Below are 72,089 nucleotides of genomic sequence, written 5' to 3'. Positions count from 1 at the left end.
GGGTCTGCCAAAATACTTGCCGCCCAAGTATTATGAAGATGGTAAAAAAAGCTTACAAATCACGTCTCCATAAAGCTATGAATATGAGTTGTCTATGCAGAATAGTTGTTGACAACTCATAGCTGAAATTTAATCCAGTTTCAATTGTTTCCTTCTTTAATAAGCTTATTAGCCTAGTTGTACTTCTTGATGAAGCTGTAATTGTTGACTAATTCAAGATGTATGAGTGAGAAAGTGATGTCACACTTTTGCTCGTGCATGTTTCCAAAAGATGGGCTGAAGTATTCAATATAAATACCATATACTTGATCACCACGAAAAACTGGTGCATGCAAGTTGTTAGATCAAAATTTGAGCCACAAATTACTCAACATGTAACTCGCTACCGGTCGAGCTACGGAGATCAAAAAGGAAATTGTAATTTATTTCAATTTGGTTTCTTTCCTTTTTGGCTAGATATTTACAAAAACAATTATGCACAGAATTGACTTATTTTTCAAGTACAATTAAGTTTTCAAAAATTTATAAATACATGTTTTCTCACTTAGGTTTTTCACAGCTTTTTGCATACAAAATTCTTAACTATTTTGAGAGCCAACTTTGAGAGATATTTTTGTTCCAGAAAATCAAACTTGATTTTATTTTTGAGAGCACACATATAAACACAAGAGTGATTTAGGATGTTGTTCTCTATTTGATCGGAGTTCAAGCATATTGAAGATTCCGTTCAGAAAAGCAAGGTTTTGTTCTCTCAACTTCAGAAAATCTGATTTCAAGAGAAGGGGCGGAGCAATCACACTTTGAAGGGCTCGGTTTCGTTTGAGATTGTGAGAGTACCAAAAAAAAAAAAAAAAAAAAAAAATCAAATCGCGCGGCTTAATGAAAAAAAGTAACCGCGAAGCTGAGTTTTTCACTTTAAAATAAAAGTACCACCATTCTACAATGGGCTAAGCCTGTTGTAAAAAGCCCATTTTACAAGGGGTCATAAGGGCCTGTTGTAGAAAGCCTGTTTTATAAGGGGTCATGCCTTGATGACCCTGTGGGCGGGTGCGAGATACTGACAGACTACCACACTGGCGAGTTACGGGTGCATAATCCCACATCGCCTAGGAAAGGAGAAGGCGAAGTGCTTATATGTAGGTGCGTCATTCTAATTGGTATGAGACTTTTTAAGGTAAAGCTCAAGAGCAAAATCATGCGGGCTCAGTCCCAAAGCGGACAATATCATACCATGTGGTGGAATGGGTCGTTACAAATGGTATCAGAGCCTGACCCAGCTGGAAGTGTGCCGACGGGGACGTCGGGCCTCCAAGGGGGTGGATTGTGATGACCCTGTGGGCAGGTGTGCCGTGGGTAGGTGCGAGACACTGATAGGCTACCACACTGGTAAGTTACGGGTACACAATCCCACATCGCTTGGGAACACAATCCCACATCGCTTGGGAAAGGGAAAAGTGAAGTGCTTATATATATGTGCGTCACTCCAATTGGTATGAGGCCTTTTGGGGTAAAGTCCAAGTGTAAAACCGTGAGGGCTCAGACCTAAAACACATGCTGCCTGTTGTAGAAAACCTATTGCTAAAGATGTATTTTCTTGTAGTGGGTCAAATCATTCACGGAGTGCTATTTAATCTACCTGCCTATTGCTAAAGATGTATTGATGTATTTTCTTGGAGTGGGTCAAATCCATGAGGTTTTTCCCAAAACGATTGGTCTATTATACCAATCGGGATTTTCTCTCTAAAAATCCCGATGTCATCTCTGAAACTTTATTTACTTTACTTGCATTTTATTTTTACTTTGTGGATTTAATTTTAATTTTATTTCGATAAAATTAAAATAAATAAAAATTAGATAAAAGAGCAAGTAAAACCTATTCACTTCCTCTAAATTACTTTTAACATTCACATTCATTCCGCATAACGAAACACACACGTGCTAGCTCTTCTTCTTTCCCTGTATCCGGGCATTCAGTTTATCATTTTGGATTGGTTATGTTTTCGAACAAGATTAAGTGCCTCCCAAGAAAATGTAATAGCTATGTTTAATGTTTTTGGTACCGTGTGCCTAATTCTACAAAAGAGATCATTTTGATTGCATGGTCAAAAGACAATCATTGAACCAAACAGTGCTTGTATTAACACAACACTCATTCCTTGGACAAAACAATTGCAACGTTCAAAACATCATGACGACTTCAAAACACCACATGAAAATACCCTCACAGATTCAAAACAATATTTCTCCAACAATCAGTAATTAAAACAATACTTAACCCACAATCATTAAAATTAAATAATAAAAAAAATCAGTACTTTTTCCCACCATCAATAAAAAAAATTCAGTAATACAGCACAATAGCAAAATCCTTAATATATGATCTTAATAAAACACGTTCCAATTCATCTTCGCTCAAATTGAGTGTCGGTTCCACCTTGTGATTGCGTGTCTCTTTGCCTCGACCAAATTTCCTTCCAGCACCACTACTTGATGTTTTTACCTTTCGTTGCCGTTCCCCTTAACCCTGCGACTTTTTCCTTTTTCTTTTCAATCTGTGATCACATGCAATTTACCACTAGTGAGTTAATTAATTTACTCCAAGTTGCAATGTTCCAGGTTAGGGCATGTGAAATTACCGTTTGTTTGTAATGTAGCGATGATCTAAGTGGAGACCTACTTGGCGATGATCCAAGTGCAGACCTACTCGGTCGACTTTTAGTACCACTGATGCTTGCTTGGACCCTTTTTGAGGTTGTCCCAATACTTGGAAGTGGTTTTGACTAAATCACAAACAAATTGCAACCAAACTTAGGTTAGGGTATTTGGACTGCATAAATAAACATTACTCATTTAAAAATGAAAATTCATAATTAGAAGCTTGTACCCTGATGTTGTTGACCACTGTGTGGATGTTCCTACGCCTTGTTCTTAATGGGCATGCAATTTTTTAAAGTCTAATTCATTTTCCTCAACATGTCGTTCATCATCTTATTTGATAGCATAGAAGAAATTTCCTCACTTACTAATCCTCTTGTTCTAAAAGGCTTCTCTGAATTATGGTGAAACTATGCAATTGCAAAAGAATTGGACCTATATTTGCAGGCATCATGTAACATAAAGTAAACTAGTTGTCCATTGAAAGAGCTTCATCAATGACACTGCTACCTATCAAGTGATTGCCTTCTTCAACACATGCACCTTAAAACATAATCAAATTTAGTTTGGTATAATGGAAATGACAGAAGAAGAAAAGAAAGGTAATGGACAAAGATGAGAAATTGTCTTTGGTGCGAAATGTTGGAAGAGAAAGGAAAACAAAGGGTTTTGAGGGACACAGATAATAGTTTATTTCTGTTATCCACAAAAAATTTGAAAGAAATGAAAGGAAAGAGAAGCAAAGACAATATTTTTAATGAAACTTTATCAATACTTAATTTGTTCTTATTTTTAAAAAAGTCAAATGTATGAAAAAGAATTTGATTGTAAATTCATCAAATATTTTCCTTTCTTATATTTTCTCAAATATAATTACAATTCATCATTTATTTTCTTTATTACTCAACCAAATATGATTACACAATTTTTAAAGATAAAATGATCACAAGAAATCATGAAATTGAACTGAAATTCCAGTACCTTGTGAACTTATTTAGATCAATTTATCAAACACAAGCTTAAGAGAAGTTAAAAACAATGCAAATACAAACTCATAGTACCAAACACCTTACCTTAAGACTAGTTTTTTTGAGGAACATAGCCTGGATGCTTCACCATACTCGTCGGTTTGATCGCCTTCGCCACGGGCTGCCGCGGCTGATGAAAATCCCCCTCGAGGGCTTCGACGAATCCCACGGCCACCGCCCCACAGTTCCCACCGCCACCGCCCCTGCCACTGGCCCAGTTCCCACCGCCATCTCCGTCAAAAAACCTTCCTCCTTTCTTTTCTGAGGACCCGCCGGTACGTTCGGACCACCCGCGGCTTGTCTTTTTGGTACAACCGCCCCCGGCCTGTTATGAGAAACCGCCGGTGAAATGTTGGGACGCTTCTGATTGAACACTTTCTGGTGATCCATAGCGGGCCTTGTAACGTTGTATAGAATAGAAAGAATTCTTAGAATATATTACTATGCATGAATATGTGTGTATATATATAGAGGTATGCCATCTGTGAAGAGAGAAGGGAGTGAGGTCTAATGAATTAGAGAAAGAGTGGATTTATTATTAGTTGAATCGAAGAATGCCATTGTAGAAGTAGAACAATATTAGTTGAAGAGTATCAATTAATTCTAGAATAAAATTTCACTAATATTATATCCGATAGAATGTAGAAATTTTAAATATACCGACGAAATGACAGTAGTTGAACCTAATTATCAATTAATTTTAAAATAAATATAAATTTTTAATACTATTATTTTCCTTCGTTCTCGTCTTTTCCACTTTCCAAACCAACCACCCGGTTTGTGCCTTGTCATAATCGGAACTTAGCCTTTTGATTTGCAGATGGAATAAGGTTCACACTAGGCGAAAATGAAATAGAATGTCCACCGTATCAAACTAGGCCTTAGTGGTCAAAATTAGCTAGATAAACTAGATAATTTTATGACTATTTAAGTTTATATTGGATAGGTGACTTCATAATAATGAAAATTCAGGGAAACATGTATAGATGCGAGAGAGTTTGAAACTTGTATTATTTTTTATCTTTATTCTTTTAAAAATGAATTTTTATTTATGACTTGAGCTAAGTCACATAAAGCGAGAATGAGAGTGAGAGATAGACGTGAACGTGAGCGTTAGAACATTAAATCTATAAATAAAAAATTAAATTAAAAACAGGAACACCTTGAGAGTGTGTACTTTTTACTTATATGTACTTATTTTGCTAAATGCATTATCATATTAATTTATTAAATACTATTTTTATAAATGTTTTAAATATAATATATTTAAAAGTAATGAGATATTTACAAAATATTATCAGAGATTTGGTGCAGCGACACGGTCCGTGCGGCACCAAGGCATTATTTTTGTTCGCGCTAGCACTGTGGTCAACCACCACGACCTGCCATCTCGATGATATATGCTAATTGATTTCGGCTTGCCTTGGCCTCATAAGGGGAACGGCTCCAGCTTTCGACCAACTTGTTCAGGAATGACAAACTCCCTTCTTCATAGTCAAGTCCACGACTAGCGACAAACTCCTCGAATTGAACCGAATCGACATACCTGAACTCTGAAGAGGTATCATCTTATGGTTCTGCATGCCTCTTCCCTGGAACCATTCCGAGTCAAATTCTGCCATTCACTAACCAGTATGCGTGTTGTAATACCCCTCGATTCCAGAACACGGGTTAATCAGGTCTGCGCACAAAACCAAGGGAAATATCAAACAATTAATATTTTAAATCGAACATAGAATATAAAATAATAAATAAGAAATAAATAAAGCTGAATGGAAACTACATAATTTAAATAAATAATTCCTCCAAGAATAAAATCCTTTAATCCTCAATAATAAATCCAAAAAATACAATTCGGGAATCCTCCAACAGGGACCCTTAATAAAATCCCAAAACTGAAAAATAATAAATGTCTAAAACAGAAATAAATAATGAGAAGATAAAATCATACGTCAATAACATCAGAAGAGTGATGATGCTAAGTCTCTGATCAGCACGAACAACTGCTAATCTTGTTACTAACAAGGACCTGAAAAATATAACAATGGTGGATCAAAACCCACAACAAGTCCTTTCTACGACAACCCAAACAGAGACCTGAAGAAACTACACATCTATAGCTAACTCATGCAATAATTATATAGTCGATAAGTTTAAAAATATACACACTAAAGACTCCCACTGGATTAGGGTAGACTCAACCGTGCGGTGGGTATCCCATGCAAACCGCACACAAAGGTAATCACGAGTCCTCTTTCTACTAGGGCACACAGATTCCTAATTCTGTTACCATTTTCAATTGGCAATATACGCCTCCATCCTAACTACTAATCATGATATCTCAAGCTCATATCGTGGCATATATTCATAAATATATAAATCCATATCCTATCCATAACAATAAAATAAACTATTCGACATAGTCTTTTAATGGCATGTCATCTACATGGTTCGGTGAAGATGAGACTAAGTTTATTAACCAGCCCATCCACATCTCGCTAAAAACTCACTGTCACTCTAACTCTACTTTACTTTACTTGCATTTATTTTTGCTTTATGGATTGATTGATTTACATTTAATTTAAGTAAAATTTTGGTTAAAAGAGCAAGTTACACTTATTTACCCCCCCCCCCCCACCCTCTAATTGTTTTTAAACTATATTTTCACAACCGATTCTACATTGTGCAACTCACACGGGAGAGGGTGAATGAGTGAAGATGGAAAATCCCATGCACTACGAGAACGCCAAGCAACTACACCATCTTTTTGGGACGTCGCTTAAGTCTCTCTCACACTGACGATGTAATTCTTAAGAGGACTGAGCTTTGTGAATTGTATACGGCTCCCTTGAAGATATACGAGTTCCTTTCCATCTAAATATGAGAAATTGATGTTGACAGTGTTGTGCGGAAGCGTGGGCCCAACAAATAAATAATGGTGGTTGTGATCACACACACAAGAAGAATACACTCACAAAATAATAAATAGGAGAAAACACACACACAAAAGGAAGACAAAGATTTACGTGGTTCGGCAATGTGCCTACGTCCACGGGAGCTTAAGATTAATGTACTAATATCAAAACCCAAAGAGTTACAAAAGGCTCACAAATGAGAAAATAAATATTATTTTCTCCAAACTCTCTTTACTCACTTGAATGCTCTTGGATGATTTTCGAATAAATGAAACTATAAGATACAAGGTCTATTTATAGCCAACAAATATCCCTGATGATGTAAGCAATGATGTAAGTAAAGCCTGATGTGAGCGATGACATATGCAAAGCCTGAGGTAAGCGATGACATATGCAACTGCTGATGTAAGCAATGACATATGCAACTGATGATGTAAGCGATGACATATTTTAAGCCAATTTCACATTTGAAACTCCAAATTTGTCAACAATCTCCACCTTGGTAAAAAATTCTGTACACCTTTTCAAACATGATCTTGAACTGCCTCCAATTACGCCCAAAGGCGCTCATACTTGCAGGATGTTAATCAAGTCTAAGCAATGCTTAAACTTGACCTTCATTACAACCTTCGTCAGCATATCTGCAGGATTATCTGCAGTCCCAATCTTTTGAAGAAGAATATCGCCTTCATCCAAAATTTCACAAACAAAATGGAAACGGACATCGATGTGTTTTGTACGTGAATGATGAACCTGGTTCTTTGCCAAATAGATAGCACTTTGACTGTCGCAGTAGACATCAACATGATCCTGAAGAATCCCCATGTCTTCAATCAACCCATATAGCTATACGACTTCCTTAATGGCCTCTGTCACTGCCATGTACTCTGCCTCTGTTGTAGACAAAGCAACTATAGGTTGTAATATTGACCTCCAACTCACCGGTCATTTAGCAAGTGTGAACACATAACCTGTAGTTGACCGACGTTTATCCAAATCACCAGCATAGTCCGAATCCACATATCCAACCAAATGTTGACCAAGTCTATCATCCCGCTCAAATTTTAAACCAACATTTACAGTACCATGGATGTACCGTAAAATCCATTTCACTGCCTGCCAATGACCTTCACCTGGGTCATGCATATACCTGCTCACCATACTAACGACCTGTGAAAATTCGAGTCTCGTACACACTATTGCATACATTAAACTTCCAACTGCGCTCGCATACGGAACATGAGCCATTTGTGCACGCTCTTCATCTGTGCGTGGAGATAATGAAGCACAAATCTTAAAATGAGGGGCCAAAGGGGTACTTACAGGTTTAGTATTCGAGTCCATACCAAACTGATGTAGCACCTTCTTCAAATATTACTTCTGAGACAAACAAACAGTGCCCTTCATTCTATCTCTTCTAATCTCCATCCCAAGTATCTTCTTAGCTTCACCAAGATCCTTCATTTCGAATTCAGTACTTAACTGAATCTTTAACTTATCAATTTCAACTTTGTTCTTAGATGCAATCAACATATCATTAACATATAAGAGCAAATATACAAATGATCCATCATGAAGCTTACGAAAATACACACAGTGATCAAAATGGCTTCTTGTGTACTGTTGCCCTTTCATGAATTGATCAAATTGTTTGTACCACTGCCTTGGACTTTGTTTCAACCCATACAATGACTTCTTCAGTTTGCAAACCCAATTTTCCTTACCAGCAACCTTGAATCCGTCTAGCTGAGATATATAGATCTCCTCCTCCAAATCTCCGTGTAAAAAGGCAGTTTTGACATCGAGTTGAGCTAACTCGAGGTCAAACTGTGCAACCAAAGCTAGTAAAATTCGAATGGAAGAGTGTTTTACAACAGGTGAAAATACCTCATTATAATCAATCCCTTCCCTTTGCGCGTAACCTTTCGCCACCAATCTAGCCTTAAATCTCACACTGTCTTGCCCTAAAGAACCTTCCTTCTTGGTGTATACCCACTTGCACCCAATCGCCATCTTCTCCTTTGGAAGCTGGACCAACTTCTAAGTCTGATTCGTATGAAGAGATTGCATCTCCTCGTCCATTGCTTTCTTCCAATCTACACTTTCTGGACTTCTGACAGTTTCTGCATAGGTAGATGGGGTGTCATCATCAACTATGGGTAGTGCGTATGCCACCATATCAGTAAACCGTGCAGGTTTCTTTATTTCTCTTTTTGATCTACTAATTGTAATAGAATATGGTTACTGTGGAGACTCTTGGGTAGGAGCCTCCTCCTCATCTGTACCTGTTTCCTCATCATCTGAGTTACTGACAGGTCTAGCTGGAACAATTGGAGCCTCAAGCTCCACCTGTTGCGAAACTTATTTGGTCATGTTCTCTGTAGAAGAACTTTTCAGCATAGAAGACTCATCGAATGTAACATCCCTGCTATTAATGATATTCTTCAACTCGGGGCACCAAAGTCTATTCCCTTTTACGTGTTCACTATAGCCTAAGAATATAGCTTTCTTGGCTCTAGGATCCAACTTACTCTCTTTAACATGAAAATAGGCAGTACAACCAAAAATTCGCAGAAAATCATAATCGGTAGCAAGTTTCCCAGACCATACCTCCATGGGCGTTTTGCCCTCATTCACAACTACAGGCAACCTGTTGATAAGATGGCATGCGTATGTCCCAGCCTCAGCCCAAAATGCTTTACCAAATCCAGCATTGGACAATATACATCTAACCTTTTCTAACAAAGTTCGATTTATGCGTTCTACCACCCCATTCTGTTGTGGCGTGTCTCTGACTGTAAAGTGTCGAACAATAGCCTCGTCCTGGCATACTTGCAAGAATGGGTCCGATGTGTATTCACCGCCATTATCAGATCTGAGTCTTTTGATTTTTCTACCAGTCTGGGTCTCCATCATCTTCTTCCATTTCAAGAACACTTTTAAGACTTCATCTTTATGTTTCATGGTGTACACCCATACTCGTCTAGAGAAGTCATCAATAAATGAGACAAACCAATGCTTACCTCCCAAAGATGCAACTCTAGTAGGTCCCCAAACATCTGTGTGAATATAGTCAAGTATTCCCTTCGTACGGTGTACTGTTGTGCCAAACTTGACTCTTGTCAGCTTGCCCAGAACACAATGTTCACAAAATCCAAACTTGCAGGTCTTGGCACCTTTCAATAGACCCTGCTTCATTAGTCCCTACAAAGCCTTCTCACCTGCATGTCCCTAGCGTACATGCCACAATCTGGTAGCATCTGATGTATCTCCCTTTGAACTGTCTACAACAATTGTTGTGCCTGTAACTGTATTTCCAAGGAGAAAATACAAGTTACTCTTCTTTGTACCCTTCATCACAACTAGAGCTCCATAGGCACCTTTAGACCATCGCCTTTCAGCGTGATCTCATAACCTTTTGCTGCCAATGATCCAAGTGAGATGAGATTTTTCTTCAAATCCGGTACATACCGGACATCTTCGAGAACTCTGACTGTTCCATTGTGCAACTTCAAACGGATCTATCCTATCCCCCTTGTTTGACAGGCATGATCATTGCCCATGAAAACAGCTCCACCGTCCAGCTCCTGGAAACTGGAGAACCACTCCCCGTTAGGACACATGTGATAGGAACAACCCGTATCCAAGATCCATGCATCATGAGAATTAGATCTAACTGATACAGTCAAAGCAAACTCTGCAGCTTCATCATCACTGCTAATAATGTTGGCGACAATCTTCTTGTCATCCTTGTTTTTCAATTTAGGACAATCTTTCTTCCAATGCCCTTTATTATGACAAAAGGCACATTCATCTTTGGCAAGATTTTTCTTGCCCAAAGTTGATGCTCCTCTTGATCTGGATTGAGATCTTCCACGGCTACCCGACTTTTTCTGATCTGTTCTACCACGTACTGTTAGAGCTTCAGCTGTTGAGTCTCTATTAACCTCCTTATCCTTCTTGCGAAGCTCATTATTCATGAGGGTATTAGAGACATCAACATATTTAATTTATTCTTTTCCATACAGTAGTGTGGTAGTCAAATGTTCATACGAATCAGGCAGAGAGTTTAACAATAATAATGCTTTATCTTCATCATCAATTTTAACATCCAAATTTTGCAAATCAGCAAGAATTTTGTTAAAATTATCTAGATGCTTGGACATAGACATACCTTCTTTATAATCAAACCGGAAGAGCTTCTTCTTCAAATAGAGCCGATTTTCAATGCTCTTTGTCATATACTTCTCCTCCAGTTGTGTTCAAAGCTTGTTTGCTGAAACTTCATGCATGAAAGGATATTTCTGATCCTTTCCGAGATAAAGCCAAATTTGACCACAAGCCTTATGACTGATCTTTTTCCAATCTTGTTCCTTCATTTCTTCTAGTTTCTCCTTCCCCAGAGCAGTGTCTAAATCTTGTTGAGTCAGAACATCCATAACTTCGCATTGCCACATGCTAAAGTTGTTGCGCCCATCAAATTTTTCAATATCAAATTTTGTGGTTGCCATCTTCTTTTTCAACCATCACGATCACCGAAAAGAACCAAACCGTGGTGCTCTCTTACCAATTGTTGTGCGGAAGCGTGGGCCCAACAAATAAATAATGGTGGTTGTGATCACACACACAAGAAGAATACACTCACAAAATAATAAATAGGATAAAACACACACACAAAAGGAAGACAAAGATTTACGTGGTTCGGCAATGTGCCTACGTCCATGGGAGCTCAAGATTAATGTACTAATATCAAAACCCAAAGGGTTACAAAAGGCTCACAAATGAGAAAATAAATATTATTTTCTCCAAACTCTCTTTGCTCACTTGAATGCTCTTGGATGATTTTCGAATGAATGAAACTATGAGATACAAGGTCTATTTATAGCCAACAAATCTCCCTGATGATATAAGCGATGACATATGCAAAGCCTGAGGTAAGCGATGACATATGCAACTGCTGATGTAAGCGATGACATATGCAACTGATGATGTAAGCGATGACATATTTTGAGCCAATTCCAAATTTGAAACTCCAAATTTGTCAACAGACATTGCCGGTTTGTTAATCCCATTATTATGATGAGAAGCCCAATGGACGAAATGGTTCCATGATATATTTTTAGCTGTTTAGAAAGGCTTAGACACTTTTGAAAAAGTTGATAATTTTGTACAAAAGCTTCTCTTCAACCTAATAATAAATTTTTCTAAAAAGATAATTAAATTTGACTCTAAAAAGAACTTTCCTTTTTCGTTTGAGCAAATATAACTGGTTCTGTTTAGAATGCAACCGGATGTATTTTTACTCAAAGTTAGTTTTCCAACTATGAAAAACACAACCAATTGTGTTCAAAATGCAACCTGTTCAGTTTTTCCTGATAGTAACACTAAACCAGTTTTGACTTAAATACACCAACCTATCAATCTAAAAATGTAACCCTAATTGTTATCCTTTCACATACCTGTCTAAGTGTAGTCTTGTCAACATTTCTTCATTGAACAAAGTTTATTCTAGCTCCACTTTCAATTTCTATAAGGTCTTCATTCTCAGGTTTATACAACATTTTCATTTGAATTGTTTCCATTTTTTTTCCTGGCATTTTTCGGCTGAACATTTACTATGTCAGATGTGATTTGGGTGTCTTTGTTAACTTTTTTAGACTTGAGAGGTGTCATTGTTAAAAAAATATGTCAACTTGTATATCAATGTCAATAGGGCAAACCATATGGGCGTCAGTGTAATTTACCCTTGATTAAACAAAGAGGTAAAGTTTATTGGATATTGAACCTAATTTTGATTAAACTGAGTGGTTAAGTTTATTTGGAATTTATTGTGCAGACCCGGTTCAATTATGTGGATTTTAATAGATGATTAAGCGAGACAAGGTATTACACATGATCAAGAAAGACCTTAAGTGTGCTGTTCGTTGTTGCCCTGTAATTTGGCTAACAGAGAACATGTAAGTTGACCAATTGATGCAAGCATTTTTTTTTTTTTTTTTTTTTTGTAATTTAATGGCCCTATAAGGATAATAGAGTCTTTTTCACTTAATTGAAGGGCATTTTGGCCAGTTAAAACTATTTATTTTTTTATTTTTTTTTTTTTGTGACAAAAAGTACTGCTTTTTGTATGGAGGGGAGGTACGTATTTGCAAAATCAAAGCAAACCTTAGGGGGACACCATACAAATAAATACAAATTTCAAATTTATTTGCAACTAGAACAAATTTGAGAAGAGGTCGTTGTAATTTATCCTAAATGAATTTACCATTAAAACTATCCCCCAAATTTTCTATGAGCCATGGTGAATTTACCAAAGTTGATTATGGTCGGTTAATAACTTGTGCCCTAACTTTTTTATGATAGGCCTACAGCCTACTGTGTGCACTTTAGCCATATTTTTGCATATTAGATATCTGAAACTGACAATACAATGCATTTGTGTTGCAGATGTGCAATCTTGGTGGTGAGCCATGGTGATCCCCTGCAGGTTTTTCAAACAATACTCAATGCAGCTAAAGAAAACACAATAAGCAGTAGCAATGACTTGGCAACGAGAATACAGTCAGTTGAAGTCCCGTCTGTCCTCTCAAAGCACCGGAAGTTTGCCCTAGGCTGTTTACTCGAGAACTCTGGGCAGTTGCATAAATTGTAGCTTCTACTTAGCAGGCAAAGCTTATGCTCCCGTCCAAATATTACTGAAATTTATTCTTTTGCATGACCAGATTTTTGTAATAGCCATGTTGTTACCAAAATTATTGGGTCATGGCATTTTGATTTAAGGGCCTTGTACATTGCAACTATGATTAATAATATAGCCTTGTGTTGTCCTTTAGGACAGATAGAGACGGGCATGTTAGGAGCAAAACCGACCGATATTCCCATGGATTCAAATATCAAGTTTAGCCCAGATGAGGGAGAGCTTCTTAATGTTGGAAAAGAATGTATTTGACGGTAAAGAGACGTGGCATAACATTTGCTGTAGGAGTAGGAGAGGCAGAAATAAGATAAAGTGGGGCTGGAGGATTCTCAAGGCCGGTTTTGGTATGATTTTGAGCTCGATATTATGGAAATAGCATAAGAATATTTGAAAACTCTCTTTTGGTATACAAGTGTGTCTGACGATTAGGGTTGGGCAGGGATCTCATTCCCCATACCCATTCCTGCTGAATTTTTTAATCTCCATCACCGCTTAAAATTTCACCACCACCCCCATACCCGCCCCCGCCCCCTCCCCCTTATCCCCGGCCTCGCCCCATCCCTGGCCCCGGCCCCGGCCCCGGCCCCGATCCCGATTAACATATATATATATATATATATTTTAAAAAAAACATAATTTTTCTTATTTTCATATATATACTAAATCTAATTTAGTAATAAATTATTATATGTAAGGACATATTAGTAATTTCACATTTAATCGGGGAGGGTTTGCCCCGTCCCCGCCCCAGCCCCCGATGGATTTTCAAATTTTATCCCCATTCCCATCCCTGCTATAAACGAGGCTAGGCAGGGACTCGGCGGGGTGGAGAATTTGCCATCTCTGTTGAGATGTGGGAATAGTATTTTCCACATTTGTGTTCCTTGACAAAGCACTTAATTTGCACATGTATTGAAATGAAAAGTTTCAGGATATCTCTCATTGGTGGGATGGGAATGAGTGATGGGTTGCAATCGGGCAGGTTGGGTGATAAATTTGCTTAAAGATGATTATTATTTTTTCTTTATTTTTGTCTCCGATTTCACATTTAATTCAAAATTTTAATAATTTTATAAAATGGCATATTTTGTAGTATATTAAAAGAGAGTGAGAAGAAGCGAAGAAAGGAAAGGGCAAAGTCTAGAGTGGCAGATTTTGTATTTTATGGCAATGCACAAAAAGTAAAAAATAATTAAAAACAAATAACAATAATTTTTATTGAAACTTTTTAAAAAAATTCTAATATTTGGATTATAGAACAAAACTCCCTTTTAATCATAAGGATTTTTTATATTATCCCTATTTAAGGGGGATAATTTATAGTAATTTTTTATTTCATTGGAAGAAACTTGCATTCTTATTGATCTTTAAAGCTAGAGTTAGTAAAGAGTATAAAGACATATTTAACGTCACTTAACTAGAAATACAATATTAGTCTTATAATATAATTATAATGCAAACTTAAAATTAAAGAAATCGTAGTCCTTTTCGCACTCCCCCAGGTTGTATGTTCTTCCCAAAGGTTAGGGGGTAGGACTCTCTGGGAAAAAATCCAGAAACTCATAAATTCCAGAGGAGAGAGCGATTTATATAATATAGTATGGTTACTTATTTAAGGTCTCATAATACTGCTCTATGATATTCAAGGCTGCAAGTGTTGGCGCAAAGCAAGCAAATCATGAAATCATGTTGTTCATGTCTTTTATCATAATCATGACTTAATTGATAAAGCGACCAACTTCCTGTTCATTTCGAGTCGTCCCTCTCCCTAAGACTAAAAAAAAAAATACAATTTATTTTTGGTATTTGTATAACCAGGTGCAATGTTCAAACCATGTCACTACAAACTAACACATGACAATACCACAATCAGTAAAGCAACCATACTTTGTCTCATCATCACTACAAAACAATACTTGTCTCACCAACAATGTGCGGTTGTGAAATCAATAATAATATAGTACAATAGCAAAATACTTTTTAGTTCCAGAAATTATTTATTACAACTGTTGTAACTATAATACAGTGTAACCAACTATTACAAAATCTTTATCAAAGCAAAATAGACGGAACCAAAAAACTAATATACCTGTTTTGATAGAATCCTTCAGCTCCCCTGCCCCTGCCTCTAACAAGTGCCCTACCAGCAGCAGCACCCTCCCTTTGTTTTGTCGCTGCCCTTTACAATCTGTGATCACATTTACCTCTTGTGAGTTGATTGAACCGGTCATTACTCATCTATAAAGAAAGGACGGAAATTTTTTATTTAAAAAAAAAAATTTCTAATGCCAAATTTGTCTTAGTTCTATATTTTATTTTTTCAAACTGTGATTTACCTTTATTCTTATAAAAGACAAATCTTGTTATTCTTATAAAAGATAAATCTTAAAAAAAAAAAAAAAAAAATTAATGTATAATTATAAATTTATTATAAATAGTGAGAATTTGAACGAGAGCGTGAGAGCGGAAGCGCTCGAAATATAAGAGCGACACATGTTAAGAAAGATTATATGACCTAGAAAGAAACACAAATTTGAAAATAAAATAGCAATAGTTAGGTACTTGTCCACCATACATACCCACACACACCTTACCTTATTACGACTATCGATTTTAGGAGCATGGCCTCCATCCTTCTCCTCACCCTTCATCACGGGCTGCGGAGGAACCGCGGCGTTGATGACTCCCTCGGCCACTGTCGTCACCACCATCCCAACGCCCAACGCCACGGTCCCAACGCCGGCCGCCAGCTCGTTCAAAAAGCCCGGCTCCTGTTGATTTTTCGGAACACCCGCTGGCGGCATGTTCGAATGACCCGCCTCTGGTCTCTTCTGAGTACCCGCAGACAGCCCGTTCCGACGCTGCTGACTGAACCCATTCTTGTGATCCATCGCTGGCCAGATAACACAATGTAGAGAGAATTCTTAGAATATATATATAATCAATATGTATGGCATTATGTATGAATATGTGTGTGTATATATAGAGATATATGTGTGAAGAGAGAAGGGACTGAAGTCTAATGAATTATATAGAGCGAGTGATTTTATTAATAGTTGAATCATAGAAGAAGAAGAAGATTCGTGGAAGAGTATCAATTAATTCTAAAATAAATTTTTACTAATATTATATCTGATGGAATGTACGTAGAAATTGTAAATATAACGACAAAATGGCAGCAGTTGAACCTAATTATATATCAATTAAATATTTATATATATATATATTAATATATTAAATACTATTATTTTCTTTCCTTCTCTTTCCCTTTTTCCAAACCAACCACCGTTTGTCATATATAACTGGAGCTTAGGTTTTTGGCTTTTGCAAAAGACTTCGGACTTATAGTCGTTGAGATTTTTAGATGGTTGAAACCAATTTATTTTCTAATACTTTGAGATCAGTTTAATAAGAATTCGGTTAGAAAATATTTATTTTATTTCAAAGACCAAGACTTGGATAAAACAAAGATGAAATACGTTTTTTTTTATTTATTATTTATTATTTATTATTTATTATTTATTTTTTTCGGTAAATGATGCTGAAATATTATTGTAGAGAACATAGTGTTAAATATGGTCAAAATTAGCTAGATAAACTAGACCGTTTACGCTCTACTCGTACACATTTTTTAATCCAAACCGAGGCTTTGGCGGTTTTGACTTCATCAAAATTTATAAACAATGAAAATTGAGTGAATACCTTAAAGGTCGAGTGGTCCAGCTGTATCGACTCTTACTCCCAAATAAGGTCTAGATTTCAAACATCATGGACACTATTAGCACATATCACTATTGCTTGGACGTGCCCGACACCGAAGACACCGGCAATATATATATATATATATATATAACAATAAGATGATGATCGAAGTCATACAATCTTTCTCGACAGGTGTCGCTTTCACACTCCGAGCGTATTTTCACTCTCACGCTCTGCATGCGCTCTCACTCAAATTCTCACTACTGATGACTTAATTCTGCTGCTTTCAAGCTCTCGCTTTCACTCCTGCTTCACTTGACTTAGAGGATGGTACAGGAGTATATATTCATTCTCCATATATAAGTAAAAGTCCATGGTATAAACTTTACAGATACGGGGGTGCGGCTTTGGCCCAGTGGTTCGGGCTTTGCACTTAGTTTCATATGGTAACATCCAACTCCCTAACCTCTCCAGGTTAAAAAAAATAAAAATAAAAACTTACAGAATAGATCTATGGATTAGAATCTTCTTATTTGGAAATATGGGCCATATGGCCTTTTCCTGGATTGGACTTAGCTTGTTTCTTTGTCTGGGCTATTGTGTGGGCCTTGTATAGTTTCTAATGTTAATATACATATATCCTTTTACCTCTAAACAAATGAAATTCAAATAGGTATTGTACAGAGAAGAAATTTAGAAAAAGAAAAAGAAAAAAATAAAGCATATAATAAAATTATATAAAAAAAAAAATATTTCTCTGTTCGTGTTCTTACATGGTGCATCAATCAAATGGTTAAAGACTCACTAATGTGTGGAGCAATGAAAATTTGAAAGTGCATTTGACAAATGTTTTTGTGATGTGTTTCGTGTTGCAGGGTAATGTATCCTAGTGAAGTAAAACATTGCAACACTGAAAGTACAAAGAATTTTTCTCCAAATGTAGAGAGAGAAACTTTACACCCCCAATAAACTTCAACCACTTTTCCCTCTCAATCCCTCTTATTTATAGACGGTTATAACCACCCTTGAGCTGGACCTAACTTGTTCTCTTTTGTCTTTTCATCTTAACATGGGTTTCCGCAATGACTTCTTGGATCTGGGCCCATTCAGCGTGGACTTGCTCAATCCTGACTATCCATACCCGACCCGTTCTTAACAGTACGGATCATACCAAGCTCGAATCATTTTTGGTGTCTTCATCTGCCCCCAATAATCTCTCCCCTCATTAATTAGGGTGAGATTATTGAAAAGACACAATCTTGGTCTGACGACTCGGAGCGATGACACGAGGAATCGAACGGATAGCACAAAGACCCAGACTTCAAGATCTGCTACGCCACTTTTGCCTTGACCTTTTGAATTCTGTGTCACCTCCATTTCTCCTCTGTAAAAACCCCGATCCTTTCAACTTTTATCTTCCTTTAACATATCTTACTTTTGTTCTCCGTTGCCATCTTCCTGAGTTTCGTCCGTCACCTTCTTGCACTTTCCGACGATCTTTCTTCAGTTTCTCCGGCGAGTTTTTCCTTCGCGATTTTGGCTACTGTGCTGCTGCTGTGTACATCACAAACTTTCAAGGTCAGTTTTTTTTTTTTTTACTACCCTTTTTGAAAAAGACACCTTTACTACCAAAGACTCCTCTCCTTCTCCATGGCTCCCCCAAATCTGAACACCATTCGCTTCAAGAATAGCATTCCCAATGATGTCTCTCTTAGGATCTATCCAACAAACTTAGATGGGAGATCTGATGAGGGTCTCCTTCCTGGGGAGGTTTTATTCTCTGTCGTCCATTTAAACGTCGTTTGCTTCCCCTTACACCCATTATTTTGTTACTTTTTCAGCAAATTGGGGCTCTGCCCTCTGCAAGTTAACCCTAACTTCCTTAGGGTAATTTCAGTCCTTCTGCTCTTGAATCGTGACAGGGGTCTCAACCTTGACATCATTGACCTTCTCCTCTGCTACCGAATTAATAAAATCAAACAAAGTGATTTGTATTATCACTTCTTTCCTATTGACAAACGGTCGATCTGCACAGATAAGAACTCGTTTGAAAAAGATTGGAGACAAAACTTGATTGGGGTTAGTGGGAATTGGCGGACTCCGTTCGGCAAATCTTTCTCTATCCCTTCCTCCTTTGGAGTATGCTCTGTCTCTGGCTATAAGAAACTAAAAACACATCCCACTGAATGCCATTGTAAAAGTTGTCTTCCCCGTTTTTGTACTTTTCTTTGTAGATGCCTTCAAATTCCTCATGATGAACTGGTTTATAGCATTTATAGGGCCAGGCTAGACATCTTACAAGAGAGTGTGCTTCTGACGGCCCAAGTTTTTGTAAACCCGGTGCGTCAGTGATGACCCGATAATGGATCCGAAATGCGGAAGCGAAAGGTGAAACAATGGTCTCTAGAGATACAATGCGTCTCTAAGACACCAATGTGACCCTCAATGAGGTCACGGAACCCAAAGGAAACAAATGCAGAAGCGTCGTTTCAAAAACGGACAAAAAGAACCTAGGGGCAAAATGGTCATTTTGTAAAAAGTGGATTCATGAGCTATCGAGCACACCACTGGAAAAACAATGACAAATTAGTCAAGTTCAAAAAAAATTTTACTCAATTTGGAGTCCGGACGGGGGAGAAAGGTCAAAAACAAAAATGATGTCATGGCGGCCCGACGAGGACAACCCACCACTGCTACAACTGAGAGTAAAAACGAACATCTAAACGGACTTTTTTGGAAAAACCCAAAGAAGAAACCCCCCCTAAAATCAAGTTTCCTACCCCGATCGTGAACGAAAACAAAAAAAAAAATGCATTGTAAAATGCCCAGAATGCCTCCAAGAAAATCAGGTCAAGAGGAAAAAAATAAATCCGAGCTACTGCCCAAAGTTTTGGAAATAGGGCTTCGGGAGGTTTTTAAATTGCCTAAATTGAAAATGCAATCTTAAAATATACCCACAAGACCTCCGGAAGTTTCGGATCGGTCGTGACGATTTTCAAAAAAAAGTCGATGAATAGTACCAACTACATTTGTACTAAAAATTTGCAAAACCTCGCAGCAAAGATTTTCTAGATCAATATGGATTTTTGAGGGCCAAGATGATGTTTTCTGGAAAAACACAAAAAATAAACCCCCCTCAAAATCAAGCTTTCTACATGATTCGCAAGAGAAAATGAAAAAAACTCATTGTGAAATACCCAAAATGCCCCTGTAACAGAATAGGGTCAAAACTAAAAAATATGCAACTTTAGGTTTTTGTTTCATCAAGGAAGGAATTGTTTGCCAAAGTGAGTATGCAAGTGCATGCAATATGATAAAATAGATGTACCAACATGGCCTAAATCCTCTTTACATTCCATTAACAAGTTTAGCATACAAAACCTACATTTCTCACAAATAAGCTACAATGGCAATACTTGAGTTTTAAAGAGAACATGTTTGTAATCTTTCATGTTAATGGCTCTTGGCCTCATGCTACACATACAAAACAAGCATCAAAGAGAGTACTTAGATACACATTACATGAAGGAAGCCATCTTAGCTTCTAAAATACCATACATCCATGGTATACAAAAGTATTACATCCAAAAGATAAAACATGCTAAACAAGTGCATGCTAATATACAAAAATACTTCAACTAGCTTAAAAGTTCCTAAGGATGATGAGCATCCATGAACATGGTCTCTTTACCTGAAAAACAACCCAAACCACTAGGGTGAGTAATCAAGTTACTCGTAAGAGAAGCATATGCGTATACCCTAAAGTTTCAATATTATTGCGAGATCAATATAGACGAATATAAGGGAACATTCCATTTAACGTCTATGTTCAAGGTGTGCTAAGGGATTATCTTAAGCTAACTTAAATGATTCTTAAACAACACATAACAATGTCAATGTGCTTAACAACATCAATTCGCAATCAACCAAAAATTACAAGTTACAATTAAACATTAGTTGTCAACTTGAAATTTAATGCGAAATCACATAATGGAAAACTTGGACATCTCGTCTTGGACTAAACCAAGATCAATATGGTTATTCCGGGCATTAACCCGCTGGGAAAACCACCCAAGTGCACACTATCTCAATTGGGGAGAACTCATACCTCCCACACTAAAGCCAAACTTTAGCCATGTCACTTGTAACACAATGTCCCAAGAGAATCCAAAATATATCAAGTTCAAAACTTATATATCATAATTTAAGGCATATAAACCACCTTCATGCACAGGTATCTTTGAAACCACACAAACCATGTCTTAGGGTTCCAAATCTAGAATGGCATAATAAATGACAAGTTATTAACATGATATAATGTGCAATATAATACCACAAACTCATCAATTTAAACCATGTCTCAACAATAAGCTTTATATACTAGATTACAACATTTATAGTATTAAGCTTCTAAAAAAATTACAATCACCAATAGTAATCAACTTGAATGTAGAATTATCATCACAATAGTATAGTAATTCAAATCAATAAGAGTTATATACAACATCAATAATCCTACACAAGATACATACACAATATACATGCTTAAATCAAATAAACCCTAAGTCAATCATAAGGATTTCCTATAATATGCAAGACTATCATATTAGAAGCATGCACACAATATATATTAAACCCCAAAGGATTATAAAACACTTAAAATATAAACATACTACCACCCCTACCTCAATAGAGAATTGAATCTCTATAATCCAAGCAACCAAGCACTAAATGGAAAACAAGCTTAGGGTTAATGAAGAGGAGAATGAGAGGAAACTTTTACTAGTTAAGGTTCTTAGTCTAAGATAAATGGAAGGGCACCAAAATTGAAGAAGAAAGCTATTAACCAAGCTTTTCTCCAATTGTGGCTAGGTTAGAACTTTGAAGAACTAAGGAAAATGAAGAGGATAAGTGAAAAATGGTGAGTGGAAGGGCTAGAGATCCTCCACTCACTATGTGCTCTTACACTACCTCTCACACACACACTTGCATGACTAAATCTTGATCCTACACTTGTCACAATCAAAGGTTTTATCCTTAGGCTTAATCTCAAGCCTATACTTGTCAATAATCAATGGTTACATGTGCACCAATCTAAGGCCAACACATGGATGAATCTCCACCCACCAAATGTCAAGAAGTCACGGTGCCAAGTCTCTTCACCTAAATGCCAATAAATGACTCCATGAGAGTGTGACACTTGTCACACTTTCCAAAAATTGCAAAATGGTCTTTTTTCAAAATATCCTCCAAAATAAATTGTAAAAAGGTCCCCAAAATGAAAAATAATTATTTTACATAATTACACTAAAACCCCAAAAGTTATAAATAATTATACTAAAGTATGCATTCATGCCATTTACAAGAAAAGTACTAATCTAGCATGTTTTTCAAGAAAAGTAAAAATACCAATATCATGGAAATCAAATATCATGAATGCATGCAAAATCGGAATCAAAACCGAGCACAACAAGTGAGGTTATGCACGGAAAAATGAAAAACGACTAAAAGAAGAAAAAAAAAAAAAGACAAAATAGGAAAAAGACGAAAAAAGAAAATCGCCGAAAATGGAAAAGGAGGAAAAAGACTGGGTTATTACAACCTACCCTCCTTAAATGGATTTCGTCCCCGAAATCGAGTCGTACCTGAAAGGGAGAACAAATGGGGATACTGAGAGTGAACCTCCTATTCGAGCTCCCAGGTAGTCTCCTCAACGCCGTGATGTCTCCATAAGACCTTAACCAATGGAATGGTCTTAGTCCGCAAAACCTGCTCCCGTGAATCAAGAATCTGGACTGGACCCTCCTCGTAGGTCACGTCCTCATCAACAACAACATCTGTCCACCGTAAAACATGCGATGGATCCGGCTTGTACTTCCTCAACATAGATACATGAAAGACGTCGTGAACCCTATCCAGGTCTGACGGTAATGCCAAACGATAAGCAACTTCACCGACGCGCTCCAAAATCTGAAATGGCCCAATGAACCTAGGAGACAACTTGCCTGTCTGTTTAAATCTCAGAAGTCCCTTCCGTGGAGAAATCTTGAGAAAGACATGGTCCCCTACCTTAAAAGACAAGGATCTCCTCCTCTTATCAGCATAACTCTTCTGTCTGCTCTGAGCTGTAGCCAACCGCTACCGAATCAACTTAATCTTCTCTGTAGCCTCAAAGACAATATCGGGACCTAAGGCAACTGTATCACCTACCTCGGTCCAACAAATTGGAGATCTGCAAGGTCTACCATACAATGCCTCAAAAGGTGCCATGCCAATACTGGTCTGGTAACTGTTGTTGTAGGCAAACTCAACCAAGGGTAAGTAGTCTTCCCAACTACCCCCAAAAGCCAAAATGCAAGCCCGTAGCATATCCTCCAATATCTGAATGGTACGCTCTGACTGACCATCAGTCTGAGGATGGAATGCCGTGCTGAAATGAAGCCCCGCGTCAAGAGCCTCCTGAAAACTCTACCAAAAGTGAGACGTGAACCTGGGATCCCGATCCAAAACAATGGATACCGGAACCCCATGAAGCCTGACAATCTGCCCCACATACAGTCCACTAAGCCTCTCTGCGTCATCTGTCACTGCCATGGGCAAAAAGTGAGCCGTCTTAGTCAATCTATCAATAATGACCCAAACGGCATCATTCCCTGCCTTGGATCTCGGAAGTCCCGTCACGAAATCCATAGTGATGTGCTCCCACTTCCACTCTGCCACTGGTAGTGGTTGCAAAAACCTGCCGGTCTCTGATGCTCTACCTTCACTTGCTGACAAGTAAGGCATTTAGCCACGAACTGAGAAACATCCCGTTTCATACCCTTCCACCAAAACTGTCTCCGCAAATTGTGATATATCTTCGTACCACCTGGATGAACTGCGAGTCGAGAATGGTGAAAATCCCGAAGAACATCGTCATGACAAAACAAAGGGTCAAACATCCTCCCTCTGTACCTGAGACCACTGTCTGAATGTAAGGTCCAACCCTCTACATTCCCGCCGCTTGAAATCTGATCGTGGATGGACTTCATCTCCCCATCCTCCTGTTGTGCCTCAATAACTCTGCTAACAAGAGCCGGTTGAGCCACAAGGCTAAACAAAATAGCCGGTGAAACATCCTCATACAACTGCAAACCAAGATCTACAAGCTCTTCTAGCATCTTCCATCTGTGAATGGAAATACTAGCAAGAGTACCCCGTGACTTCCTACTCAATGCATCAGCCACCACGTTGGCCTTCTTCGGATGATACTGCAACACAAAGTCATAGTCCTCCATGAACTCAACCCATCTACGCTGTCTCAAATTCAAATCCTTCTGAGAAAAGAGATATTTGAGACTCTTGTGATCAGAGAAAACTTTGAATTTCTCCCCATATAAATAATGTCTCCACCCTTTCAGGGCAAAGACAACCGCTGCCAACTCCAAATCATGTGTCGGATAGTTTAACTCATGAGTCTTCAACTGTCGAAACGCATAAACAACTACCCGTTCTGTCTGCATCAAGACACAACCCAAACCTTCTCGCGAAGCATCACAATAGACTACGTAACCCAAACCACGTTCAGGTATGATCAAAACTGGAGCTGATGTCAACCTGACCTTCAACTCCTGAAAAGCAAAATCACAAGCCTCATTCCATATGAACTTGACCCCTTTGCGAGTAAGTCGAGTCATAGGTGCCGCTAAACGAGAGAAATCCCAAACAAATCTCCTGTAATAGCCAGCTAGGCCAAGAAAACTCCGAACTTCAAACACTGTCTTCGGATGCTCCCAATCCATCACAGCCTCAATCTTCGACGGATCCACTGCAACACCACCCCCTGACACAACATATCCAAGGAACTTCACCTCTGGTAGCCAAAATTCGCATTTCTCGAACTTGGCATACAATTGGTTATCCCTAAAGATCTGTAAAACTGCTCTCAGGTGATACTCATGCTCCTCTCTCGAAGCTGAGTATACGAGAATGTCATCAACGAACACCACCACAAATTTGTCAAGAGAGTCACTGAATACACGGTTCATCAAATCCATAAAAGCTGCTGGAGCATTGGTCAAACCAAATGGCATCACCAGAAACTCATAATGGCCATACCGTGTACGAAAAGCGGTCTTGGATATATCCTCATCCTTAACCCTCAACTGATAATAACTTGATCTCAAATCAATCTTCGAAAAGCATGTCGCTCCCTTCAACTGATCAAACAAGTCATCAATCCTAGGCAAAGGATACCTGTTCTTGATCGTAGCTTGATTCAACTTGCGATAATCGATACAAAGTCTCAAAGACCCATCCTTCTTCTTTGCAAAAAGAACTGGTGCTCCCCATGGTGAAGCACTAGGATGAATAAAGCCCTTAGCTTTCAAATCATCCAGCTGACCTTTCAACTCATCAAGCTCTGCCGATGCCATACGGTACGGTGCCATAGAGATGGGTGCCGTGCCGGGAATGACATCGATGGTAAAAATAACTTCCCTTAAAGGAGGTAACTCCGTTAGCTCCTCTGGAAAGACATCAACAAAATCCTCAACAACTGCCAGAAAAACACGGCCTAAACTGTTATCCTCGTCAACTAGCAAACTAGCCAAGTAGGATCTGTGGCGACTCCAATCACCAATGCTGAAAACCATAGCCGGGTGCGAATCACTCCGATCTCCAAACAATCTCCCTTGGGAGTACAAATGGTCACCCTCTCGTGGAAGCAATCGATCGTAGCCCGAAAGAATGACAACCAATCCATCCCAAGAATGACATCAAAACCCGTCATGTCGAGAACAACGAAATCGAACTCCAAAGTCCGTCCAGCTATCTCAATAGCACAACCCCGACAAACACAATCCAAAGACACTGGACCCCCTACTGGTGTGTCAACACAGAGAAAACTGTCCCGAAGTGTGAGCTCTAGACCCAATGAATGTGCAAATGATGCAGAAATGAAAGAGTGTGATGCACCCGTGTCAACAAGAACTCGTGCCCAAGAACTGAAAACCAGAAAGATACCTCGAACTGAAGCGGTGCCTGTGGAAGCATCCGCCTGTGGAAGAGCGTAGGCTCGTCCCTGAGTCCCTGAGCCCTACTGTGAACTGCCATGATAGCCTGACTGATGTGTAGAAACAGTAGGTGTAGAACCCCTGGCTGGATAAATGCCGACCGGCGCTACTGACTGTGGTGCCTGAGGAACTCTGAAACCAGACTGAACCCTTGTAGACTGTGTCGGTACCATCTGTGAATCTGTGCCACTACGTGGCTTATTCAACAATCTTGGACAATCCTTCTTGATATTACCTAGTTTCCTGCAATAGAAGCAAGCTCCCTGCCCTGTCTTCGTAGAAACTGAAGTCTGACTGGCTTGTGGATGAAGCTGTGGGCAACGAGGCTTGATGTGCCCCGGCTGCTGACAATGGTAACAAACCACTCCCTGGGCTGATCCCGAAGATATAGGAACTGTGGGTGCAAAACGATTCCGCTGTGATGCCCGCTGTGAGTGAGTATTGTTCCCTGCCCTAGCCTTCTTCCACTGACTCCCGGAAAATGATGAATTATCTTCACGAGGCTGCTTGTGTGAACCTCTGATCCGTAACTGATCTAGTTCCTCTGCTTCAGCTAGCATAGCCCTCTGAACCACTTCTCTGTAAGTCTTCAAATCAAGAATTGAAACCCGTGGCCTAATGTCAAGATGTAACCCATCCTGAAACTTCATTGCCCTGGCCTCGTCTGTTGGTACCATATCCTCGGCATAACGTGAGAGAGAAGTAAATCGTGTCTCATACTCAATGACACTCATTGTGCCCTGATAAAGACCTGCGAACTGTGTCCTCATCTCCCGCCTCATAGCCTTAGGAAAGAAGCGCTCGAAGAACAAATCTCTGAACTCATTCCAAGTCATCAACTCAACGTTGTGGACATTGGTCATAGACCTCCACCAGATATCTGCATCCCCTATGAACAAAGAAGCAGTCAAGGAAATCCTCAACTTGTCCGTAGGTACCGCCATACTGTCTAACTTGCGAACCATAAGGTCCAACCAAGCTTCTAAGACTAGCAGATCTGAACTCCCCGCAAATGGATCAATCTTGACCCTCTGTAGTCGCATGAAGTACTCCAGTGCCTCATTGACTATTGGTGCCGGTGCCGGTGCCGGTGCTGGAATCTATACTTCTGCCACCTGCCTACGTATCAACTCCTGTAGAGATTCAACGATTCCCTGATTGATTCCCTGAGCCACTCGCTCCTCATAAGTCGGTGCCCGTGGTGGATTAGCTTCCCCCGCCACGAACATGAATCATGGGCCTTCCTGGCCCCGTGTGAACTCGGTGTTAGCCACCTGCTCCTTAGTGCCTTGACGTGAAGACTCTCCACGCGTGACAACCATGGTGCTAAACATGTAAAAGAAAGGAGGTCAACAATAACATAAGTTATTATAACCAAGTGCAACTCACACTATGAATGCAGAAGACACGAAGCAAGACAAGATATGTAACATACTGTCATGCTAAAGCAATCAAAGAAAGCTCTTAAAACAGTTAAGCACTTAAAGCAAATAAGCATACATGTCAAACTAAAATGCTCTTAACCACATAGGCATATAAGCATAAAGGCATGTCATACTATCAAACGTGTAATCAAGAAACACTTAAACATGTTATAAAGACAAAACATGTTATCAAAAGCATGTGAATATGTCAAAGTAGATCAACAAAAGCATGATATGCATCCAAAACCCGTCGTCCTAAGGTGTTCAAACCTAGGAGCTCTGATACCACTTGTGACAGCCCAAGTTTTTGTAAACCCGGTGCGTCAGTGATGACCCGATAATGGATCCGAAATACGAAAGCGAAAGGTGAAACAACGGTCTCTAGAGATACAATGCGTCTCTAAGACACCAATGTGACCCTCAATGAGGTCACGGAATCCAAAGGAAACAAATGCAGAAGCGTCGTTTCAAAAACGGACAAAAAGAACCTAGGGGCAAAATGGTTATTTTGCAAAAAATGGATTCAGGTGCTATCGAGCACACCACTGGAAAGACAATGACAAATTAGTCAAGTTCAAAAAAAATTTTACTCAATTTGGAGTCCGGACGGGGGAGAAAGGTTAAAAACAAAAATGATGTCATGGCGGCCCGACGAGGACAACCCACCACTGCTGCAACTGAGAGTAAAAACGGGCATTTAAACGGACTTTTTTGAAAAAATCCAAAGAATAAACCCCCCCTAAAATCAAGTTTCCTACCCCAATCGCGTACAGAAATTAAAAAAAAGCATTGTAAAATGCCCAGAATGCCCCCAAGAAAATCAGGTCAAGAGGAAAAAATGAATCCGAGCTACTGCCCAAAGTTTTGGAAATAGGGCTTCGGGAGGTTTTTAAATTGCCTAAATTGAAAATGCAATCTTAAAATACACCCACATGACCTCCAGAAGTTTTGGATCGGTCGTGACGATTTTCAAAAAAAAAGTCGATGAATAGTACCAACTACATTTATACTAAAAATTTGCAAAACCTAACAGTAAGGATTTTCTGGATCAATATGGATTTTTGAGGGCCAAGATGATGTTTTCTGGAAAAACACAAAAAATAAACCCCCCTCAAAATCAATTTTTCTACGTGACTCATAAGAGAAAATGAAAAAAAACTCATTGTGAAATACCTGAAATGCCCCTGTAACAGAATAGGGTCAAAACTCGAAAATATGCAACTTTAGGTTTTTGTTTCATCAAGGAAGGTATTGTTTGCCAAAGTGAGTATGCAAGTGCATGCAATATGATAAAATAGATGTACCAACATGGCCTAAATCCTCTTTACATTCCATTAACAAGTTTAGCATACAAAACCTACATTTCTCACAAATAAGCTACAATGGCAATACTTGAGTTTTAAAGAGAACATGCTTGTAATCTTTCATGTTAATGGCTCTTGGCCTCATGCTACACATACAAAACAAGCATCAAAGAGAGTACTTAGATACACATTACATGAAGGAAGCCATCTTAGCTTCTAAAATTCCATACATCCATGGTATACAAAAGTATTACATCCAAAAGATAAAACATGCTATACAAGTGCATGCTAATATACAAAAATACTTCAACTAGCTCAAAAGCTCCTAAGGATGATGAGCATCCATGAACATGGTCTCTTTACCTGAAAAATAACCCAAACCACTAGGGTGAGTAATCAAGTTACTCGTAAGAGAAGCATATGCGTATACCCTAAAGTTTCAATATCATTGCGAGATCAATATAGACGAATACAAGGGAGCATTCCACTTAACGTCTATGTTCAAGGTGTGCTAAGGGATCATCTTAAGCTAACTTAAATGATTCTTAAACAACACATAACAATGTCAATGTGCTTAACAACATCAATTCGCAATCAACCAAAAATTACAAGTTACAATTAAACATTGGTTGTCAACTTGAAATTTAATGCGAAATCACATAATGGAAAACTTGGACATCTCGTCTTGGACTAAACCAAGATCAATATGGTTATTCCAGGCATTAACCCGCTGAGAAGACCACCCTAGTGCGCACAATCTCAATTGGGGAGAACTCATACCTCCCATACTAAAGCTAAACTTTAGCCATGTCACTTATAACACAATATCCCAAGAAAATCCAAAATATATCAAGTTCAAAACTTATATATCATAGTTTAAGGCATATAAACCACCTTCTATGCACATATATCTTTGAAACCATACAAACCATGTCTTAGGGTTCCAAATCTATAATGGCATAATAAATGACAAGTTATTAACATGATATAATGTGCAATATAATACTACAAACTCATCAATTTAAACCATGTTTCAACAATAAGCTTTATATACTAGATTACAACATTTATAGTATTAAGCTTCTAAAAAAATTATAATCACCAATAGTAATCAACTTGAATGTAGAATTCTCATCACAATAGTATAGTAATTCAAATCAATAAGAGTTATATACAACATCAATAATCCTACACAAGATACATACACAATATACATACTTAAATCAAATAAACCCTAAGTCAATCATAAGGATTTCCTATAATATGCAAGACTATCATATTAGAAGCATGTACACAATATATATTAAACCCCAAAGGATTATAAAACACTTAAAATATAAACATACTACCACCCCTACCTCAATAGAGAATTGAATCTCTATAATCCAAGCAACCAAACATTAAATGGAAAACAAGCTTAGGGTTAATGAAGAGGAGAATGAAAGGAAACTTTTACTAGTTAAGGTTCTTAGTCTAAGATAAATGGAAGGGCACCAAAATTGAAGAAGAAAGCTATTAACCAAGCTTTTCTCCAATGGTGGCTAGGTTAGAACTTTGAAGAACTAAGGAAAATGAAGAGGATAAGTGAAAAATGGTGAGTGGAAGGGTTAGAGATCCTCCACTCACTATGTACTCTTACACTACCTCTCACACACACACTTGCAAGACTAAATCTTGATCCTACACTTATCACAATCAAAGGCTCTATCCTTAGGCTTAATCTCAAGCTTACACTTGTCAATAATCAATGGTTACATGTGCACCAATCTAAGGCCAACACATGGATGAATCTCCACCCACCAAATGTCAAGAAGTCACGGTGCCAAGTCTCTTCACCTAAATGCTAACAAATGGCTCCATGAGAGTGTGACACTTGTCACACTTTCCAAAAATTGTAAAATGGTCCTTTTTCAAAATATCTCCAAAATAAATTCCAAAAAGGTCCCCAAAACGAAAAATAATTATTTTACATAATTACACTAAAACCCCAAAAGTTGTAAATAATCATACTAAAGTATGTATTCATGCCATTTACAAGAAAAGTACTAATCTAACATGTTTTTCAAGAAAAGTAAAAATACCAATGTCATGGAAATCAAATATCATGAATGTATGCAAAATCGGAATCAAAACCGAGCACAACAAGTGAAGTTATGCAAGGAAAAATGAAAAACGACTAAAAGACGAAAAAAGGAAAAGATAAAATAGGAAAAAGACGAAAAAAGAAAATCACCGAAAATGGAAAAGGAGGAAAAAGACCGGGTTATTACAGTGCTGAATGACGTCCCTTCAGCTACAGATTTGCTTACTCCTGACAATCTCTCTGACATTTCTCTCTTAGGGTCTACAATGGAGAACATTCAGATTCCATCTTTCAGCAGGAGGAGGCGTTCTGCTCCCATGTACTACCCCTAATTTTCAAAAGGATAGTCTCGGTATTTTGTTTAATTGTTTGCGTTTCATTAATTGGTTTATTTAATGTTTTAATTGGTTTAAGTGTAATTAGTTGTTTTCTTTTCATTAATTGTTTTATTTAATGTTTTAATTGGTTTAATTGTCATTTGTTGTTTTCTTTTCATTAATTGTTTTATTTAATGTTTTAATTGGGTTAATTGTGTTCTTTAATTCTTTGATTATTGTTTTATTTAGTTTTTGATTAATTGGTAATTAAAATAAATTAAAGTTACTTATTTTCCTAAATTCACGTTACTGTAGGATTGGTGGTAAGTAACTGACATGCTTATTCACTTAATGGTGTTATGGGCCGATTAGGTTTCACATTAGGGCTTCAATTAGCTTTAGGTTTTGTGTAACCTTATAAATAGATGTAATAAGGTTGTACTAGGGTTTTAAAAAAAAAAAACCCAAAACACGTCTGTGGAAATAAAGAGGAGGAACAGAGGAAGTTTGCAGTAGGAATCGCCGGAGATCGTAGAAGACAACGTGGAGATATTTAACAAAAATCTCAAAAGGCAAGTTCTATCCTTACTCTCTCCTTTAGGTTTCGTGTTCTTTGCATTCTTAAACAGTTCTAGGGTTAACTAAATCAATTAAACACATGCTCTGTTCGTGCTTAAACTGGAAACTGATCTGTATATCTTGTATGCTTAAAATTCTGTTAAAACGTGATAGTTGCTTGCATATCTCTCTGTTTAAACATATGTATGTAATGTAATAAAGACTTAAACGAGACTAGGAATATGCTGAGATTGGGTTACAGTCTCTGGAAATTGTGACGGTGAAGTAACAGAGGCGTAAAATGGAGACAGAGGGTGAAGAAATGAGACAGAGAGGGAGAGAGCCGGCTCTCCCTTAGAGAGAGCCGGCTCCCTTTTTATGTGGAGGCGGCTCCAAAAAGTGGAGCCGGCTCCAAGGTCTAAAGGAGGCAGCTCCACTTTTTAGATACGTCTCCTTTGGTGCATTTTTTTTTTTTTTCGTTCCAGTTAGTTTTGCATGCGATGGTTGATTCTGAAGTTTCCAGTTAAGTTCAGGATTTAATATGAAATGTCTAATGGATGTATATGGTTAGATTAAGGCTCCAGATGTGGTATTAATTAAGTCTATGTGCTTAGAACAGTTTGGACCGTGAGGAATTAATAAGACAGTTTCACTATGTTTAGGAATTGGAAAGTTAGTAATGTTTAACTCTCTGAATTAGTAGTCTTCTGAGACGAACGATATAATTGTAACACGCTTAACTGTATATCATGATCATGTATCTGAATGATAACTGTTCTGAATGAATTGGTGTGGAATAGTATTAAGAATTAACCCAACTTGGAATAATATTAAGAATTAAACCAACTTAGTATTACTGGATTTTGGGAAAATGCTATAGATTAAATATGTCTATATGCTTACAGTATTTCTGTTCTTGATGTTTTCATGATTTCAGTTGTATCAATTATTGGAGTTATGAACTTAGTTGATAGTTACTTTGAGATCTGTAATATCAACTGCTGGCTGTTGAATGTTATTAAGATTTAAACTTAATAGTATACCGGATTTTATGGAACTGTATGTACTGAGTATGTTTATGTATATACTTGTACTCTACTTATCGATGCTTACATTACTACTGTTGGTATCAAGTGTGGGATGTATGGATTTAGTTGATGTTTACTTTAATTGTTGATATTTATCAACTATTGGATGATTGGATAGTATACACCGGTATGGGATGGTAGTATACTAAGGGCGGTTTGGATTCAAAATACCAAAACCTACCTATTCTGGATTAAGAACTGGATTAACTAAAAGTTAAGTCCTATTAATTGTAGTGTCATAGCAACAACTAGTTGAGCGGCACTACTAGGATTCATGATGGACTTTAAATATATTGTTATGGTACCTCGATATGAGCTTGAGTCTCAGGATCGACGGTTAGGGAGCGTATATGCATTAGGATGTATAGCTGGATACGATGGTTAGAGGTGTACCCTGTTTAGGTTTAGGTACACATGCCACTTCGTGTGCATTTAGGCATGTTACCTCTATTCAGGTTAAGACCGGCCTATAGTCCAGTAAGAGTCCTTTAGTGTGACTATATATATACTTACAGACTATTAGCTATTGTTGAATTGTTTAGGATGTACATACGTATCGGGCCTCTGTTTGGATTCTAGAAGTATAGAACTTGCGCGTGGGCCTGACCCACTTCTATTTTTCAGGTACACGACAGTTCCAGGCTTAGACGTGTTCGTGCTGAGCAGAGGTCTCTATTAACTCTTTCGACGATGTAGGATTCTCTCCCTAGTTTATTTTTGGATGTTATTACAATTGTTTTATTTCAGTCTGGATGTTTATTAGGGGTCCACTAGAGATGGATTCCCGAGTTGTAAAGTTTGGGTTTGATGGATTTCAATAATTATATTATTTTTGTGACTTCTATTTTTAGTTCCTTTCAGCTTTAATTTCATTTCTTAATTCATTTTTGTATTCCGTGTTCATTATAAAATATTAATTGTTAGATATTCCCTCGGGTTTAAGCCTGGGCTTGATCAACCCGTGTCTCGGATCCGAGGGGTATCACATCCCACCCTTTTTGCTGCTCCTGTTACCATATCTTCCTCTACACCTACTACCACATCATCTACCTCTACTGTCTCTGCCCTAGAACAAGTTGTGATTGCCCCAGTTATGACTCAAGTCACAAGTCGTTCTGCTGTTGGGCCTTCTGAGTTCACCCATGCTGAGAACCTTATTGTGGATCATTCTGCTAAAGCCCGTCCTGCTGCTCCCATCATTGTGCATTCAAATATTTTGTCTGACACTTCTTCAGAGAGCACTCAGGATACTGGAGATTCCCAGAACAATGAAGGACCAGTTAGTGCTGGTCTGTCAAAAAAAAATTTGGGAAAGAGGCCAATGCCTGAAGGCGATCATAACCAGAGTGACGTCCCACCAGCCCGGAGGACCAGGATGGCTTCTTTCAGGATTACTAAACCCTTGCCCCCAGCTCGGTTTTTCATTCCAGAGGGTGAGTCTGCCAGAACCTCTGGTCCAACATCATCCGTTCTTCCATGGTGACCTTTGCTCAACCGTAAAGAAGGCTCGATTATTGGCCCCACAGACTCTATGTACAAGGACCCCCTCACTTTCTTTGCTTTCTATAAGGGTTTTTGGACTCCCAAGGATCTTAAAATTTAGAACAAGTTGTCCTTTGGTGAGATGTTCCAGCGGTTCCCAGCTGCTGCCATGGAGGTAACTCTTCTTCTTACTGAGATATGTCTCTTTCTACTTTAACTCTTTAGTGGCTAGACTGACCAGAATCTCCCTTCCTCTGTGCAGACTCTATTCGGGATGTTTACCTTCCAGATGACCATTGAGGTTTTGAACAAGAAACTCAAATCTCTCTCTGCAAACCTTAAAAAATCTGTTAAAGCAGAAAGCCGCCTTGAGGTCAAAGTTGCTGAGCTTGAGTCTAAGCTAAGCGAGTCAGAGAAAGGGGCTGCCGCTTTAAAAACAGAGAGAGACGATCTGGCAAATGAGAGGGACACCCTCAGAGCTGAACGAGATACCCTTAAGGCTAAACGGGACTCTCTTCAGGATGAAGTTGATGTTCTGAAGGCTGAGAAGGGAGACCTTCAGCATTCACTTATATTTGACCGGTTGTCTCATGCCAATTTACAGGAAAAAGCTTTTAAATGAACGTTCTTTTTTGCTGAATATGATTGGCAAAGTTGAAGGGGGTATGAAAGCTCTCCTTGCCCACTTCACCAGAACCAGTGCCCTCCGGTATGCTGAAGGGTATAGAGACGGCTTTATTGACCATTCTCCCCCTGAAGGTGAATCAAGTTTTTGTGCTGGTCCAGATGAGTTGGACACTTCTTTGGATATCCACCCACCAAACAACTACCCAAATCCACCCTGCGACCTTGCTAAGAATATCTTTATCGAGTGCAGAAAGGTTGCATCCTCAGGAGTTGCTCCACCCTTTCATCCTCTGAATATTCCTCCCATTACTACTATTGTGCCCTCCTCTTCAGTTGCCTCTGACAGACTCATGCTGGCTGAGGGGGTGATTTACCTTGATTCTCCCCCCAAGGATAATAGTGCAGATGAGAATGGAGAAGACCTCAATGGTCCAGAGGGTAATGGTGGGGAGAACAACGAGTCACAGCCTGGAGAAGACCATGAGAACTAGCATACTGCAATCGTTTGCACCAGTTTTTTTTTTTTTTTTTTTTTTTTTTTTTTTTTTTTTTTTTTTTTTTTTAAGAATGTACCTATATGTATCCTCAGATCATCAAGCCATGTACCTCAGGATTATTTTGTAATGAATGACAATACTTATTTTCAGCACAACTTTCATTCTTCAAGTTTTCAATTTTCAACCTTGTTTTCAATTTTCATAAGTGTCTGGCGTTCGGCTCGAATGCCTCTTGCCAGTCAGCATTGATTCATTTTTAAACAAGTATTTGGCGCTCTGCTTGTAATGCCAGCTACCACTAACTTTGCTGAATGCCTGGCGCTCGGCTAGAACGCCACTTGCCACTCGGCATTTGGTTTATTTTGAGCAAGTGTTTGATGTTCGGCTCATAGTGTCAGCTGCCACTGACTTTGCTGAATGTCTGGCGCTCGGCTAGAACGCCACTTGCCACTCGGCATTTGGCTTATTTTGGGCAAGTGTTTGGCTTTCGGCTCATAGTGCCAGCTGCCACTGACTTTGCTGAATGCCTGGCACTCAGCTATAACGCCACTTACCACTCGGCATTTGGTTTATTTTGAGCAAGTGTTTGGTGTTCGGCTCATAGTGCCAGCTGCCACCAACTTTGCTGAATGCCTGGCCCTCGGCTAGAATGCCACTTGCCATTCGGCATTTGGTTTATTTTGAGCAAGTGTTTGGCATTCGGCTCATAGTGCCAGCTGCCACTGATTTTGCTGAATGCTTAGAGCTCGGCTAGAACGCCACTTGCCACTCGACATTTGGCTTATTTTGGGCAAGTGTTTGGCGTTCGGCTCATAGTGCGGTCGGCTAAAACGCCACTTGCCACTCGGCATTTAGCTTATTTTGGGCAAGTGTTTGGCGTTCAGCTCATAGTGCCAGCTGCCACTGACTTTGCTGAATGCCTGGCGCTCGGCTAAAACGCCACTTGCCACTCGGCATTTGGCTTATTTTGGGCAAGTGTTTGGCATTCGGCTCATAGTGCCAGCTGCCACTGACTTTGCTGAATGCCTAACGCTCGGCTAGAACGCTACTTGCCACTCGGCATTTGGTTTATTTTGAGCAAGTGTTTGGCATTCGGCTCATAGTGCCAGTTGCCACTGACTTTGCTGAATGCCTGGCGCTCGATTAGAAAGCCACTTGCTACTCGGCATTTGGCTTATTTTGGGCAAGTGTTTGGCATTCGGCTCATAGTGCCAGCTGCCACTGACTTTGCTGAATGTCTGGCGCTCGGCTAGAACGCCACTTGCCACTCGGCATTTGGTTTATTTTGAGCAAATGTTTGGCGTTCGGCTTATAGTGCCAGCTGCCACTGACTTTGTTGAATGCCTGGCGCTCGGCTAAAACGCCACTTGCCACTCGACATTTGGCTTATTTTGTGCAAGTGTTTGGCGTTCGGCTCATAGTGCCAGCTGCCACTGACTTTGCTAAGTGGGAAGGATGTCAATTATCTTTTGAGCAAAGTAAACATCTTTCATAAAACTTGAAAATTTCATACACTTGCAAGTATGCAATTCAAAACGTGCATATTGTTTGAAATTAAACTCTACTTCTACTGGTAGTACCTTTTCAGAGACGTAGCATTCCATGGCTTACTGACCAACCTTCCTGCTATGGTCTCTAGGACGTATGCCCCCTTTCCTATGACTTCTGCGATTCTGTATGGACCTTCCCATAAGGAAAACATCTTCCTTTTCAAAACCAGATCGCCAAAGGCGAAGTCTCTGTGCTTCACCCTCTTATTATGGCTATTTGTGAGCGTCTGTTGATAAGAAGCAAGCCTTATTGCAGCTGCATCCATTTTCTCCTCTAGCAGATCAAGATTAAACCTTAGCATTCTATTATTCTGCTCTTGATTCCATGCCAAGCTTCTAACGGTTAGAACCAAGTGTTCGACTGGTATCATTACCTCAGTGCCGTACGCCATAGCGAAGGGGTTTTCCCCGGTCGGCCGTCTTGGGGTTATTCTGTAAGCCCACAAGACGTTCGGAAGCTCATCTAACCATTTTCCTTTTTCATTTTCCAGTTTCTTCTTGATACAGGCAAATATTATCCTGTTTGTGACTTCAGCTTAACCATTAGCCTGGGGATGACTGACTGCTGCTAACTTCTGATTAATTCCATATTCTTCTAGTAACTCTTTCACTTGCTTGCTATCGAGATTGGTTCCATTGTCCATAACGATTGACCTTGGTATACCAAAACGACAGATAATATTATTCCAGATGAACGTCTTACTTGAGTTTGGGTGACACTAGAGTACGGCTCTGCCTCCACCCATTTGGTGAAGTAATCAGTTGTTAGCAGAATGTACTTGTTCTGCGATCTTGCGGTCGGCAAAGGGCCAACTACATCCATCCCCTACTGCGCGAAAGGCCATGGCGTGGCCATTACATGCAAGTCTTCAGGTGGTTGGTGTATCAATGGCCCGAACCTCTGGCATTTATCACATCTTCTAGAGAATTCTTCTACATCTCATGCCATGTTTGGCCAAAAGTACCCATGTGTCATTGCTTTGTGTGCCAAAGATCTTCCTCCTGAATGATTTCCGCATACACCTTCATGAATGGTTCGTATAATCTGCCTAGCCTCTGTTGGGGTAACACACTTCAAGTATGGACCTGAGAAGGACCGTCTATACAACTAATCATGCACAATAGCATACTTCCCAGCGTTGGACCTGATTTTTCTTGCTTTATCTTTCTATTCGGGTAGCACACCATCACGTATGAAAGCTATGATCGGATCAATCCAGCTCGGCTCATATGGTATAACATTAATGTGTTGAGCACTCGGATCTGGCAGCTCGTCAAAAATGGGATGGCTGGATCAACATATCAACCGAGATGACCCTAGCCAGAGTTTCTCCAGAACTGGATGCACTACAGGCCAAGCGATCGGCATTTTCATTATACTCCCTTGGCAATTGAATGAACCTGATCTGATCAAAGCCTTTCGCCTCATGTAGAACCGCGGTTCGGTATGCTTCCATGATCTTATCCTTGGTTCCATATTCCCCAGTGACTTGCCGAACGATTAGCTGTGAATCACTATAAGCAATTAGATTCTTGATCTTCAGCTCTTTAGCTAATTTCAGCCCAGCTAATAATGCCTCGTATTCTGCCTCGTTGTTGGTTGCGTTGAACTCAAGTCTTTTAGCTTGGCTCAGTATGGTGCCTTCTAGAGTTTGCAATTAGATTCCAATCCCTGCCCCCATTTGATTTGAAGAGCCATCTACAAAGAGCTTCCATAAGGAACAACTATAATCTTCTACTAAGTCGTAAACACATTCAAGTAGGAAATCAGCCACCGCTTGTCCTTTGATTGCCGTTCTGGGTTTGTATGTAATATCAAATGAGCTCAACTTAATGGCCTATTTTGTCATTCTTCTTAATAGGTCTGGTTTGTGCAAGATCATCCTTAAAGGAAAGGTTGTTAAGACGACAATCGGATGGGATTCGAAATAATGTCTGAGCTTCATTTTTGCGTTGACCAACGACAAGATCATTTGTTCGGCCTTTGAGTACCTTCTTTCCAGCTCGGCCATTGTTTTGCTGACATAAAACACTAGGAATTGCTTTCCGTCTTTGCAACGGATCAGAACGGCACTAGTTGCGATGCTGGATACCCCAAGATACAGAAAGAGCTTCTTATTTGGCTCGGGAGTAGACAGAATCGGAGGGTTGCGCATGTAATCTTTCAGGCTGGTTAGTGCCTGTCATTGTTCATCCCCCTAGGCTTGCTTTTCATGGCCTCGAATTGTATTAAAGAATGGTTTACAATGGTCTGAGAGCTTATAAATGAATCGGCTCAGTGCAGCTATTCGACCTGTGAATGCCTGCACCTCCTTAATTGTCTTTGGTTCTGCATTTCTGATCAGAGCTTCTGCCTGCGCTGGGCTAGCCTCAATTCCTCTATGATTGACCACATGTCCCAAGAATTGACCAAAGCTCACGCCGAATGAACATTTGGTCGGATTAAGTTTCATCCCGTACTGCCTCAACACATCAAACACATCCTACAGGTGCGCTAGGTGATCATCCTTCTTCTTACTCTTGACCACCATATCATTAATGTAAGCCTCTACGGTTCTCCCCATTTGGCTTTTGAAAATCTTGCTGATCAGCCTCTGATAAGTAGCTCTAGCATTTTTTAATCTGAACGGCATGACTTTGTAGCAATAGGTCCCTCGTTCAGTAACAAAAGAAGTTTTCTCTTCATCAATTGGGTCCATGGGGATTTGATTATGACCGGAAGAAGCATCTAGGAAGGTTAATCGCTCGTATCTTGTGATGGCATCCACCATTTGATCAATCCTTGGCAATAGGAAGCTATCCATTGGGTAAGCTTTGTTTAGATTAGTGAAGTCAATACATACTCTCCATTTCCCATTCTTCTTCTGCACAACGACATTGGAGAGCCAGACAGAGTACTGAACTTCTCTAATGAATCCTACCTAAGCAAATCTTCTCTGCTTCTGCTTTACATGTTTTGCGTTCAGATACACATTGAGGGAATGACAAGATACAGAAGGATTAATCCCTGGCATATCTGAATGGCTCCATGTGAATACGTCTGCATTCCGAGTCAAAAAGTTAATCAACCCTAGTTTTTCTTCTTCAGTAAGTCTGGATCCCACCCTCGTTGTTCGATCCGGTTTCTTATGGTCGATCTTCACATTAAGAAGAGGTTCTGCGGTCAGAATTAGCTGCTCATCCTCCCCACCTTTGCTGGGTGGAGGCTCTTGTAATTGCTATCTTGGACTGGCAGAACGGATGGGATTTTTCCCTTTTCCAGCAGATTTCAAAGTCACTGAATAGCATTCTTTAGCTACAACCTGGTCCCCATGAATGTCAATCACCTTGGTTCTATCTGGACCCAAGCATCGCATTACTTGATGTAAGGTTAATGGGACACCCTAAACTATGTGAATCCACCATTTTCCCATCAAGAGGTTATAAGATGGATGAATTTCCACGACCACAAAACTCTCAGTCAAAACTCTCTCAGAAGCTTGTACTGTCAATTCCATCATGCCAATGGGCTCCACTCGCTTCCCATCAAATCCTAGCAATGGATTTCCTGTGGGTTTAAGTTTCTCGGGTTCGATCTCAAGCCGGTCGAACGTCACTCTAGGCATGACATTTGCACTACTTCCTAGATTAATCAGCACTCTTCGTACCAGGCATTCTACAACTGTTAGACTGACGACCAGTGGATCTTCATGAGGAATCTGAACGCGTAGCAGGTCTGTTCTGTCAAACTTTATCTACACGGATGCATTCTGCTGGTGCAAAGCATGTACGCTGCCAATCCTTCTCTTCAACTGGGCCTGGCGTAACCGCGTTCTGAGCAACTCTTCTGACTCCGTTGTTTGTTCAGGTCGGCCATGAATTGCATTTATAATCCGAACGGGCTAAGTGCTGTGGTGGTTCGGCCTCTAATTTCTCTTAATCTGTTCAGCCGGTCGGTTCTGCTCTTGCGCCGGACCTTGAACATAGCCTGCAAATTCCCCCTTTACGATCAGCATCTCCACTTGCCTCCTTAGGTTCCTGCATTCGTTAGTCTGATGTCCAAAATTACTACGGAAAGCACAGTGTTTAGTTTGATCCCTCTGTTTAAGAGGCTGTCTGATTGGTAAAGGAGGGCGAAACTTATCTTTGTTTTCTTGGTACAACCTTGCCAAGGTGACTTTGAGTGGAGTAACCAACTCCTCCTCCCTAGACCTTTTCTCTGCCTTCCAGGAGGTTTGACGTTGCGGTTGAGCTTGTTTTTGCCGGATCTTGGCTTTGGACTTCTCTTCTGTCGAAATAATTGACATCTTCCTTGAATTAGCTGCCTCCTCTTCTTTAAAACGAACAAAATCGTCAGCTCTCTCGTTCAGCTCATCCATGGTCTTCGGCGTATTGACCACCAAGCTTGTGTGGAACGGTGTCCCCCGGTTCATTGCAAGTTTAAATGCATAGATCTGTGGATGGATGACATTCCATTACCATGCTTTTAACAAGGTTGAACTGGGTGAGGAAAGCTTGGAGTCGTTCATCTTCGTGCTGCCTCATTGTGAAAAGGATTGATACATCTTTAGCCGGACGCTTATTCCCATAGTACTGGCTTATGAACTTGTCACACAAGTCCTGGAAACTAGCGATTGAGTCATGAGTCAGATTCTTGAACCAATTGAGGGCTGGTCCAGCCAAACTTGTAGGGAAGCATTTGCACATTAAAGGATCATTGTTAGTATTCAGAGCCATTTTCAACTGAATGTGGTAGATGTGGTCGACCAGGTCAGTTGTTCCATCAAACAGAATGAAGATCGGCATGAAAAACTTCTTCGGATTCGGTGCGTTTAGAATTTCATTAGTGAACGGAGATACAACCGTCCTTGCTGATGAGCGCAATGCTTCGTTCTCCCTTGAAAATCGTGACGGAACTCCCCAATTGGCAGATCTCCTTTCTGAACTACGGTAGTCAAATGTTGCCATCGAAGGTCGATAAGGTGGATCAAACGATCTGTCTTCTGCAAACTCACTTTGCCATGGTGATGCAACCTTATAATCACACGCCGGCGCTTCCTCTCTCATGATTCGTTTGCGTTGTGGCTCTAAATGAATAGATCCTTCTCGATCCTCTACTTGACGGACATTCGGAGGTAGATCGTCTATTATAACTTCATTACGATGTGGATCAACGCGATTAACACCTTCTGGATCACCTTGACGAATAGCATGGGACGGTAAGACTCCCTCTCCTTCCGGAGGTGGCCTCGGAATTGTAGAAGCCTCTCGACGCTCCATTCCAGCGCGCAACTCTGCATTTTCTTTCTTTAAGGCGTCGATCATGTTTATCAACTCATCGAGCTTCGTCTGCTGGCCATTTTCCAAAGGATTTGAGCTCTCCTCTCTGATCATCATTCCAGATCGGAGCAAAGTCATCAACATCAGATTTTTTGATCAGATCGGAGCTTCGCTAACGCATATGCACCAGATCTGGACTCACACTTGCTGACTTCTGTTCGCTACTGGCCAGATTTAGCAATCTCAGCAAATCACAACTGTACAGCTTGCTGGATCAAGCACAGATCAGATCTGCGTGGATCGGACGCCAACCTCTCGAAATCAACTGGAACCAAGATTCATCAAGACAGATCGCATTTCCATCAATTTTGATTCAACTTTCAGAGATTAATCGTCTTCTTCGCAGAGTGCTTTGAATCGAATCGATCTAGATCAACACCAATCAATCCTCTTTGTTCTTCCCACAGACGGTGCCAATTGAAAGTACAAAGAATTTTTCCCCAAAAGTAGAGAGAGAAACTTTACACTCCCAATAAACTTCAACCACTTTTCCCTCTCAATCCTCCTTCTTTATAGATGGTTATAACCACCCCTGAGCTAGACCTAACTTGTTCTCTTTTGTCTGGACTTGAATTCTTTCATCTTAACATGGGTTTCCGCAAATGACTTCTTGAATCTGGGCCCATTCAGCGTGGACTTGCTCCATCCTGGCTATCCATACCCGACCCGTTCTTAGCAGTACGGATCATACCAAGCCCGGATAATTTTTGGTGTCTTCAAACACATTTGATAATATTAAATTTGTGTTTTCTAATGTTTTTGCACTATACCATCAAATACATAGCGGTGAATACTTAAAAAAAATAAAAGGTTAATACTTCAAAAAAACAAATAAATAATAAATAAATAAAGCAGGCCCTTTTAACAAGCCATTTTATAATACAATCATGCAACATTTTAACATTAATAAACATGTTTTCATGTGTTTTGCTTTTGAAAATCTTACAACGAATATTAAATTACTAAATATGCTTCCAAAAGTATCGTATTTAGACACCTTTAATATTCTCTCACACCCAAACAGGCGACACTCTCGTTGTGGTCGAATCACTCTACCTATCCGGTCTGGACCCAGGGTCCTCCCGAATGGGTTCACTTAGGTGAGCACTTGGTACGACACTAGATTAATGATTTGATTTAGTTCTGATACCAAATGTAATGGATGGAGTATTTATCCTCTAATTCAGAAACATAAGCCGTTAAGTAATAATGCATACACACCCGTTAATATGCATTTCACATCTATATGAAACACATCTAACATTTAGACATGCAAAAATAGTTTTTAAATAGCTACAAAACAAATTTCTTGGAGTTCAAGCCTTTTTAGTAATCCACATAAGTTATTACAGTACTAATTTCAAAAAGCCTTTCAGGGCATATAGAAAAGTCCACTGGGCTCTAAGCCCATGTAGGAAAAACCCACTGAATCATATCTTAATCCACTCAGTTTTAATGCGATTTGCGAAGCTCCGGTTTTATATATCCCGGTTCACTTAATGTGGGGGACCCACCAGACGTTTTGTAGAACCCTGTACCTTGTAATAAACGGTGAAGATTGCAAAGAATTTCCGTAATACTACACAATTGATGCGCATGTTACACGCTCTACTACGACGCGTGGTCCAATATCTCTCTTTACTCGAACGGCCTTATAAATACCTGAAGCCCCCCACCTTAATCAAATTTTCTCACACCCAATCATCTCTCCCCCTTCCACTGTCGTCAACGTTTTACTTTTTTGTACTGTTCAATCCCTTTCTAAACTCTTCAATCGTAGAAAACCCTCGCTCTGTGCATTGATTTTACACATTCCATTTCTGTTTGGTTTTGATTCTCGTCAAAGTTCATTTCACTATGATAATTGTATAGGGTTTGTTTTTTGAAAGAAATTTTAGGGTTTCTGTGTTAGAGAGAGAAATTGGAGTACTGTAGTAGCTTGTGATTCAATGGAGGCCGCGGCCGGTGTCGCCGCCTCGCGCGGCGTTTCTCTGCCGATGGTGTCCTCTCAGCCTTCACGGAAGGAGTGGCGTGCTGTCTCCGAACATTTGGTTCGAAACTCCGGCAATGAGGTACTGGTTCACTGTATCTACTCACATTACTTTGCTGCAATGGTAAAGTTAGGGTTTTGATTCTTTTTGCTGATTTTTTTGAATTTGAAATGTGAAACTTTGGTGTGTAGGACTTGGAACATTTGAAGTTGGGGCAATCGGATGAGAGAACTATATATGAGGTAATGAACGTGTTCTTAATGAATAGGGCATTTTGAATTATTTTTAATTTATTTATTTATATGGAGAAATGAAGGCGATTTGATGTTTGTTAAGGTGCAGCAGGGAAGAGAGCCAGCGGATGTGGATTTCTGTTCAGTTATGATCGCTGCTGGAGGTTTAGATAACGAAATTGTGCAGCAGCGGCTTTGCAGTGTGGCGAGGCATAGGGAGGAGCTGCAACAGATGGAGATTGAGCTTCAAGCTCAGTTCATTGTGGGATCGGAGATCATGGAGATGCAGAATTCCTTTGACGCTCAGATCAAAGAGCATGCAAATGCCAATATAAAGCTTCAGGTTTTTGCATTCCGAGTTTCTGAAGTTTGTGAATGTGTATGCCTTCTATTTTTTATGGGTCTATATTATATACACCTGTGGTTTATATTCGTTAACTTGATTTTTACTTGGTTGTCAAGGAGCAACTGCATGAAAAGGAACATAGAATACATGAGTTGGAGAGGAAGATTGAAGATAAAGAAAGAGAGCTACGTGCAATCAAATTAGACAATGAGGCGGTATATTGAGCATTCATACTATTCTATTATTCTGTATTTGTTCTTGACATTGTAAAATATAATGTTGGCATCCGTTTGCTGAACATGACCCTCCTTTTATTTTGACATTTCAGGCATGGGCTAAGGAAGACCTCCTCAGAGAACAAAACAAAGAATTGGCAACCTTTCGGTAGGTGTCTTGGCCTCAATGAATAGTGATTTTCACCTATCTACTCATATATGTATATATGTGTAGCTGAAACTAATGTAGTTTTACAATTAGAATCATTATTTGAAGTAATAAATTTGATTTGCTATGATTCATGATGGTTTGGTATACTCGTTGCTGTTATCCTATTATACCAATATCACAACATTCAGCAACTATTTGCCTAATTGCTTGACTTTTATGAAAATAGTTTTTCTGTTTCCAGAGAATTGAAAAAACAGATGGTTAATAGTTTTTGAAAAGTCGGTTGAAAAAAAAATTGCATGTTCTTCAAATAACAGTCTTTTATAGTTTTCTAAAGACTAAACAAAGTTCACATGTCAAAGAACTGAACCAAACAGGTTGCTATCAACTTTGGTAGGTTTTCATTGCTTGGGTTTTTTGAGGTTTGGGCATTCTAGATAATTTGTATGGTGCATCTTTTTGTAGGAGGGAACGTGATAACTCTGAAGCCGAAAGAGCCCAACATCTTAAACAGATCCATGATTTTCAAGAACATGTTCAAGAAAAAGAAAGGATATTCATGGAGTTGCAGGAACAGGTCTGTTAATTTGTGGATTTGCATTGCACTTCTGTTTTCTTAATTGATGGAAGCTTAATTTTGGAGTTCCATCTATTCTTTCTTTTGACATTAACTTAAAGTATAACAACAACATTCTGTTTTGTCTGGGAAAATGGTTTACTGCATCATGTTTTGACTTTGGAATCAATGGATTTTTTTCCAATTAGTACAATTGTTTGCTAGGGTACGTCAGTGACGGTGTTTTGATATTTTTTTCCAACACACTTTCTTATTTTATCATTTTCTAGCTGAGGTTTATAATTTATTAGTTTATTATCTCATTTTATCTTTATTTTGTTGTGGTTTGGCTGGTATATTGCCTAACAGTGATCTTATTTTTCAGAATAGGGTTTCTCAGGAAGCTATTCTTATTAAAGAAGAACAGTTAAGGGAGGCTCAAGCTTGGATTAGACGTGTTCAAGAGATGGATGCCTTGCAGTCTACTACGAATCACTCGTTACAAGCTGAATTGCGGGAACGTACTGACCAATATAATCAGCTTTGGCTTGGTTGTCAAAGACAGGTTGTTAAGCTAAAGTAGTAATACTTTAAAAAAAAAAAAAAAAAAAAAAAAAAAAAAAAAAATCCTACAGTAGTAATATATAATGTAGACACCTACCAAAAAATATGTAATGTAGACAGTGGTTTACTGGCTTAAGTCAGTCGTGCAATTTGCAACCATTCTTCTCAACAATGAATAAAAATTTGGCCTTATGATATGGACTGCAGGTTGTTTTTCTGCTTGCCAGCCAGATAGCTTCTTAACACTTACATTTCTTGTCATTTTTCTGTTGTCAAGGTAGTTTGCATTAGATAATTGATTTTTATGTGTTTATCTATGTCAGTTTACCGAAATGGAGAGGCATCATATGCATGCAATACAGCAGCTCCAGATTGAACTGGCCAACGCAAGAGAAAGGATTGGAATCTGCACTGATGAGTCACATGTATCCCAGGAAAATTTGAAGGATGTTTCTCAGTTTGGACAGAACAACGGAAGCAGACTGGATGTGAATGGAAATGGCACACCAGATGGAAGTTCTGGGGTCTTTCAACATAAGAACACTGAAAATATTTCATCTTTTGTCTCAGCTGGCACTGCATCAAATCAGGTAGATTATGTTGTGTAAATTTTTTGTTTTCTTTTTTCCCACATTGTAATGTGAATCCTAAACTGTAAGTTGCAGTAAACATCTAAAAAGTATGGAAATGGAAGCGTGACACGGATATGGCATGATGCATATATAGTATTTGGGCAAATGTCACTGAACACAAACACAATGAACATTAGATATATCTTATGTATGAATAAATTAGTAATAGTAACTTTAGTCAAATGAAACACAAATATGTAAATTGTGAGAGTAATAAATAACAGTACTATACTATCTGAGGATCATTCCTTCCACTTATTAATTCCCTTTTTGAAATTCTATACTGTGTTGCTTGCAATTCTAGCATTCTCCTTGAGTTGCTAAAAATAGAACACTAGTTTATGTAGCTTGTCAGATAACCACGTTAAAGGGCAACAAGATAGTGATGCTTTAGTAGAGTCCACAAAGAATTAAGGAAAATTAAGTAATGAATCAGTAATAAATATATTTAGGACTCATTTTCTTGCTATGCAAGCAAGAAAATGCAGTGCAAAATGATGGTTCATGTGGCATTTTCCATCTGGTTATGGCATCTATGTTTGCTAAGATCAACTACAAATTAGGTTCCGCATTATTGTGACCACTTGACTAATTCAATTGTCAACATTAATATGTTCCATTTAAAATAGTTCCCAAAGACATATAAAGCTGGCTGCTGCATCTTTATCATAGGGAGCTCATGTTTGTCAATCTATGTTATGTTGAAAAGTGGCACCCTTCATCTTTATAAATTCTCACTTTCAATGGGCAACTTTTCCCATAATTTTGTTTAGCATTCTTTTGCTTATTGTACTATTAGTTGTTTATGGTTGTTTACCTACAGAGGAGCAGCTTTCTTCTTATTATACTGATAAACATTTTTTTTTTGTTCTTCATTATTAGACCAACCATGTTCCTGGTGTCCCACTTGCTCCTTCGTCCCTACTTGGGATGCCTACGTACCTTCCACCTGGACAGGTGACTGCTCTGCATCCGTTTGTTGTGCATCAGCAGGGGGTCCCCCATTCTGTGCCATCAAATGTTACTCAATCTCATGGTGGCCATTTTCACTCAGTAGTACCAACGGTTTCATCAATTGAAAATTGGCAGAATCAACAGGTACAAGCAAACGGAATATGTTACCTGTTCATTTGGTTATGGTACTCATAGTTTCGTAGTTTGATCTTCTCTTTATTCAGGCTGTATCAGAAGGTTTGCAGATGCTGCCTCACAACCAGTATCCTCCATCTGAAACTGAACAGAATTTGTTGAGGCCAGATAATAATTATGACTGTGAAGTGTCCCTAAATGAGAATGGGCAAGCTCTTCATCCAAACTATTTGGATGTCCATGTCAGTCAAGGGATGGAGCCTGATTCTATGATCCCATCATCAGCTGAGGAAAGACAGGTTTTGGACCCAAAAATTTTTGTGTGCACAATACTTGATATGCTGTCATTTCTTTTCATATGCCCTATTGTCTTGACCCCCAAAAACTCTCTTCAGGTTCTTGAGTCGCTGGGTAAAATCTGTCTAGCAGCCCCCCGATCAGAACAGAGTTTGCAACATACTTCTTCTCAGTTTCATGATGTTTCAATATTAGACGCTCTTGCACAAAGTAGTGAAACCAAGGTTTGTATAATTATGCACAGTTTTCTGTCGCTTGGAAGCACGGACCATGGTGGACAATTTTGTCTGAAATGGGTGGTGTTACAAGTATTAGGTCCACTTGTAAACCCTGAAATTACATGTTATTTATGGCGAGAACCGTGAGATACCGTGTAATCTTGAATTTCAACTGGTACAGGAGAAGAGCGTTGTTGCTTTGACTAGTCATGGACTAGAGGGCCAAGGATTGACTGCAAAACAAGAAAGTTCTGCTTTCAAATCATCATCATCTGACAGTCCAAATCATGCAACGAATTTCAGTGAAGCCATAGTTAATAATGTCAGTGGTTCAGTTTTCCATGAATTGTTTGTCTCATCGGAGCAGCATAATATGCATTCAGCGGGAAAGACTTCAGAGGTTACTCTTCTTGATGAAAGGTCGTTATTGGCGTGCATTGTTCGCACAATCCCACCTGGATCTGGTGGTAAAATTAAGATTAGTTCGACGGTTAGTGTAAATCAATTTTGGCATAGCACCTTTTATCTTTTCAAATTTGATTGATTTATGATATCTTTTATCTGGGGTCAAGTACAGCTTCCGAATAGGCTTGCCAAAATGCTTGCACCTCTACATTGGCATGATTACAAGAAAACGTATGGAAAGCTTGAGGACTTTGTGGCTGGTCATCCTGAAGTATGCTTAATAGACCTTTAGTTTACTAGTTATACCTTTTGCCCCCTTTTGTATACAGATGTATTGTAATCAAAGAATCTCATTTTGTTATATCAGTTATTTGTTATTACAGGGGATTATATACATCTTCGAGAAGGCGCACAAGGAATGATAGCGGCTACTGCAGCTGTTGCGAAAGTTGCTGCAGCAACTGCAGCGTCATCTCCTCACTCGTCATTGTTGCCATCTGTGGCTGTTACTCCCATGGCACAATCTCACCGACTGAAGAGGGCCCCATCCATTGATTCCAACTCCGTGAAGACTGACAAGACCATTCACAAGGAGTATGCAGCACACAAACCTACAAGTGTAACTGATGATCCTTCACAGCACTTGGTGATGCATAATCAACATCCTAATGGTGTTTCGTACAATGTCGCTGGAGGTATATCAAATATAAAAATTTTGAGCAAACCTAAAGATCCTCTGGAACTGAATGGACTTGAAACTAGGCCTGGCATATTATCTGGAGTTGTGACAGTTGGAAATGGAGCAAATACAGATAGGATAGGTTTGGGCGGTTTTCAAAGTAAAGGATCAACTAATGGGAGGCCTACCGTGAATTCGGTCGGGAAACAGCTGGGCAGGTATTTTATCTTATGAATAAATTTGTAATTGTGTTAAGCCTACCATCGAACAGAAGCATTGAGCTTAATTTTATGTGACAGGACAACTGGGGCTGCATCGACTTCTAGAAGATAGGAGTAGTAAGTTCCCTGAATGCAGGTATTGATTTTTATCAGTTTTTGTCCTGTTTTTCCGGAAATATATGTTGTGTTCCATGCCAGATCTTCTGATAGTGCTTGTGACATGCAACAACTAAAATGATAGGTCAAATATATTATAAAAATTTACTTATCAAATATATATATATATATATTATAAAATTTTTATTGCATTTTTCAGTGCAAACTGCCAACACTGATTATTGTTTTTATTGGAACAAACAGTTTGCCGGTTCAATGCATCCTGATATTAAGTTGTCTTTAAAAAGCCTGTTCTCCCGCAATGATTTTTACCATATTTGAGACCCACATTTTAGGAGATATGGACATATTCTCCTTACTTCTTTTGTCGTGCAGTTGTACTCATTTTAAGGCTTATTCACCTTAACTTTAAAGGCTGGTTTTCTGATGTTTATACCGTTCTTTTCCACCTTCTAAATGCTTTCATATTTCACAGATCCATATATTTATTCCATGACTAGGCGTCTTAATTCTATGTGACAGCCAAAGAAAGAAATGAGTCCAATCCTTGTGAGATGGGGGTAGTCGTAACTCGTATGTCAACTAGTTTTTGTGTGTAATTTATTTTATGTCACATGCATGCTTGTGGTGCTTCTCGATTCTATTCTGGTCTACCAGGGAACTTAACAAACTGGATCAGCAATATCTCAATGTGGAAAAAATGTTTTCAACAAATGTTTCTCAAGGCCAAAAGTACCTGCCTGGTCATCCAGCTTTGTGCCCCTTTAAATATTTCATGTAGGAATTGTACATTCTGGAGAAGTGGAGTTTGACCTAGTTATTAATATGTTAAGAAACTTGTTTCGAGTATATATGGTGCATCAATTGCTTCATCTTGTTAATTCATTTAGGCTCTGCTTTGTTAGATTTAGTGAGGGAAAGAAGGTGGTGTTGTAAATGAAGTCACTCTTCCCTTGTTTGGTTGCTATGGGAAAGAGGGAGGAAAACAAAATATGAGTATTATGGTAAGGATCCATATATATATTTTTTAATTTAAAATTTTCAATGCTATTTGATCTTTCCTTATTTCTGATCATTATTTAGAAATAATTAATTTCTTATCTCATTTCAGCGTGAGAAAAATATGAAAGAAATCTTCTGTTCCTTTCTCTCACTAAATCCTCGAGCCAAAGAAAGCGTTTAATTTTACTTGGACTACCACCACAAGCCCATCATTCTTTATTATTTCTTATTGCATCTCTTATCTGTAACCTATGATTCTTCACTCTAATTGCATTTAATATAACTAAAATTTATAGTTTTCCTCTCCCTTAGTTTACCAAGCACAAAAGATGGGGAGAATAATATATGTAAACTTGCTAAACTAAGGAAGAGGAAAAGGAGAGACTTTTAGTCATATTAAATGCATTAAAAGTGAAGATTCACGGGTTTTAGCAAAAGATGATGAAATTAAAGAAAGATGGACTAGTTATTTTGAGAAATTGCTAAATGACAACCATATAGGAAGTTTAGGCTTAGAATAATATAGTAACCTTAGAGATAACATGTTTTTCCATAGGGTCACTGAGGGGGGGCCTAGAAATGACATAAGGAAGATAAAATCGGGAAGGGCTTTAGGACCCGATAGCATACCTATTAAGGTTTGGAAGTGTCTAGGAGAAGTTGGCTTGTCCTGGTTAACACAATTGTTTAACAAGGTAATAACAACTAACAGGATGGCTAACGAGTGGTGCCAATATATTCTAGTGCCTATATAGAAAAAAATAAGGTGGACGTACAAAGTTGTAATAGTTACCGTGATATTAAATTAATGGGTACTTGACCAACAAAAAAAAGGATATTAAATTAATGAGTCACATTGTGAATCTTTGGGAAAGAGTGATTGAACTTTGAAATGTCGGAGAATCAATTTGTATTCATGCCAGGAAGGTCAACGATGGAGGCTATTTACTTATTGAGGGGACTAATGGAAATATATAGAGAGAAGAAGAGTGATCTTCATATAGTTTTATTGCTTTGGAGGAAGCCTATGATAGGGTACCTAGAGATCTAATATGGAGGGTTTTAGAAGTCACAAAGGGATACATTGATATGGTAAAGAACATGTATGATGGTTGTGTTTCTTTAGTTAGAACACCTGTAAGGGAAACAAGTGAATTCCCGATTGTTGGAGGCTTATATTAATAGTCATCATTAAACCCATACCTTTTTGCCTTGGTTATGGATGAGCTGACAAGACACATTTAAGATTGAGATTCCACGGTGTATAATATTTGCCAATGATATTCTTTTAGTTGATGTAAATGCCAAATTGGATGTTTGGAGAGAAGATTTAGAATGAAAAGGGTTTAATATAAGTCGAAATAAAACTGAATATATGGAGTGTAACTTTAGTAAATTTAGAAATACATATGAGGATGTAGATTGGATTGAAAATCAAGAGGTACAAAAAAGTGAACATTTTCGTTATTTAGGCTAAAGAAATTGGAGAGGACGTTAAGTAAAGAATCAATGCAGGATGGTAATTGGAGGACTGCATCTAATATATTGTGTGATAGGTGTATCCCCTTACGATTAAAAAGGAAATTCTGTCGAACAACTATTAGACCAGCCATACTATATGGCACAGAATGTATCATAGTCCACATTGAGGGTAATACTAGGGGAAGAGGATGACCAAAGTTAATGTGGGTAGAGTTACCAAGGAAGGGTATGATAGTATGTGAATTGACCAAGTCTATAACCTTGAATAGAGTGGAATGGAAAATATATGATTCATGTAGCTGACCCCAAGTAGTTGGGAATGAAGTGTTGATTGCTGTTGTATCTCTTATCTATGTTGCAAAGCGAAAGGAATCATTTATGATGGAGAGTTAGGTGCTTGAAAGAGAGAGGTTCAGATGCCTTGAGATTCTGGATGTTTGCCAATGTGTCAATACCTATTTACTCTTCAATCATATTATATTATTGCGGGTAATGTACAACACTAAGTTGTTAAGTTGGGTATTCTGCCTCATTGTTGTACTCAGTTATCATACGCTGCATTTCTTTTTGGTTGTACACACTATATTCATTTGATGTCTCTGTAAATGCGAAAAACTAAAAATTTTAGTTGTGAGGTCAGCAAATTGGCTTGCTGTAAAGATTTTTTCATCTCTTTCTTGTTCTTTGTTCTTTATAGTTTTAGTTTTCTTTTTGTTCTTTTATTTTGCAAAAGAATTTCTAATCGTTTTCTTTTGGCAGGAGGATTTGAACACTGCTAAGATTAATGAAAAGTGAACGTGCACCATTGTGCTGATCTAGCATATTGGAAATGATGAGATGATTGCAGGATATTTATCTCAATTTGGAATCTCCTGTGATCTTTTTGCGCAATAGAAATCTCTGATTTAAACCGATGATTTATTTCTTTCCCATTTTTGTCTTTTCTTGAAGAAAACTGTTCATTTTCTCTGGTGTTCTACTATACTCGGAACTGAACATTGAAGTGTTCATAGTGATATTCGTGTGTGCCATTGCGTCCGTGCATCCCCCAATTAAGTTTTTTTGTTGGTTGGGATCCAAATTACCGGAAAATACAGATTTCCTCCATTGGCAGGATAACACCGAGTAAAGATGATTTCTCGAGATGGCTGAAACTTATGTTTTCTTGAATGCATTTTTATTTGCTATTCCGATATTTTGACAACATCCACATGAGCTGCTTTCAAGTGCTGTTATGGAGTCTAAAAGTGTTGTATTCAACTACTTCTACTGATCTAACAAGCCAACACTGTTGCAGTTTGTTAGCTGAAACTTGTAATCTTATATTTATTCGACATGAGACTGTCGGAAGCAAATCAGTCACTGTATGATTTGTTGGTCTGGATGACCCATGTCTGGTTTTTCTTGGGGCTGTGTTTGGTTTCTGTTTTAGTTCATCATGTTATTATACTAAAAGTTTCGATCTTCTTTACTTTTTTTTTTTTTTTTTGACCTTTGCAAGAAACACTCTTCATTACTTATTATTATTTTTTTTAACTTACCATTTTAAATAAAAAAAAATAAAAAAAAATTAAGGTTAGTGCAAATGCATACCTGCGATTGCCCTTTCAAAATTTTTTTTTCTTTGGGAATTGCGCTTTACATGGTTAACCTTTTTATGTGAAAAATATAGGAGACCCCGTTGGGACTAAGCTGTCGATACATAATATATATATATATATATATACATGTCATATTAAATTGCGTGGAATTATTCTATGTATTCTCTTTTATACCATATTCTATGCAACATAAAGTTGCAATCTTTTTTTTTTTTTGAAAGTTGATTTAATAAAGCCACCTTCCAAGAAGAAAGAAGGAAAATGAATTTTGGCTCGCTTGATTTGACTTAAAATTCCTTTTAAGGTAAAAAATATATATATTTTTATTTTTATTTTTATTGTTTAGTGTTTAGTAAAGGTTGATATTATTTTTGTTAAGTTTTAATAAAACATTTTGCTTAAATTTTGATAACCAAACACTAAAAAATAAATTTTAAAATATTTTTACGAGCCTATTAAAGCCTCTCAGTAACTAAGTCCCAATATAAGATAATGCCAAATCATTTACAAATTCATATTTACACCCATTTATCAAGTGCAAGAATCAAATATAAAGTAGTGAATTCAATTCCTAGAAGTATGGAGAATTTCAATAATCATTATTTTTTTTCCTTATAACTTCATCAGATTTACTTTGAAACTCTACTATTAAAAATGGTGAGTTTTAGTATTTCACCATTAGTAGCTTCGCTACCGTAAATTGTAGTTTAATATTTCTCTACCTTCCAAAACAGGCTAAAATTTTAAATCTTACTAGGAGAAAAGTAATAAATAAATAAAATTGTGAACTTCTTGGGATGGTTAAAAATAACAAATAAAAAATAAATCACAACTTTAAAAGATAAAATTAGTACTTTTTTTGCTCAGTAAATATTGGTGGAATGTTTATGTCAATGAAATTCACCCTTAAACCCGCGAAATTTCAAAATAACTATGATAAAAGATGAGCAAATAATGTTTTGAGTCTTTGACTTTACCTTTCATTAATAATAATGTTGGACTTAAACGAAAAAAAAAAATTCAATATAAACAAATTACATTCTCCTCTTTTAATAGAGTATTATTTTTTTTGGCCAAGTGACATTTCTTTTCCTTCCATTTCTCTTTGAACCAAGTATTTCCTCCCATTTAGGGACATCGTCAGATCTGGAACTGGGGGAGAGAGAGAGAGAGATGGGTTACGTTGTGAGAGTGAGGTTAACATCCTTCATGGCGGGAGCTGCAATGGCATCATTTGTGGGTCTGTACCTCCTTCACAAGGATTTCAAGGATGCCCACCACTCCATATCTCAAAAGGTTGCTACTCTCTCTCTCTCTCTATATATATATATCCTTTGATTTTTATTCTCAATTCATGGGGTTCTTTCTTCTTACACTTGTAATTTAATTCCTGTTTGTTCATTTCTCTTCTCTTTGCTCGCACTTGATTGTCACTTTGACTACTATAAATCCTTATAATTTAATCTTAAACCTCTGTTGCTTGGTGTATGTTATGTTCTCAAGATAATAAGAATCTATATCTTGAAGGAAATAGGAAAAGAATTAATTTGGATATTTTATACTAACATTGGTCTCTATGTAATTTAGGTATTATTTAGGAATTTTTGTCGATGTCATATCTTGCATTTTATACTATTTTTTTTCTTCTAAATAGTTGTTACGTTATTGCTTATATTGTTGAGAATCAGTGTTGAGCAACCTCTGTAAATAAACTATCAAAATAGTAATACAAGATCCTGGTAGGATGTCAGATGGTCAAATTTTAACAATTATATGGCGGCACATATGCTATGTTTGGCGGCACCAAATCGGTTCCTCGGATTTGGGATTGGAGAAAATTTAGCAAAAAATTTCAACTAAACTTCCTCCAATCCCAAATCCAAGGCACCGATTCATTGCACCCAAACATAACAATAGTGTTGCCTTTATTTTCAGATTCAAGTAGCTAAAAGCACACATCTAGGAAACTGCCAAGGTACCAATTCCTATCTTGCTTGGTTCATATGATGGATGCTTGGCTACAGAAAAGACAACGCTAACCAAGATACAATTAATTTAATCATTTTCTGTTAGCATAAGAACACTCATTTTAGGTCCTCTCAGAGAGAGGGAGATATGAACTGGGAAAATAAGAATTTGACTACATTCAACACCATCTAAAAAATAAATAAAAATGTAATGATAGGTCACAAACATCTACAGATGGTTCTACAAGATATAGGAAGACAGATAGAGATTGTTTGTTATTAAGATCAAATTCCAGTTCGACCTGGCGCGTTAATACTTATTGCATTTCGTTGAGATATTGGTCAAATACCCCTTATTTGCTCCTACGAAACTTGTACATATTTGTTGCTGTGGTTGAATGGTCGTTTGAGGGTTTGTTTGTTGGTCAGTGATTTGGTCAAGTTGAGAAATGTAGGATACTAAGATGATTGTGAGGCGTGCATGAGGGGAAGGCGAAGTGTTCGGCATCCTTAGAGGAAGCATGAGGTGAATGTGTTGTTTGTGAAGATTGGCCTTATAAAGTGATCGAGTGACCTATCAAAGCATGGCCTGCTTAATGAATAACTTGTGTCCTCTGGTGGTCGAGTGCCTTAGTTCGCCATAGTGACGATTTGAGCAGCGGTGGACGCCTTGAATGACAGGGAACACTGTTGGATTAGTGTATCCTATGCCAGCTGCCTTGTCAGACCCTTAGACCATGTCATGGTGTGAGGATGCATTTTAGCATTCTCCAATGGCCAATGGCATGCCTGGTGGCGCGTTCCATTACCAGGGAACCTAGTCACTTGGGCTCCTTGAGCCCTGCTCCAGGTCCTAGCACAGGCAGATGTAGCATTGAGGCAAGGGGTAAGATAAAAGATAGTGTGATGCAACGTGGCAACCCCAGTTTTCATGTCTTGGGTACATTGATCAGATGATGACCATGCCACAGTTCAAAATGGACTGTCTGGATTGGTAAATTATGTTTGTCTCCTAATTCATAGTTTTTATTTTTGGTAAGTTGAGTTGGTAGTTTAAGAATGGAAAACATAGAATAAAATTTGAAGACATCATGCTTTTGTTAGTCTACCAAAGTTAAAATCTTTTATATTTATTTGGGTTATTTTTAAGCCTTTTCTTGCCATGAGCAAAAGATGATCCGTGAAAAAAATTGAATATCACCTCATGGTTGTTGGTTTTTAGGATATCCTACATCTCTAAGCCATTCGTGCATGTGAGTTATTGGGTACTTGAAATCATGAATACAGACATGAGACATAGATACAACATGGCTAATCTTATAAAAGTAGGAAATGGACACTTCGAGGACAAGGGAAATAATTATAGGGCAAATTTCTGTAAACTCCCAATACTTTTGAAAAGTGATCATAAAACCCCAACCTGTTTTTAAAAACCCCTATATTTTTAAAAAGTGTTCACATTGCCTCAATATCTGTATCCGACCCATTAATTGGGCTGTGAAATGACAAGTTTGACCTTACCATTTAATATTAAATTAAAAAATAAAAAATATTTTTATTAAATTACAAAAATACCCTCTTCACGTGCCTATCGCCACCCCAGCCTTTCGCTCCTCCATCACGCGCCTCACCTCCTCCCTCCGTCAAGGCTTAGCCCAACGCCGCCCTTGGTTGGAGCTTGTAGATCGCTCCTCCCTCGCCCGCCCTGACTCCCTCACCTATGCCGCCTCTTGCATCCGCAAGAACTTCTCCTACTTCCTCGTCAACTACGTCACTCTACTTGCCCTCGTCTTGGCTCTCTCTCTCCTCTCTCACCCTCTCTCACTCCTTGTCCTTCTTGGACTCCTCGCCTACTGGTTCTTCCTCTACCTCTTCCGACCCTTCGATCAGCCTATCGTCCTCTTTGGTCGCGCGTTCACCGACCGAGAAACCCTCGGCGTATTGGTGGTCTCCACTATAGTTGTGGTGTTCCTCACCAGCGTTGGATCGCTTCTGATCTCTGTTCTCCTCGTCGGATTGGCGATTGTGTGCACGCACGGAGCTTTCAAGGTTCCGGAGGACCTCTTTCTTGATGATCAACAACCTGCCAACGCCGTATTCCTCCCTTTCCTCGGCGGCGCCGCCTCATCCGTTGCAGCAGCTGCAGCTCCGGCCGTTGTCGTGCGCGTATGATGAAGTTGGAATTAGATCTGATCTGATTTGATCGGGCTGGAGGCTATTGAGGTTTGTCATGATTAAAAAATCGATTCCTCTCATACCACCCAATTCACCATTGCAGTAACCACCACACACCGATAAGGGTTGGTTTGGTGAATTTGAGACCGACTTTTGAGGGAACTGAGTTGACTTGGGTGGGCCTATGCTTACTATTTAAGGGTGTTTATGTAATTTAATAAAAATATTTTTTATTTTTTAATTTAACATTAAATGGTAAGGTCAAACTTGTCATTTCACAGCCCAATTAACGGGTCGGATACGGATATTGGGGCAATGTGAACACTTTTTAAAAGTATAGGGGTTTTTAGAAATAGGTTGGGGTTTTATAATCACTTTTTAAAAGTATTGGGGGTTTACAGAAATTTGCCTATAATTATATTTCTGTGCAAAAATTATATTATACATGATGAATTAATATCTATGGTAAAAGAACATGAAATTCGTAACTTGTGATTATATAACCATAATCAACTCTTTCGGGTCGAGAGAGATAACAAGAGGACGACATATATCTATATGCATATGTATGCATGTATAGATGTAATTTCCAAGGTGTTCTTGATGCTAACACATGCTCGAGAATTATCACTCATTTGTATGAAATTAGGAATCTATTTTAAATCGGGGATACGTCTAAGATGTGTTGGACATGTGTCCAAGAGCATTTGGGAAATGCTGTGTCCGAGACGTTTTACAAGCAACTCTGTGAAAGTGTCCGTGCTTTGCAAAAAAGATAGTAAGAACGTGCCCGTGTTTGTATGCAAATGCTTGTGCACATATATTTATGTGAATATGCAACTTTCAAGGTGGTCTATATGTTAGCACGTGTCCAAAAAGTATTGGCCATATGTCTGAAATGAAGAATTTATTTTGAAATTATGTACGCATACAAGATTTGTTGGAACTTGGACAAGAATCCTAGAGTGGCTGGCACATTTTTGACATAAACACAACTCCTTAATAATGCCTGTGCTACTTAAATTGTGTGGAAATCAACTTAGGTGTTTCAACCAAAATGTTTCACTCATTAAAGGGGGGAGAAAAATAAAATAAACCTAGAGCCAAAATTGTTAACTTAACATGCAGATATTGGATAGGTTGGCATTCTATCTATGCTTATAAGTTTTCACATCTTTGTTTCTCTAGATGAAAGGATTCCATGAGTCTCTGGACGAGCGCATATCTGTTCTGGAAAAGTTGAAGAAAATTGAAGCTCCACAGCCTGTCGAAGCAACAGAATAGACTCGTGCTTTTGACGTTGTAGCTCCTCTTCAAGTAGGTTTTTTGCTTATGAAAGTTATAATGTTGCCAAATGATAGGATTCTCCTTTACAGTAGTAGTGGTGTTCATTCATATTTGGATAGCAATGCATCACAGGCTAGTTATCTTATTCATCGCGTTTCAATTTTCTAATGGGAATTGAATATTCCTTTGTGCTTTCTATGGTTATTGAAGGCACATACACAACTCTTGGAATAAATTTGTTGCCGAATATGGACCCATCGTTGTAATTGAATGGTTGCTTATAGGAATAACAGTTAAGATAGAGATTATTTATTTATTTATTTATTTATTTTTATTTTAAATTGAGATGGATAATTCAATCGTTTCAAAGCACCCCTCCTCGAAAACCTGGAAAAAAAAAAAAAAAAAAAAACTCCACATTCAGCTTGATCCTAATATGGTACTGGTGCTTCTTGTTGCAGAAGCAATCTTGAAATTTTCTGTTGAAATACTATTATTCATCAGTTTTAAAAGAACAGCTCCTAGACATAGTGAATTACCCTTTTTTTTTTTTCATGGCAAGTAAATGAATTTTTTTTTTTTTTCCCCTTCACATTGTCTTCTCTTTTCCTTCCAAGTAGATGGATTTTGTTAAGCTTTCTGTTCTCTTCTTTATCTTCTTTTCTCCTTGTCTCGGACACTTCTTGAAAGTAGTGAACCAACAGGCCACGGTACGAACCTTGAAAATGTGGTGTATTCTTTGGATGGAAGAAATACACCTCAGTTTTGTGCTTTCTTTGCCTTGCAATTTTGGATCATTAAGAAGAATTAGTGTGGTGTTTAAAAATGGCTAGCTGCAAAAGAATTAATGGGGGTATTTTTATTTTTATTTATTTTTTAATAGAAAGAAACTCACAAACTCATTTTTTTTTTTTTTTTTTCCCGGAGTTTGAGCACTCACTACCAGGCTCTTGCTTTGTAAGGTAAAGAAAATATCACTAATGCTCCCTTCGTTGGGAAGGAAAAAAATTTAATGGAAGGGAGAGAAGAAAAGATGCTGAGACATCTCTAGGGAAGAGGATTAAGCATTTCCCTCTTTTTGTTTGGTTGGGTGGAGGAGATTGGAAAAAACCTGAAAATTTAAAAGGAAAGATAAATTTTTAAGTTATTTTTAACATTAAATCTATCCCTTACTTTATTTATGAAATTTATTAAATATTTATGAAGGGTGATGTAGTAGTTTATTAAATTTTTGTTTTCTCTCTTATTCTCCTGGCTAGTCCAGACCCACCACAATAAATAATAAAAAAAAAAAAGAGTTAAAGATTAGGGCAAAGAAAGAGGCTTAACGATGAGGGTAGTTTTGTCAATTAACATAGCCGATATTTTGTAATTTAATTTAATAATTAGGGACAAGTATGATATTTGAAATAATAAAGAGTGTCATTATTAAAAAAATCGTTGATGGGCATTTGAGTGACATTGATTGAAATTTCAGAGTTGTCAATGCAATTTACCTTATTATTTTTAAACAGGCTCTTATTAAACTAATCCCATTTGTATTCTACTATTAGTGTCCTACGTAAACGTTATTATGAGAAGCCCCAAGTTATATATATATATATATATATTTATTTATTTTTGGGTTGACATTAGCCATTTTTAACTTGACTTCTAAAAATTAACGATCTTGATCCAGAAACCTCCTCGCAATTACCGTCACCGTAATGTATAAGCAAACGTCGTTTACTTGACTTCACCTTCTCAGTCTCTGTCGGTGTTGTGTATGACTTGTCAACAACCTTTCACTATTAATTCCAACTTCTAACACAAGGCAGATACCATATATGATATATCCATCAACAGAGAGAGAGAGAAGAGTATTTTAGAGAGAGAAAGTGAAGAGCGCCAACAATGACTGTCACTTCGAGATCGCCATTTATACTCTTCTCTCTCCTCACCATCATCACCACCGCTCTCTTCTTCACCACCACCGTCGCCGAGATCCGATCCACCGAGATCCGCTCCGACGCCCGATCCACCATCCCCTTCGACGAATTCGGGTTCACCCACACCGGCTTCCTCATCCTCAACGTCTCCCAAATCTCCCTCTCCAACTCCAACCCGAACGTCAAACCCGACACCGCCCTAGTCGGGTTCTTCCTCTCCACCCGCGAGTCATGGATCCACGTCCTCGAACAGCTCCAAGAAGAAGACATCGCCTGCTCTCTCCAATCCAATCTCGTCAAACGCATCTTCACCTTCGATCAAATCAACGGCGGAGATCGCTTCGACACCACCTTCGGAGTCACCGACGCCAACCAGTTCACTCTCGTCTTCGCCAATTGCAACCCTAATCTCCAAATCTCCATGAACGTTCGCTCCACCATGTACAATCTCGACTCCAAATCGAACCGCCGCGATTATCTCTCCGCCGGTAAAACCAATCTCCCCTGGATTTATTTCATGTTCTTCTTGATATATGCAACCGTCGCGTGTATATGGATATACATACTATACAATAAATTATTATCAGTGTTTCGAATCCATTTCTTCATGCTTGCTGTGATTGCATTAAAAGCATTGAATTTGATTTGTGAGGCTGAGGACAAATCTTATATTAAGAAGACTGGTACTGCTCATGGTTGGGATGTTCTGTTTTACATATTTAGCTTCTTGAAGGGAATTACATTGTTCACATTGATTGTGTTGATTGGGACTGGTTGGTCATTCTTGAAACCCTATTTGCAAGATAAGGAGAAGAGGGTTTTGATGATTGTTATACCATTGCAAGTCGTTGCAAATGTAGCTCAAGTGGTGATTGATGAGGCTGGTCCGTATGGGCAGGATTCATACACTTGGAAGCAAGTTTTTTTACTTGTTGATGTGGTTTGTTGCTGTGCTGTGTTGTTTCCGATTGTGTGGTCGATTAAGAACATGCGGGAGGCCGCTAGGACGGATGGGAAGGCCGCGGTGAACCTGATGAAGTTGACATTGTTTAGGCAGTATTACGTTGTTGTTATCTCCTACATTTACTTCACAAGGGTTGTGGTTTATGCATTGGAGACGATAACTTCGTATCAGTATCAGTGGACGAGTGTGGTGGCTGCTGAATTGGCTACGCTTGCGTTTTATTTGTTCACTGGGTACAATTTCAGGCCTAAGGCGCACAACCCTTATTTCGCGCTTGATGATGAAGAGGAAGAAGCTGCGGCTGACAAGATCGAAGATGAATTCGAATTGTGATATTCTTGTTTCTGGTAATTCAGAGTGATGATCATAGCTGCATTATGTTTGAGGAAATGGGCCCCAAGTGATAGAATTAGCAAGGTAAAGGTAGGAATTCAGATACCAGATGCAGTTTTATATATATATATATATATATATATATATATAATTATGAATGCTTGAATGCATTGTTTCTTACTTATTATGCAAATCCTTTTTCTTTTGGTATTGGCGCTTTTTGTTTGACTTTGAATTGTGATCACGAAAGTTATTGTTCAAAAAACAATGTATTGTTGTTCATCAATTAGCAATAAATATTAAATACAGATTCAGTTTTTGGTGAACGATTATGTGTTCTTTGTTGATTCACTGAACACACAATGGTAAGCATTGGAGTTGTGTGTTGCTAATAAAATTAATTAATAGAAGTATTCAATAACTTAATATATAAAGAAAGCTGTTGATGCTGCCAAGGAGGAGTTGGTTTTGCCCAAATTACAAGTTTCAATTAGTGTGAATAGTGGAAAGGACATGGGTTATGTATTATTATATAATATGTTTCTTGGTAGGTTGAATTGAAGAAAAGGATTTAAGTTTTAATTTTGGTGGTTGGTAGAATTTACACGTTTTGTGGTGTTAAAGTTTCATGTCCTCACCATCGGGCCATTGGCTAAGTAAGTGGTATAACCTCTCCTCCCTATGAGGATTTTGAGAGCCAGTGGGGCAAAATTGTGTGGCCGTGTATGAGCTGTTTACCTAACCCCAGAAAATAATATAATGTTGATAATAGTAACAATAATAATAAAAGTTTCATGCTCCTTTGTTCTATCTTGCTTAGATGGTTGTTTTATGAGTTGGTTATGAAAGATCTTTATGTAATCGTTCTTAAAGAAAACATGTCATGGTTGACAAAAAAGTGGTTGACAAAAAAGAAGCATTACCACTCCTTTTTTGCCAATCTTTGGCTTCTGCTTCTGCCATCAGTGCTCTCGTATCCCCTTTCGAATAATTCTTTAATCCCAAAAGTGTTACCCCTGGCCTAATAAAACAATTTGTGCACATGAATACATGAGTCATAATAGTTGGTGCAGTCATAGTGTTGCTGTAAATTTTGTGAAGCATGGGTAATGAATTGTGCAGTCACCAGCAAGAGGTGTAGTCTAGTGATACTTTTTCATCTTCCGAAGTACAAGGTCGAGAGTTCAAGTTCCCATTGTGGTAAAGTAGGTGTGTGAGTTTTAAATAGAAAAATAAAATAAAAATTATGTTATCATACGCGATCAGCAAATTTTAGAACTAATATTTGTTATATCAGGTTGAACGTCTGCATGTACAAATGTGTTTTAGATACTTTCAGATGTTGAAAAAGAAAGAGGATTTTAATAAGTTATCTTATCATTTTCGTATTTCATGGTCTAAGATTTCTATGATTTGTTATTTGATGCATGAATTAGAAGAACTGGTTAGTTTAATACTTCAATTGTTCTTTGGAGAATATGAATGATGTTTTATCAGCTCATGATTTATGGTTTGCTCAACTTGCGGAGTTAAAAGTTTACATGTCTTTATCAGAAGGTAAGTACTTTACATGTATTAGTGTGTTAAAATTTGAAACTCTTTGCTCAAAATGCTCTCTTTCGCCACCGGGCAACTATCCTAGGTGGCATGAGCTCTCCTCCTCAAAGGGAAGGGAATGTGAGCAGTTTGAGCCCCTCACATGGATCCGGTGTGGTGTTTGAGCACGTGATGTCCTACCAAAAAAAAAAGGTGCTCTCTCTTTCGATCAGCTTTCATAGAAACTGATAGAGTAGATCTTTTACTAGTTTTATGAGAGTGAGTTTCGGTAATTCTTTGGTCTGTATAGTCACTATAACCCATTGCTTTCTGCAATGTTAGAAGTTCGATAAAAGTTGTAATACTGAAAGTTATAGAGCAGAAACATGGGGGAAGCCTAGCAGAAAGTTATAATGAAGGAGCAGACTACAATTGTTGTGGTGGTAGAATATTGTTTAGCAGATTAAAGGTACTATTAGGGATTGAAAAATTACCTTAATTCGAGTGTATTGTAGAGTATTGAAACAACATTAGCGAATCAGACTCCAGCTGATAATGATTAAGTGTCCCTGTTGAGTATGAGATGGCTTGATGGTCGAGTTCGAATGGATATGGGTTTTGGGCAAACTAGTAGACTGGTAAGTAATAATACTTGAAACTGAGTTATAAAGGAGTATCCAATTCAATACCAGATTATTGTTGACAGATTTATGTGGGTTTAATTTAACTGATATTATTATGAAAGAAGATCTCATAATATTCATGACATTGTTTTGTTGAGTTGAGATTTATTTTGTTTGATGGGAATTATTTTGGACAAACAAAATAATACTGGAGATATGTGGACATGTAGCAATTTGTTTTCATTTTTTATTCAGAATGAAAATAGGAAAAAAGTGTGTTTTCTAACCATTTCTTCTCCAAATATTTGGACAAATGAGTTGGTCACAATATATCTTCAACAAAATATATATCTCAAACTTTTTAAAGTTTATTTTCCAAGCTTTCTTCTAAGTGGGGAAGAGGGGGCAGTATTTTCTTCATTTAGAAGATTAAAAAAACAATTTTAAATTTTGTTAGGCAAAAGGAATATATTTCAGAATTTGATTTTATGACACAAGGACTATCATCAACATTGAGTGGGGCCAATTACAACACATTTTTTCTCAACAAGAATTCTGGTTTAACCTTCTAGTTGGAAGTAATACTATGTTGCACATTTTGGTGTCAATTTTAACATACAAAGAAATGGATCTGTCTACTTATTTTTGTTCTCTGTCATTGCCGCGTCCCAACAAATTAATGACATAATATTATATACCAGGTAGGAGTGGCCATGGATTAGATTAAGCATCATTCCTAATTCCATCCGTTCTTAACGGATTAAAAAAATCTTAATTCGCTATCAATTCGTGTGATAACAAATCAGATAGGATCTGTAAAATGAGATCCAATCGGATTGGATCCACGAATTGAGAATTTTTTTAAAATTGTCCAATAGAGAATTTTTTAAAATTGTTCAATATTATTTATTTTTTAACCATAATTCAATAAATTAAATTCCAATTTATCAATATTAATTCATATATTTAAATTATCATTAACTAATACATTCTTTGAATAAATATATAAATATATATATATATATTTTGCGAATTGGATCGGATCAAATTTTAACAGTTCAATCTATAATTCAATAATTTGTGAGTTACGGATTCATTTTTTTAATCCGTCATCAATTCGTGAGTGTAACAATCAAATCCAATTCGCATGGATCGAATTGAATTCACGAATTCACGTATTATTTATCCTTCGATCTCAGATTTCCTAGTCCAAGAAGCCCTTCCCCCAAAAGTGAAAGTTTTAAACCAACGTTGAAAGGAGCCAATGCTATTAGATTTCCGTTTCAAAAAGGTATGAAAACTTGTTTTTTAAAGTCATTTCGCAGAAGTGGACAACACTCATAATTCATAAAGGAATAATAATAACTTTTACAAATATACTCAAGGGCGGAGCTAGAAATTTGGTTTAAGGGGGACATATTAACACTGATAAAATAATTTTTTTCAAGCAGGCAAAAAATATAATAGTGTAACAACTGTGCAGCAGAATAAGTGAATAAAAAATGAATTAGAAAAAAAAAAAAAAGAAAAAAAAAGAAGTTATTGCACATAAATTATGTATGACGGCAAGGAAAAAAAAAAAAAAAATTAAGAAGAAAATGAAATAAAAAGAAATTTGAAGAATAAGAAGGAAAAGGAATAAAGAACTAAAGGCATTTTTAGAAATAGATAATTTTATGGGGATACTTTAAAATTTTATGGGAGTGTTTTATAAATATTTACAAATTATAGGCATAAAATAAAATAAAATTTAGTGGATTCAGGGATAAAGGGGCCATTTTATTAATTTTAGGGGGGGAAATTTATATATAGCCCCCCCTGCCCCCGCGGTGGGCACATGCTGCCTCCGCCCTTGAATGTAGTTCATATACTATTTCACCTCTCAAAAGAATTATAATTATAATTGTTGGAAGATTGAGACATTTAAAGTTACATGAAAAAATAGACATAAAAGAGGAGTTTGAAAGATGGGTCATTGGAATTTACTGGTATAGGCTTCTTCAATTGAAAAAATATATGGATGTATTTTTGTATTTTATGGAAGCAATATGTGAGTTCAAGAAAGCTCGTTTTATTAATTTCGGGGCTTGTTTATCATCTTCTCATCGAGCCTTGCATGATTGGAATAAAATCAACTTCGAATCTCATTCACTCCATTAAAGAGATAAAAAGTCTCACATCAGACAAATTGGCCTAACAAATAACTATAGTCATATTTCATTTCTTTCTGTTTTTTCAATAAAAAAAAAAAAGAAAAAAAAAAAAGAAAAAGAAAAACACTTTCTTTCTTTGTTTTCTCTAAACCTAAGCCTGACAATTAAGATGCAAAATTCACTTCCAGTAAAACAAAGAAGTATATATTATCATCATTATCATTGACCACCTAGGAAATTAGGGATATGATCGTTAATCTAGAATATATTATAAAAAAGAATAATAAAAATAATAATTGATAAATAAGTTTAAGAAAAAAATTACAATAATACTAGGACGGAAAAAATTAAATTAAAAAAAGAAAGAAAAAAGAAGTAGATAAGAGATTGTGTTTTTTAGTAGATTGGATATAAGAAATCAAAGAGAATAAGGTCATAATTTACTATGTTTGAGAGATAAAAAAAAATTATTTAAATTAATTTTATCATTATATCAAATAATATTTATAATATTATAATTTATAAAAAATAGTACTGTAATATAAGACTTGTATAATTTAAAATAATATTTAATTTAAATCTTTAATAATATTTCACTTGTTTCCGTCCTTTCTAAAATTTGTAAAAATTTGTAAAGAAGATCCTTTATTTCCTAAAAAAATTCTTACAGCTTCTGGATCTAACCCTATCTATGCGCGGCTCTTGAACTTTTTCTTGCAAGACTTTAGTTGTAGTAATTTGGCAAAATTTGTCGCGTCTTCTAGTGGAATCTTCTTGAATGGAGCTTTTAATTGCGTAGTGATACTCACACCCATTTGTTTGAATTTGAGATTAAGAGAAATATCTAGAATTAAAGGAATTTGAGATATTTTGAGATATTAAGAGATATGCTCAATTATATCATAAAACATAAATTGGATATTGGATGCAAATGATACTCCTCACTTATTTATAGACCTGATGTATGCTTTCTAAGTAAATGTGATACATAATTACATCCTATAAAACTTTATACTATTTTAGAATAGTTTACTCTTTACGTGTCTCCAATAGTTTAGAATATTACACAACTTTATACTATTTTAGAACAGTGTACTCTCTACCCATCCAATGGTTTAGAATCTTACAATTTTTACATAAGATTCTAGAACTTCACTCTCCTCTCGCCATCTTGGCGAAATGTAGAATGCTCCTTGACACTTTCTCGCACCTTCCCAGCAAGTAGGTGTGATGTTACCAAAAAATAATTCTTTAAAAGAAAATGTTGTGTGGACAATAGTGAATTTTTTTTTTTGTAATTTTAGTGAGAGTAATTTTGATATTTTATAAGTAAATAATTCAAATAATAGGTATATAATACCAAAAAAAAAAAAAAAAATTCATCTAAACATTTCCGTGCCTGGACATGACATACCACCCATAGATGTTTTTCTATTTCGTTGTTTGGCACAAAGAAATTGGTAAAACAATTTACTAAATATTTTTCTATTTTTCATTGTTTGGTTGTACAAAGAAGGAAAATATTCTATCGCCTTTGAACCAAAGTAACATCATTTACACTTCTCTTCTGTTTTCCCAATCTTTAATGAAAGTATATTACAAACGAAGTTGAGGGTTTTTAGCCCTAGAAGATGACCTGTGCCAAAGATGAAATTGCTACTATTGATTCAATCTTCAATTGAGATAAAGTTGGGTAGTGGATCTGATATGAGAAGGTGATCGGAGGGTCGATTTATAGATATGTGTGTGTATACATATGACGATATATATAGATCAATGAAAGAAACTTTGTGCATGGATTCCCTGTTTCTTTTTTTTTCTTTTTTCTTTTTTCTTTTTTTTAAGTTTTTCGTTTCATTTTTTCTATTTTTCCTTTACTATTCTGAGATATTAAGTCAAACATTGGACATGGAGAGAAAAGAATTTTGTTTTAGTTAATGCAGAATAATTTATCATCAAAATTTTTTAAATCAAACCAAAGACAACCTTAAGAGCCATTCACCAATTGTATCATATTTCACTAGTAAAAATATTTTATTTTAATAAGTTATGTCATTACATTTTAATATTTAATCAGTTAATGATATATTTTTTTCTTGTTTAAAAACTCATTAATTTGTCATGTCACTAATACAAGGGATGCAACTAAAATTTTCTCCTGCTCAAAAGCTCTCTAGTCTGCCTTCATCCAACTTTTATTCGTTATTGTAAGCATCGTAGCATACCTAATTCCCTTCATCCAATTGTTAGCGTTATTGTAAGCATCGTAGCATACCTAATTCCCTTCATCCAACTTTTATTCCTTAATGGATCCAAGTGTTTCACATTCAATAATACAACAAAATAATAGGTATTTACCACATCAGACATGGAATACAAAAATAAAAATAAAAAATACAACCAATATTCGGTTTCAAGTTCAATTTCTTCTAGAAATAATTTTTAATGGTTATGTCTGTAAATTAATATACTCAACTTGGGGATGAACCGGTTCAAGTTAGGCAAACTTGAATTTCACGAAAACGTCTTCAAAAGTTGAACCAGTTCAAGTTAGGTAGAATGAAATTTTTTTAAAAAACCTAATTTTGAAACTATGCATGTGTCCTCACACACTCACTTAGATTCCTAATGCTGTATTTTTATCATTACGGAGTGTATCGAAGTATGAACACGATCACTTCTCCAATTTCGCTTCTGATCTTGAATCTTGACAAATCTAATCAAAACTTTACAACTCGATCGGACTCAGTTTGACAATTTGCCAACTACAAATTTGTATCTCACGTATGATGCTTAAGGATGGGCATTCATTTAGATGGTTTGAGTTACAATTCTTTGATTTTCAAATAAACTTTAAATTGAACGAGATGTGTTACACACTTCCAACAGTTACAGCAATCTTATGAGTTGTGAATCTTTAATTTTAAGTAAATTTTAAGCTACTGGATTTAAATTAAATTTTAAAGAATCAATTCAGTCAAATAATTGTATCATTGACACATGTTCCTCTCTGGTATTTTAATATTTATTATCTAATGAAGATGCATATAACCTACGTATGCGCACGCGTAACACCACGCCACAACACGGTTAAATTGGATTACTATAGTATGAAGGAGTTTTTTTTCATTGGCAAGAAATATACGTATCACTTATACATTCACTTTGCCCTTATGAGGGATTCGAACTTTCACCATCTACTTTAAGAAATGAAGGAGATACCACTCGTCACAAGGCCCTTGGTGTAGTAGTATGATGAAGTTAGCTAATGATAATTCTTTATCTAAGTCGGTGCTATCTTTGTAGTAATTGCTTCACACTATTAAAACTTGAGTCTCCCATTTGAAAGAGGTTGATTAAACATTGTTTCGATTTAAAATAATAATAATTCTCCCACCCGAGCTAGAGGTAGAGCTAGAGCCCCTTCCTTCCTCTTTGAGAGGATGAAGAGGTTATATCACGGACTAGATGTCCTTGGCAATTCTATACAATAAGAGAGGTCATAATCATCCTTCAATTATATCTATCTTTTTACTAATTATTTTAATTTTCAATCTTGTTTTTTATTTTTTATTTTCACTCACAAATCGTAATTTTTACTTTGGTATGATTGTTTGGCTTTATTTTTGCAGGCCAGCTGCCAAACTATAGTGATTAGTCGGTTTAATTTGATGAGGCAATATAGAGAAGTAGAAATGACCCTTTTACAACAAAAATTATTCAGGTTTAATTCAGATGGTCCTGAACTACTCGACACTTGGTGCACCAACAATTTTAATTCAAGTTGTTGTTCAGATTTCTTTATAGTATAATTATACAATCTGGTGAGGCTATTTTTTCAATCGAAGACTTTGAATTAAATTGGTCCATCAAATATCAATAGTTCATCTAATAATTTCTTCTTCAAACAGCTTCAAATTGCCTCTGCAACGAGAACTTTTGCAAAACAAATGGAATAACAACAAAGGAAAGGACACGGTGGCATATTTGGGGTTTGAGGGGATTGTTGTTTAATTTAGTACTAGTCTGCTGGGGTGATATCTCTCGTCCTCAACTACAGCTGTCTCCCTTCTTTTTTTGGGGCTTATCATCAATGCTCCTCCATTCCATCTTTGGAAGGTAAAATGGACCTCTGCCTCATTCTTATCACTTCTGCAACTGCAACGGCAACTCCAGCACCATAGGTTGCAAATGTGAGAAATTATGGTCCCGGGGCTAAGTTTAAAATTTGAATTTGACTTTCAAAGTTGGAAGTAAATACACTTTCCAACCTCAAATACTCATCCATCTTTTTATTTTAGAATTTCCCCAAAAAAACATGTAGTATCACATTCCAAAATTGAATGTATCATTCCAAAACTATCCTTTTAACTAAGTGTACTAATTATTAAACACTATTTTGTCTTTTAACAAGAGCATCTTTGAAACTTTTCTCTTATCAATACAATAAAAAATTATTCCGTATTAAAATTCCACTACTATAAAAGGTTGAATTTTTCAAGCAGAACATGTATTTTGGGACAGAGAATAGTGAGTATAAAATATTTTTTGCCCACATAGGCATAATGGTGTTGGTAGAGATTCGGAAGGTAAATGTCTCGCTTTCGAACCGCAGTCCTAACTTAAATGGACTCTTTTGTAATTTTTTTTCTTTTTGACTTAAATCTAACTCAAACATGCTATTTCTTCGTAAATCTACTAAAATAGTTGTCTTAGGTAGTTTTGTAAAAACTTTTAAAATGATGTCAGATTTAAACATTACTCTTAAAAGAATTGATAAATTAAAATGTAACAAAAGAATATGGCCTTTGTAGTTTCAACTCTCAAGCCTTATTGTTTGAGTAAATCCTGAATTTGTGTCCACTATCCCAAGTTAAACAATACTTGTGTTTCTTAATAATATCATTATCCCTCCGTCCCAAAAATAAATATTTACTTTTATTTTTTATTTTTTGGCTGTTTTTATTTTTACTCATTCAATATGTATAAATTTGATAATTTATT

At 37.6% G+C, this 72,089-nt stretch overlaps 5 protein-coding genes across 8 annotated transcripts; 4 read left to right on the top strand and 1 right to left on the bottom strand.

Moving 5' to 3' along the window:
* Positions 1–15,184: 15,184 nt before the first annotated feature.
* On the bottom strand, positions 15,185–16,356 carry LOC132268626 (uncharacterized). The gene is made up of 2 exons (XM_059769452.1): positions 15,890–16,356; positions 15,185–15,483 (listed from the first exon to the last, which is right to left on the bottom strand). Exons 1-2 carry the CDS (start codon positions 16,184–16,186, stop codon positions 15,436–15,438), a joined length of 345 nt encoding a protein of 114 aa, XP_059625435.1. The 5' UTR covers positions 16,187–16,356; the 3' UTR covers positions 15,185–15,435.
* A 27,619-nt stretch (positions 16,357–43,975) lies between these two features.
* LOC132271552 (uncharacterized) lies at positions 43,976–53,989 on the top strand. 4 transcript variants are annotated; one of them, XM_059772973.1, is made up of 16 exons: positions 43,977–44,371; positions 44,482–44,532; positions 44,636–44,866; positions 44,986–45,084; positions 45,198–45,253; positions 45,722–45,833; positions 46,198–46,377; positions 46,700–46,966; positions 47,891–48,106; positions 48,187–48,396; positions 48,493–48,618; positions 48,794–49,102; positions 49,190–49,288; positions 49,385–49,914; positions 49,996–50,053; positions 53,278–53,989. In XM_059772973.1, the coding sequence occupies exons 1-15, from the start codon at positions 44,249–44,251 to the stop codon at positions 50,027–50,029; spliced, it is 2,643 nt and encodes an 880-aa protein (XP_059628956.1). In that variant the 5' UTR covers positions 43,977–44,248; the 3' UTR covers positions 50,030–50,053; positions 53,278–53,989. The 4 variants fall into 4 exon arrangements, with proteins under 4 accessions (XP_059628957.1, XP_059628956.1, XP_059628955.1 ...); XM_059772972.1 differs by having other exon boundaries at positions 44,633–44,866; XM_059772971.1 differs by having other exon boundaries at positions 44,627–44,866.
* A 1,196-nt stretch (positions 53,990–55,185) lies between these two features.
* LOC132271555 (uncharacterized) lies at positions 55,186–59,870 on the top strand. Its single transcript, XM_059772977.1, has 2 exons — positions 55,186–55,415; positions 59,450–59,870. The coding sequence occupies exons 1-2, from the start codon at positions 55,293–55,295 to the stop codon at positions 59,543–59,545; spliced, it is 219 nt and encodes a 72-aa protein (XP_059628960.1). The 5' UTR covers positions 55,186–55,292; the 3' UTR covers positions 59,546–59,870.
* On the top strand, positions 56,867–59,438 carry LOC132268453 (PRA1 family protein B1-like). Its single transcript, XM_059769297.1, has 2 exons — positions 56,867–56,972; positions 57,633–59,438. Exons 1-2 carry the CDS (start codon positions 56,867–56,869, stop codon positions 58,256–58,258), a joined length of 732 nt encoding a protein of 243 aa, XP_059625280.1. The 3' UTR covers positions 58,259–59,438.
* Positions 59,871–61,356: 1,486 nt separating the features above from the next.
* Positions 61,357–63,099, top strand: LOC132271554 (protein CANDIDATE G-PROTEIN COUPLED RECEPTOR 7-like). Its single transcript, XM_059772975.1, has one exon. It carries the CDS (start codon positions 61,442–61,444, stop codon positions 62,771–62,773), a length of 1,332 nt encoding a protein of 443 aa, XP_059628958.1. The 5' UTR covers positions 61,357–61,441; the 3' UTR covers positions 62,774–63,099.
* The last annotated feature ends 8,990 nt before the right edge of the window (positions 63,100–72,089 follow it).

The sequence above is a fragment of the Cornus florida genome, unplaced genomic scaffold, assembly GCF_030987335.1.
Source record: "Cornus florida cultivar Cherokee Brave unplaced genomic scaffold, ASM3098733v1 CherokeeBrave_3.0.0_Hap2_Chr08, whole genome shotgun sequence".
Lineage (NCBI taxonomy): Eukaryota > Viridiplantae > Streptophyta > Magnoliopsida > Cornales > Cornaceae > Cornus > Cornus florida.
The sequence above is the reverse complement of the archived record's forward strand: the minus strand, read 5'-3'. Positions and strand labels throughout refer to the sequence as shown.

What these genes read in the sequence shown, in the direction of transcription:
- LOC132268626 (XM_059769452.1), bottom strand. Translation starts at nt 16,186, where the DNA reads ATGGATCACAAGAATGGGTTCAGTCAGCAGCGTCGGAACGGGCTGTCT. An exon ending in AAATCGATAGTCGTAATAAG is followed by an intron (nt 15,484 to 15,889) that starts GTAAGGTGTGTG and finishes ATGTGATCACAG; the next exon opens with ATTGTAAAGGGCAGCGACAA.
- LOC132271552 (XM_059772971.1), top strand. Translation starts at nt 44,249, where the DNA reads ATGGAGGCCGCGGCCGGTGTCGCCGCCTCGCGCGGCGTTTCTCTGCCG. An exon ending in TCATGGAGTTGCAGGAACAG is followed by an intron (nt 45,834 to 46,197) that starts GTCTGTTAATTT and finishes CTTATTTTTCAG; the next exon opens with AATAGGGTTTCTCAGGAAGC. An exon ending in GGCTTGGTTGTCAAAGACAG is followed by an intron (nt 46,378 to 46,699) that starts GTTGTTAAGCTA and finishes TATCTATGTCAG; the next exon opens with TTTACCGAAATGGAGAGGCA.
- LOC132271555 (XM_059772977.1), top strand. Translation starts at nt 55,293, where the DNA reads ATGGGTTACGTTGTGAGAGTGAGGTTAACATCCTTCATGGCGGGAGCT. An exon ending in ACCACTCCATATCTCAAAAG is followed by an intron (nt 55,416 to 59,449) that starts GTTGCTACTCTC and finishes TTGTTTCTCTAG; the next exon opens with ATGAAAGGATTCCATGAGTC.
- LOC132268453 (XM_059769297.1), top strand. Translation starts at nt 56,867, where the DNA reads ATGGCATGCCTGGTGGCGCGTTCCATTACCAGGGAACCTAGTCACTTG. An exon ending in ATGTAGCATTGAGGCAAGGG is followed by an intron (nt 56,973 to 57,632) that starts GTAAGATAAAAG and finishes ATTAAAAAATAA; the next exon opens with AAAATATTTTTATTAAATTA.
- LOC132271554 (XM_059772975.1), top strand. Translation starts at nt 61,442, where the DNA reads ATGACTGTCACTTCGAGATCGCCATTTATACTCTTCTCTCTCCTCACC.